Raw genomic sequence first — 72,089 nt, forward strand, 5'->3', positions numbered from 1 at the left:
AATGTGCACTGACCAAAGACATCTGGGCAATGTCTGCAGTGAGATGCCGATTGATAGCTTGAGGGACTGAGAACACATAAGCCACAATCCTGGCAGCCTGGATAGAGAGAGGGTTATTTCTCCCCTAAAAAAAAAATGAACATTTGACTTGTCAAAAATGTTTTCTCATTGATCCACCGATATAGAATCTGCAGGTTAGAGAGGCGAGTTTACCGAAAAGCTCCTTCATTCTGGGAAGAGAAGTTAACGGAAAAGCAGAGACTAATTTCTTCCATTTAAATATTTTTGAGTGAGTTTAAGAATAAAATCTTGGTGGGACAGAAATTCATTTCTTTGTTGCCCTGACTCTTCCCATTTCATAGCTTTCCAAGTTACCTGGGTAATAGGGATGATAGATCATTAAAAAAAAAAAAGGCCTAATGAGAGAATCAACAGCAGAATTTATATGAAAACATAGCACAATATGTTCACCAACATCTCAATTTATTCTTAATATTAGTCCTTTTCTTCATAGTGCCATGCAACAAAAATGGGCTGAAATTTCCCAGTTATGCTGCACTTTTTGGTACCTTATTGTTGATCTTTTTCCATGTTGACTGTTGATCATGTGCAGCATGTGAGATTAGATAAAAAGAAAAACCAAAAGCAAAAAGTCCCCACACACTAAAACTTAATTTGATGTTGCGTTGCAATTACTTTGAAATCTCCAGATGTCATAGGTTCCCAGTTGATTCACCAAACTGATTTCTTGGATCTACACTAGGAGAACAGGTGCCTTGTGTGTGTCTTTCACTCTTGTCTGCCTGGCTCCTGGCATCGTGTATGGCACGTGTCTGGGCTCTCAAGCTACTTGCTCCATGGACGTGAAGGTCTGGCTATGGGCCCAGTATGGAGGGAACATGTTAATTTCTATATTTTGTAGATGTCACACTCTGAAATCTGCCTTCTTCAGACTGACCCCTTCAGAGGCAGAGACTTACCTAGAGGTCTTGCAAGCTTACCGTTGGGAAAAGTAGGGTCAAAATCACTGCACCCCCCCCCCCCCAGTATAAAAATGAGGACCAATCCTGCTGCCTTTCAGAGAAATCAAACCAAGATTCTCTAAGTTGAATGTGGCACAGTTATTAATTTTTTTGAACAGACTTGTTTGTTTTTATTATTATGTATTGTAAGAGGCATTTACTCCATCAATATTTTTCTTTTCCAGAGTTTGATGGCGTTTTCCTGGTTTCCATAATGCTATATAGTCGTCTCATATTTTGTGCAGACACCTGGGGCCATTTGTAAAAGGAATGTCTGCGTATAATAAAGCATGTGCTCACTTAGACCCTGAGATAAACAAAGCAGGAGCTCTTAATGAGGTGAGAGAAGTGTTTCTTCTCCCATAGACAGACTTCTTTGTCAGACTTCATTGCCAGAAATAGATTAATCCAGGAAGCAGATGGATGTGTTCTAGGCTTTGAGTTTCTCTTCCATCAAAAGACTTCTTAACCTACCTCCCCTTCCCTCACTTTCCCTCCCCTCTTCTCTGTTCTCCTTCCCCCTCCCCTCCCTCCTCCCTTCTCTCCTCTCCTTTCCAGACAAAGAGATAGGTCTCTTTCTTTCCCTTCAAGATGCAGTAAATCATGGTCTCTGATCTTCAAATGGGGAACAGTTCTGTCTCCTTGGGCTGCATTCCTATCCGGTGATGTGGAACCATAGGTCAAACTTGGGGGGCGTACCATCTGCCTCTCAACAGCCGGGCCCCAGAAGCTGGGGTGTGACCACAGCAGGACTGGAAACTGCTACCTCCTCCCCAGCTGCTGAGGCTGCAGTTCCAGCAATGTGGGAACCAGAACTGGCCTCCAGCTCCTTCTGTAGCCACACTCTCTCCCTGTCTGCTTTCTGTTGGCAGTCACACTCAGGAAGCAAAGGGACCGCAGGGCAGGTCACATCGTTGCCACTATTGCTTCTGACAGTTACTTACTCTGGTCAGGATGTAAGGCTATTGCGGTAGGGAGCGCTTTTCAGCCTGGTCCCCTGAGGTCCCCTTCTGCTCTGGGGACCCTCTTCCACAGCGGCCTTGCTGGGGACTCCCAGCACTCACAGCAGCATAGCTCTCTCCGAAAGTACGGCCTTGTAGATATTCTCATCCAAACCCCTCACAAAATCCACTCCTCTCTGCCCCTTGTCTCATCCTTATTGGGATGGGGCTCTGGGATCATCTCTGTAAACCTGCTGGAAGACATCTGTCCCAATCATCTTGATAGTTGAAATGGAGTCAGAAAGAGTCTCCTAATATCCCACTCCTTGAGGACTGAATGAGATCTTGTAAATGGAAACCAAAGGTGAGGAGATCTCTGTCAGCTATAACCTTCTGTGCTGATCACTTATTAGCATCTACATTCTGTGCTAATCTGATAGCAGAGTCTTATTACAACCACTACCAGGAAATAGTATAAAAAAACCCCCTTCCAGTGTGAAAGTGTACTTTCTGGAAACAAGGTTTGGATTCTGGGATTGGTGGTGAGTAATAATCTGTGGTGGGGGAGCAGTTAATTCCCAGTCCTGCGTCAGAGGCAGTGGGTGGTCCCATGCTCTGTGCAGTGAGCACTAGCCTCCCTGCTGGGGAGACGTCCCCAGGTCAGGTTGTGTGTGGGCAAACACACACAAGTGGCACAACAAGTGACTGCAAGACAATGCTGTTGTTTTCAAAAGCCAAAGAGAAGTTCAGTCAGCATTTCGTAACTAAAGGAATGAGGGGGTAGAGGGATAAAGGTATCGCAGCCTGGGCATGCAGATGGAGTGGAGAGTGACTGCACAAGGTGTGTGTGTGGTGTGTGTGATGTGTGTGTCTGTGGTGTGGTGTGTGGTGTATGTGTGTGGCATGTGTATGTGTTGTGTGTATGGTGTGTGTGTATGAGTGTGGTGTTTGTGGTGTGATGTGTGTATGTGGCGTGGTATGTGGTTTGTGTATGTGTGGTATGGGTATGTGTGTGGTGTGTGTACGTGGCATTGTGTGTGTGGTGTGTGTATGCACACCCACACTTGTGTACCTGTAAATGGGCAAGGATGTCTTCAGAGCATCAATTAGATGCTTAACTGGTCTGACAGGAAGTTGACAGAAGGAAGGTCTTAGGAGCCAATACTGAGAAGGTTTGATGAATAGTGAATGTTGAGTCATACTGGTTTCTTTCAAAACCTGTTTCCCATCACAAAAGTAGTGCCTGCTTATATCATAAAATGAAGACACTGTGAAAGGTTCCTAGGATGGGGCGGTGTGTTTCCATTCCTGTCCTGGCTGCGTGAGTTCAAATTTGCTCCGTCTAATTCCACCCTGGCCCAGAGCAGGGCTTCCTTTCACACTGTGTCCAACCTTTCGTGCTCACGTCTGGCCTGATAGGGGGCAAGGTGGTGGCTATCGAATGTCTAGTGTCATTGGACCAGGTCCTGGAAGTTTTCCCCAGAAAGCAGGTGGGGAGGTGGGCGTGGGGCAGCACTGGATAGACTTGGGGGTGTAGGTCAGTGTCACTTCAAGATGGACACCCCTGGGTGACAGACCACACTTGGCCGTGGGTGGAGCTCACTGTGGAGTGAGGAGAAAAGCCCTGTCAGCCTCCTGCCCTCCACAGAGCTTGCCAGATTCCCTCCTGTGGGGTCACAGCCTCTCCTGCCCTCCTCTCCCATCTGCAGCAGTGTCTCTGCATCTTCTCCACCCGTCGGTCCTTTCCTCCCAGTCTTGCTCAGTCTTAAACCTTTGCTCTGTTACCATATGGCAAAATCTTCCCACCCTAAATCAATTACTTGCCACATTTTTCTTGTTCTATTGTGTGTGACTCATGCCTGGGTACCAGTAAAGGGTTTTGGTGCGTCTAGTTAGGAGGAGAAACCTACTGATTAATAATCTGAAATACCCCTCTATGGATAACATAAGAGTGAACGGCCTTCATTACACCATCCCTTAGAGAGAATCCCTGTGTCCATCTGCTATGTATTCTTCCGTATTATTCTAGGCACATACGGGCAAATAAGACATGCAATTATGGCTGTATTGTTTACTGAAACAGGATCTTCCTACACGGACTCTTCTGCATTGTGTGGTTTTCACTTAACACATCTTGGACGTCTTTCCAAATTGTTAGCTGTAGATCAACCTCATAATTCCTGGGGGAGGAGGAGAATGGTACTTTGGGAAAGATGCTCAGGCAATTCTGATAGGGAATCCTCCCCGACTCCCGGGTGTTGTCGGGCGAATCCCTGTGATCAGTACCCTCACTCCTTTGCTAGGTGCCCACGGGGCTGTGCCCAATGCCGTATCAACACCCTCACTGTCGCTTTTTTGGATTTAAAAAGTATCCTCTAATCTCTTTCAAAATCTCTCTCTTTCCCTTTCTTTTCCTCTCTCCTTTCCTTCCCTCCCACTTTTCTTTCTCTCTTTACAATTAAAAAAGCCACTGCGTATCAGGGATCTCCTTAATGGGGAAAAGAACCACAGAAACGCTGTTCTCTACTTTTCCTTTCCTGTAGATAGGACCCTCACTGAACTCTGATCTCCCTGAGGAGGGAGGGGACACATTAAAAATGCCCCCTGCATCTCTGAATGTGATGGTGCTGCGGGGCTGAGGAGAAGCCGGGGAGGAGCTTGCTTGGCAGGGACCCTCGGGACTGAGCTGAGGCTCCTCTGAATCCTTGGAAAACAGCATTTCTCTTCTGTCACTGCTATCAGGTTTCTCACAAGATGCATCTGTGCTTCTAAGAGCATAGCAGGAGAGCATGCACATGGCACTGGAGCAGTGATGGGACGCCTGTGATTCCATCACATCACTAATGCAGTGCATGGGACAGGAGCCAAGCTAGCACCTGGCTTCCCTGTCCTCCCCCAAGCCCCGTTGCTTGATCTTTCATATTCTTGCCTCTAATAATCCGAGGGTAGTGCCTTTAACTCAGTGCAGCCTCCATCCTCATGTAACCTCTTTCATAATCTTCATAGTCGGGGGCACCATTGGAATTCCAGCTTTTCCCTGAAACAAGGGACATAGTTCAGCACATATCTCTCTATCTTCAATATTCTGTCTCTGTCTGATCAATAAGGAAACATTTTTGACAAGCCTGATATTCAGTTTTGAGTAGGAAAACGACCTTCTTGAGCTTGGAGAGCAAAGATTTCTGTGCCACGGCGAGAAGACACTGGCTTTCACCCTGAACTTGTGGAAGGAGATTTTTAGGGTAGTGGACACTTGGCCTCTGTGACAGCTTCTTTCTACAAGGGCTTTCTTCTTAGGCTCAAATATCCAAGCTAGTAGCAAACATTACAACCCATGACACCAGCAATCACAGAGAAGAAAAAAGAAGAGCAAACGATGTCCTTTGATTTTCTTAGGAATAAGGGACATGGTTATATTATGAGGTTTCAGAAGGAGTTATTTGGACCCTTGAACAGGATTTCCATTTGGGAGAAGGTGAATTCCCTGGTGAATCTCAAGGAGCAGTTGGAATTTGAAAACTTTGTTCAACTGCTTATTAAGATAGAGTCTCTGTTCACCTCAATTTTCCTATTCCTCCTGGTTTGAGATCAGAAGATATTGTAGACACCCAGGAGCCAGATGCCAGTTCCCAGTACAAAGAAGGTAGATTTGAAACCCTCTGTGGACCATCCCACTTCCTGTTCTCAAGATGCTTGGGATGCAGTATAAGAAACCATAGTCAGACAGAATCTTCATTATGGGCTTCCAGTTAAATGGGAAGTGCACACACAGCATTTTTTTCACTCCCAGGAGGCACAGAAGGGAGTTTGGGAGGAATCCATGAACCGCTCAGAAGTTTATATGTCCAAGACATTTGGAGGAAGAGCCTTCTCTCTGGGGGCAGACTAATTCCAACCTCTGGGCAGATATACTGAAATGATTGACTGGGAGTGTGAATAACTATTCAGGGTCTGAAAAAAAGAAAGCCAGGGCTTACCAACTAAGAAATGAACTGGTCCTTGTTAGAAATCAATACACTGAATGGAACTGAGCTGGTAGATGAAGCCCCAGCCAATCGGGGCCTGGGGTTTGGGCACCTGCGTTTATCAGCTCTGAGTCTAGTTTTGTTCAGTGATAATCTGAGAGCAGTTCTGCATGCTGATTGGCTGGGGAGGTTCTCTTCTGCAATGAGAAGATAATCAATCATGTTACTGGCTTTTGTCTTGGCAAAGGTATTTAGATTTCAGCCAGCTGGTGAGCTGCCTCAAGGCCACCTGCTTGACTGAAAAATAAAACATCGGTCTCTTTCCCTTTGCAAGGAGAAGGGAGGAAGTATTGACTTGTGTGATAATTTTAGGTGGATGATTACATTTGGCCTCTTAGGCTCCAGCTGAAAATTCAATTCAGATGACTGCTTTTTCTTTTCATACACCGTTGAGCAATCCTGTGTACTGCCATGGCTAATGTTCTTGATACTGACTGTCCCTTCACTTTAACAAAGCACAGAATCCCTGGCCCACTCTCTATTTCATGTGCCTCCCGGCTACTGGAACATAATGAGGAAATGCACTCTTTCTGTGTAAGTTAAGAATAAGAACCTTACACAGGCATGTGCAGAGAGGCTCTCCAGGAAACAAAATTGCTCTGTAGGAGAGAGTCAGAACAGTGAAGATGTCTCTGATGATAGTTTATAAAATCTACTAGTTTCCTCTGGTGCATTTCACATTTACAGGGCAATTGGTCATGCTTCTGGTGCCATTTGGCTGAAACATCACAATCTCAGATGCCAAAGTAGCAAGCAGCTTCCCTGTGTATGAGCTAGCCCCAAATTGGAGAGGCGTTCTTGACTCCCTCATTACCCATATCAAATACATCAGCAAACCCTGCCGTTCTATCTGAATAACACATCTCCAAACTTCCCGCTTCTCTCCATCGTCACTAATTACCACCCAGTAAAAGCCTCCCTCGTCTCTCACCTGGATCATGGCAGTTGCCTCCTAAGTGACCTCCCTGGTTCCATTTTTGCCTTCCAAAAATCCACTCCCTTCACAGCAGCCAGGGTACTCTTTCTTCTTTTTGATTTGGAAATTAGTTTATTTTTAATTGTTTTAAAATTGAAGTATAGTTGATTTACCATGTTGTGTTAATTTCTGACATACAGCAAAGTGATTCAGTTATACATATATATATGTTCTTTTCCATTATAGTCTAATACAATACACTGAATACAGTTCCCTGTGCTCTACAGCAGGACCTTGTTGTATATCTGTTTTGTATACAGTAGTGTGTATCTGCTAATCCCAAACTCCTAATTTATCCCTCCTAGCCCCCTTTCCCCTTTGGTAACTATAAGTTTGTTTTCTATGTCTGTGAGTCTGTTTCTGTTTTGTAAATGAGTTCATTTGAGTCATTTTTTTAGATTCCACATATAAGTGATATCGTATTTGTCTTTCTCTGTCTGACTTACTTCACTTAGTATGATCATCTCTAGGTCGATACTAGATGGTTCCTGCAAATGGCATTATTTCACTCTTTTTTATGGCTGAGTAGCCATAGTACTCTTCTTAAAAAACAATTAGGTCACAAATTCCCCACTATTAAGAACTAATAGCTTCCCATTGCAGGCCAAAATGACGCTCTCCAATGGGGTCTTCAGGACCTCATGAGATCTGGCCTCTGCCCACCTGTCTGACCTCATCTCCAGCCTCTCTTCTCTCCCTTGCCCTGCTTTTGCTGGGTCTTGAAAACATCAAGTTCCCTTCTACCTTAGGACCTTTGCACTAAGTGTTTCCTGTGTCCAGAATGTTCTTCCCTTAGTCAAGACCTCACAGGGTCATCTTTTTTTTTTTTCTGGTTTCAACTTAAAAGTCAACTCCTCAGAGAATCTTTCTTGATCAATGTAAACTAAAGTAGTCCAGTCTTTCTGTATTATATCACCCTGTTTCATCTTCAAAATAGCACTAAACACTACCATACATTTTTTTCTTGTGTATTTGTTTATTGCTTGTCTGTTGTATTCAGAGTATACCCAGTGCTTAGAATAGTGCTTTGTAAATGGTTACCTAGTAAATAATGGAGCCAAGCCTGGAGGAGAAGAGACTTTTCTAAGTGACACAGGACTAGGCTGCTTTAGGTGTGGCCCTATCAGAAACTAGGGAATGGGGCTGAATGACTTTTTGCAGGTTTATTTTTGATCCATATTCTGAACTTCTAAGTTATCAGATACTTTCTGAGGCCCAATGTCTGCAGTGCTGTTAAGTGTATTCAAACAATGACAACCTCTCATCTTCAGGAGGTAAGAGATTGACCTCATTCTCAGCTGATCTGATAACTGAAAAGCAAAATGTGCCATTAATTTTAGGATCCATTATATGTGACATTTTTGTCTTGCAAAAGGTTAGGGGCCAATAGGAGAACTGGAGATGCTTGCTAACCCATGTATCTTTTTTCATGTTTGGAAATTAGTTGGCACTGGGGACAGTCTGTGTCTCACCCTGATTTGAGGTCTGGGTCTTACTTTTCCAGGAAGAGCTGGTATCTATGCTGTGTCCTCAAGTGTCTAAAATATCTTATTCATGCATAAACAAAGGGCAGGCATGATTCAGACAGGATGAATCCCTGAACCTCACAGACAGGAGAAAAATGTAGAGTCGTGATACTTAAAACATTTCTCAGCCTCTGTTGTCAGGGCTGGTTCCCACTTCAGCACATTTCTGAAATGAACTCTGCTAAGGCTGGGTCAGTGACACCATAAAAAAGAATTCTGCAATTAAAAAGGCTTAGAGGGATCACTGGAAAGATGGCCTTTTTTTTTTTTTCCACCCCAAACCAAGTCACTTAAAGAAGTAAACTCAGTAGAAGTACTTCCTTACATCAGTTTTACCGTCAGTCAAAATGAAGGCATCCAGGCTGGGAAGAACCGCCATTTGAGGAACTCTGAAGGGCAGTTTTTAGAACTTGGCCTTTGCTTGGGAAAACATTTTAACGTGATGAAGGCATTCATGCAGTGACTGCAGTGGTCCTTAAAGTTTGATAGTTTACAGAGAAAGATAATGGGATTAGGAAGTAAGATACAGATGAAACAGCTCATTGGAAAAGTCCTACCTTTCATGAACATCTAGAAGCCTTACTATTTCAATTTACCAGCTGGTTGGTACTGATTTAACACATTATCATAAAAGAAAACAATCACCTCCACCAATTCACATAATATTCAATGTACATTTCTACCTTTGACGCAGCCGGGTCTCGGGACTTAGATTTTGCTGGCTGTTTAATAAATCTACCAAAATACCCCAAATCAGACACAACAAAATGAATGAAAAAGGAGCAAGAGTCACTAGTGTCTGGAGCCCTCTTAGTGTTCCAAGGAAGCAGCTATTTTCATGAGCCATCCTGTAATGATAAGTGACTTCAGGAGTTGACAGAAGTCCAGCCTCTCACTTGAATGGAAAGCCATTAAGATCCATAATGAGAGAGTATCCCATGGGAGGAATTTTAAGTCAGAAAGTTGACTGGTTCTTTCTGATGGTTTGCGATTACTGAATAACATGCATACACACAGAGCAAAAATGGCCACAGAACTCTGTGAGGGGACAGAATAGAAAGTTTAGAGAGTATTTGAGCTGGAAGAGCTCAGAGAGCATCCAACCTCAACTCCCTCCTTTTGCCAAGGAGGAAACTGAGACCTGAAAAGTTTAAATGATGTGCCAAGCACCATGCAGATCATTAACAATTAAGTGAGTGCTAGTACCTGAGTGTGGTGAAACAGTCTTTCTAGACAGAATGGAAAAGTAGAAAAAAGCCCCATTATTTCTAATGCTGATGATATTGTCTCTTAAATGTCTTTCTGCTACGAGATGGCATGTGTATGAAGGGCTGTGACGTCTGAGGTTGAACACAGGATCTTCTACTCTTAGCTGTCTGACTGTAGGTAAATCATTTAACCAGTCTGGGTTCCTTCTTCCTGATCTTTGGAAAGTACAAACACAGGCAGTGGTGAGCTTTAAAGACAATGTGTGCAAAAGCTAGTGTACACTAGATACTTGGTAAATGGTAGCTGTTCTTATTATATTAGAGGAAATATTGGTTACTAGTGGAGAGAATAGGTGCCGGAGTCAGACTGACAGGTCTTGAATCCTGCCTCCACCACTTCCTAGTCCTGGGACCTCATTAGTTCTGTAAGCCTTGGGTCCTTCACTGTTAAAATAGGGGAAACAAAATACTTACTTCAGAGGGCTGTTGTAGAGAATTAATAATATAATTCATGGAACATGTGTAACAGCATTGCACATTGAAAAGTTTGATAAACACTGGTTATTACAATAATTATTTTATATTTTGCTGTAGAGGATATAGGGCAGGAGTCAGTAGACTTTTCCTGTAAAGGATCAAGTTGTTAATATCTTGGGCTTTGCATGCCATAAGGGCTCTGTCGCAAAAACTTAGCTCTGCTATTATAGCAAGAAAGCAGCCGTAGACAATGTGTAAATGAATATGTATGGCTGTGTTTCAATAAAACTTTATTTACAAAAACAGGCAGTGGGCCGGACTTGGCCTGTGAGCCGTATTTTATCAACTCCTGATAAGGGGCAAGTAAGAACTCCTGCTCTATGGCCTCTGGAAGAAGGCATCTGTTGTTATAGGTAAAAAAGTAGGTGTCTTTTTTCATGGAAGGAACTAAATAAGTCACCTTTAGGCACATGTTTCCTATCTTCAGACCCTGTTCATGCCAGAATTTACTAATAGCAGGGCAACAAAATCTCCTTTTTTGCCCTCTGACTACAGCTTGCTTTCTTCCACCAGATAGGGTCAGTCAGGTCCATAAAGAGACAAAAAAAATCTAAGAATCACCTCACAGTCAGATCCATGATACACTCAGTTCCTAGGCTGTCTTTGAATTTCATTTCGTGATGTTCGTGTATAAGATCATAGATATTACTTGCAAGTGCTGTGTGGTTCTGATATTGGCATGATTTGCACAGTTTCCCTTATTATAAATGCCAGGGGTTTTCAGTTTTTCTCCCCTCTGTAGAAGAGCAGACGGTTATACCTTTGCTTTGAGTCCTAAGATACTTCCCGGGGAGAAGGTCTTCAGAGACAAGGGGTTTTTGGCCTTTGACACGGCCTGGTGATCTTTCTCAGGTTGTTCCTGAACCCAACAAGTGGAAGGTCGGGCACTCCACTTCTGGAAATGATTAAAGGTGGCACTTTGCTCCAGGGTGGAGGTGTAGACTTATTAATCTAGTACCAGAGTACATCTTTCAGGCAGAGGAAAGAGAAATTTAATCTTGGCCCCTTTCACATATACTATCATGACAATTTATTTCCTATCCGCTGACCTAGGTTCTGGGACTGTACAAAAGAAGCATCTTGGGCAGCTGCAAAAATTAAGGAGTGAATGCTGATAAATAAACACTCAGTTGCTTTATAGAAAGCACGGTGATTGCCAACAACAGTCTAAATGGTAGTGAGCTAATCATTAGGGTGAGGCTCCAAGACTTTACCAACAGCAGTGACACAGGGTTAAGTGTTCCCCACAGAGCATGTGTGCAGAGGAAGCTGTTTATGGGAAAAAGGATCAGGTCCTTGTGGTCTCAGCAGAAACCTGTGACCAAGTTTCCCTGGTTAGAGGGCAGGGAGGACAGTTAAAAAGACACCACAACATTTAGTAGAAAAGAAAAGTTCTCTCTCATATTTCTGACAGTAAACCATAAAATTATTTCAGGACCTTCATAGACTGATATTGATAATTAACTTCCCCAGAATCCACCTTACTTTCTTGGTGGGGAGGGCATTAAATTTGTCATTTTCAATCAGCATTCTGGGGAGTCAGAAGGATATTACCTTGCCAGTTGTAAATTATGGAAGATGTTGTATGTTTTAATTACATGAACAGTATTTTTATAGGTATTAAAATATACCTGTTTTCTTGGGCATGACTTTACTTTGGTCTGTCCAGACAGTAGAGTTGTCATTTGCTCAAAATGGACTCATTTTATATTCTATTTCTCCCAATAGAATACTACGTGCTACTTTCTGATTTCTGAGGTAACAGTTAATTGTTTCCTAAATTAATTTCATATTAATAGGTGATGAACTACTGTACAATCTTTTTAAAGGCATTTTCTTTTCAAACAGAAGGTGCTGTGAGATACAAGACTTTAACCTAAAGAGATGACTCTTCAGTCACATATTTTGTGTGGAGGAGATCTCTGTGTAGGGAGGTGGTGGGGGCAGTGGGTTTGGAGAGTGCCATCTCTTCCTCTCGGACTCCCTCGCACGTACAGCTGCTGCCCAGTCATGAATCAAGCCACGTGCCCCCGAGCAGACAGGCAGGACCAGACAGAGCCGAGCCAGAGAGGAACAGACAATGTGGGAGGTCAGCCTTGGGGAGTCAGAGAAATGGGCTTCCTGCCATCATGTCAGGTATTTTTTTGTCCAAAAGTCTAAAGCATTAGGCGTCCATATAGATGATTTGTTTGGGCAATGGTTGGATTTGATGATCCTGAAGAGTCGTTTTAGTGGTGTGGTGGGTGGGTGGGAGAACTATATTTTAGATGTTTAACGAGAGAATGTATGGTGAGGTAATGAAGGTTTGACTAAAGAAAGTATTAAAATAAAGCAATCTTTGCAGGCAGTAGCAAGGCCGAGTCATGAAAATAGCTCGAGGGGACATGATGCTCTTACCAGTCTTGTTGGTGGCACCACAAGTGCGTGGAAGGCCAGGGGCTGGAGCCCATGTCTCTTGGTACCCAGGCTTGGGACGATTTTCCACAGAAGAGGAACATGAGCATATTTGATGACAGAAGGAAAGGACCAGTGGACACTGGGTTGAGGATGCTGGAGAGGCAGTGGTTTTTGAGAAAAGAGACCTTTCTTCTTTGAAGTCTGTGAGGGAAGACCAAAGGGTGGATAAAGGCACAAGGAGGCAGATGGAGGACCACTGTTGGGTTGTCACACTCCTCAGGAGAATCCATATTAATGGTGAATGGAAAATCTCTCTGTCTCCACAGACACACGAGCACACACGAGCACATGTATGGTAACAAATAGTGAACAATGGATAGAAGTTTAATAATTATTGGGCTGATTCTTCTCCTTTTCAAGGAGTAAATCTTCAAATGATTGCTATGACTTGCTAACATGGACTTAGGTAGAGAGAGAAAATTGTTCCCATTTTCCTGTTTAAGTCTCTTTCAAGTTCAAGAGTTTTTAGGATGATTCTGATGCAGTTCTTTGCCCAGACGAGGTAGGTTATGGTGGAGCTGGCTATATTTCACAGAGACAGGAGATCACCATCCTCCCTCCCTTTCTTTCTCTTACAAATTGATTTCTAAGTGTTGAATACACCCCAAGACTAGGATCTATAAAATAGTCTTAACGATTTTACCAGGACTAGTAACCGTGACAAAGTATCTCTTTAAGGCAGGATAACAAAATAATAAAACATCTACCAGCTCTACACCGAAATCATGCTTGGGGGCCCAGTGGAGAGCAGATATACTTTGTATATTTTCTTCCAATGCTATTGTGGTTTAGCCTGTTAGGAAAAGTATAATGGGTGCTTTACCATCACCATAAAAAGACCCAGGTCCCTTTAATTTCACATTTCTTGTGACGACAAGCCTTCGGTCCTGTTCTACCCACTTGTCCCCATGTGCAGCTCAGAACTGAGGACTAAGAGCCAAGAGGGTCCTCCTCCTGTATTTCTGATCTCAGGCTAAACCACAGATGCTAGAAATGAATGAATAAGTTCACGGTCATCCAAAGTTCAGACACCTAGAGAGCTCACATCAGCAGAAAGTATTTCTAAAGGTGCTGGGCAGTGATGAACAGTTTTCATAATTGTCACCCAAGACTTGGAATAATCCCGAGGCACCCTCTAGATTATCGCAGAGAATTCCTTTTTGCTCCGTCTTGATATTTGATTTCTTTCATTTGATTTTCTAATTTGATGAAAATGGACAAAGTGTGGTTTATTAAACCTCAGCCAGATTATTTGATCCACGGGGGCACTGAACGCCGAGTCATTTTGTATGCATGAGGACAGAGGGGCAGCAAATCCTGCGGGATTCTCTTTCCTGAAGAGGCCCCAGGGATGGGGAGAGAGCAAGTCCCTGCTTTAAAGGAATGCTGCTTGTTGCAAACGGAGGAAGGATGGCCCACCTCACTAGCCACTCGAGTTCAATCACAAAAGGAGGCAACACCACAAAAGGGTTAATTCCGACACAAGACTGCTCCTCGTGAGGCTGACAGCGAGTAAAGCCCCTTTCCTTGTCTAATTACCTGCTGAATGCCGGGTGGGAGCTGGCCTGGCAGGAGGCCCTGCCCTACCTGCTGGAAGGGTTAGGCTGGAACACGCCTGTTTTTTAATCCTATCTACACACAGCCCTCTCTTCTGTCAGTTGTTGTGTTTCCTTCCTCACCTCTGGACGCTTGGGCACGTTCACTCGAAACATCATCACAGGAGAACTCGGCTTTGACAGAAACCTCTCTGAAATTATTTTCTTTCCTGTTCTGGCTTGCACTTGAATAATTCCCCATCAACAGCACGTCTGATTGAGTTGGCATCACAAACCCTTTTGTATGCTATTTTTTTCCTTCAAGAAATATTAAAGTCTGAATAAAATTGGAAGAGCTGCCTGGTAATGATCTCATTATATATAAATACAGAAGTGCTCCCAGGGGAGATAATGACTCCAAGACTCAGGTATGCGGCGAATACCTATTATCTTGCGAGGAGTCCGCCCTCCTCCCAGCTCCCCCGCATCCCTTTCAGTTTAAGGTTCAAGTTGCTGAGAACGGATGGCTGATTGAAGCTGGGAATGGTTTTTTTTTTCTTTTCCCCTTCATGACATATGTTAGGAGATGAAAGGAACCTGAGCCGTGTGTTTACTCTTCATTTGGGAGTTTCACATGTTCTGATTGATCAGAAGACAAGAAAGGCAGAAGGAGAGACATTTGGTGCTGGCTGCAAACCATATCCATTCTCAATGTGAAGTTCCCTCGCTGGGTGAGGATCATTGCGATGAGGCAGTTCTGGGTAGAGACGCTACTAAAAGACTTTTTTTTAAAATAACAGTCCGGCCACCCAGTTTGAGTTCTTAGAGAACAAAATGACAGGCAGAGATGGAGGCAGCAGGGGTGGGAGCCGGGGTGGGAAGGGCCCTCCAAATGTGGGATTTTCCTAGTGACTTAGCCCCAGTCATCTTTCTGGCTGCCAAGGCCTGAGCAGATGAATTTAGCATGTCACAGAGGGTCACAGAGAGGGCTTGGTTCCCCACGGGGGCTAAGCCATCCTGGAAAATCTTGACTCCCTGTAATTAGCATTAAAAAAAAAGAAATTGGATAGGGGAGAGGGTGGCCCACATTGCTCTCAGCATGCCTGTTAGGTTCTAAAGGGGCATTTATCTAAAGAGCGATTGACATCTCCCATCTTAGACTTGAAAGGGGGATGGGGTGGAAGAGGAGGACCTGGCTGTTTCCATCGGCATGGGGTTAGAAGGCTTATTTTTTCTTTCTGCTGTCCACATTAGGCACTATCAGAGATACAATATAACATGATAAGCATAAGTTTTTGGCAAAAGGATGGAGTGGATGGTAAAGATATGTTGCCCATAGTTACAAGTCTTTTATGCAATGTACATGGGAGGCAGTTGAACAATGACAATAAATTCCTATTGACTGAGTGAGAGTTACTGCCATCAAACCTAAAGGAAGAGTTACTGCCATCAGAGACAGGGGCCCGTGTGGCCTGAGGGGCGCCCCTGCTATCAGGGAGGACATTCCCATTGTGGGGAGGATCCAGACAAATGTTCTTGACCCCAGTTGGATCCACACTATACACATGCTGTTTGATAAACCTCTAAGTTTTTCCTTAGTTTATTTCTTTAGTTCATTTGTAATGCCTTAGCCTCAGGGGAAGAATCTTCTTTTCTCCTTCCAATGCCACAGATACTGCTGGGATCTGGGAGAATGTTTCCCCCACTTGCACTCTGACTTCTCTGGGTGATGGCAATTGGATGTGAACTCAATTGTTTGCAGAAATCAAGTGTGGGGACCCCACCTTCTTGCATTTTTCCAATTATTTGTGGAAGGATCTAAGAGAAATCTTCAATTCAGTAATTACATCTTCCACCCAGGACCCAGTTCTATCTCAGGGCATCTTCATTTTGATAATGATGACGATGATGGTAAAGAAACTACTGTTCTTTGAGTGTTTAACGTGTGCCAAGCACAGTGCTAAGGGCTTTACATGCTTTATCTCCTTTCTGGGAGGTGGATACTTTTAGGTCATTTTAAAAATGATGTGACAGATAGAAGCTCGATGTCCACTGGGAAAAGGACTTATTTGTGGCTGCAAAAATTTGGAGGCTATGGAGGCACGAGGGGAGATGGTTGACATGGAAGAGAAATCTCTGAAGGCATCCTCTATTTTCTCAATCCCTTTGCATTTATTAACTAGTTTTAATGATGACTTCAGTATCCAGCCTCTGTTGTTTGTGATACCACAGAAATACGAGGCACAATCCCTGCCCACAAGACACCTGTAACCTAGTAGGTGGATGAAAGTAGAACAGAAAAACGCCACCATGTGGGACAAAGCTGGGTTTGGCCTCTCATCTCCTATTAGCTAGACTTTAAGCCCTTAACCCTTTGGGCTAAGAGTCTTTTTAAAAATGAAATGATTGGACGATATAAGAAGTTTGCCAATGTTTTCCATAAGGGGCCAGATTGTAAATATTTTAGTTTTGGGGGCCCTGTAGTCTTTGTCTGACTACTCAAGTCTCCCGTCGTCTCATGAAAGTGGCCATAGACAATATGTAACTAATAGGCATGGCTGAATTCAAATGAAATTTTATTTCCAAAAACACTTGTAAATAAAAATCAGGTGGGCTGATTATAGGTGGGCTGGATTTAGTCCCTGGCCGACTCCTGGACCAGCAGATGGCTCTAAGCCCTTCACGGCTAGAAAATGCTATCGTTCCTTCACCTTCCGCATTGATTTCAGCCTTGGAGTGTAGAGACATTTCTTTGGCTTTTCTCTTTTTGAGGAAGAGTATATAAAAAATGGCAATAGAAGTGGTCCTGGAGAGAAACCAGGAGGGATTCCCAGCAATGTTCTGATTGAAATCGCAATGGGAGGAAGCCATTAAAAAAGGTGGGGAGAAAGGTCCCATTAATCAGAGATGGGGACTGCTGTTTTAGTTGGAGATCTGGCTATTAGCTCAGCAGGGAGACAAGGAAGACAAGATGGTAGAGGCTGGAAACATGGCTTTTCCAGAGGCAGAAGGCTAAAAAATTCTTTTTAGAACACAATTTTTGTGCATTTCCTCATATAAGCCTTGGAATCCAAGGCATAGTCAATAATGACATTTTTGCCTATAATTAGGGAACATAATGTAGCATAGCAGTATAACAATCTGACATAAGAACCTGACAATCTTAACAGTCTAACCCAATCTAAACATAGACTTCATTTTTCTTGAAATTACATAGATATCACCGTTTGAAAACTCTCCCATTTAGTTTTCCCATATATTTGAATAACTGGGGTTTCCAAGGTGCTTAAATGAATGCACAAGCATACGGCTCTTCCTGCTGCAGTGACAGAAACACCTTGTTCAAGTGACTTAAACAAGGGAATAGACTACGTGGGCTTAGAATACAGCACAGTCCAGAGGGGTGCTGGCTTCCTCTGGGGCGAGGGTCTGATCCTGAATATTACACGAGGGCTTTTGTTTCTCTTCTCTTTCATTTCTGCCTTCCTTGTGTGTCAGCCTCATCCTCAGGTGGACTCCTTCCCAGGTAGTAAGATGCTATCCCAAGACCCACCTTCTTGTATGACCAAATGCAGTAAAGGAACAAGAGCATCTTTTTTTCAGAAGCGATAGCACAACCTGCTTGTCTCCTTGGCCTTGAATGGGCTACTTGCCCGTTCCTAAACCAATTCCTGTGGCCGCAGCCAATTAAGGCCTGCTACACAGCTAAGAATAGTAACAGGGAGGTTCCCCAAAGTAGAACGTCTACTGGAAGGAGGTGGGTGGTTTGGGGATAACCAACAACAGATGTCCAGTGCAATGATACTTCAGAATTTTCGGAATGCTTTAATGGAAACTGTCTCATATGATTACAACAATTTTGTGGGACTCTGTTTGCCAGCTCGTATTATTTCCATTTCCATATTCCTAGTGTTCTGGAGAACACTAGGGCTTAAACCGCATGACTTGTTCACATTCACAAAGCTGGTCAAAGTGATGGTTCTAATTTCTTTTTCCTCATGGTGTGATGGTTGACCACCAAACACAGAACTATTAATCTCTTGTTTGGCCTAGATGCCTATTAATCTAAACTAGAATTGGCATTTTTGGGTAGCCAAATCACACTGGCTTATACAGATTTTATCAAAGTAAGAGCCTCGCTGATTTTTCACATGATTGCTGCTACAACATACCTAAAATGGCTTTTTGAACCTAAGTGCAGGGCTACCTTTTTTCCTGTGATATCTCATATTAGATTTCCCCTCTTGCTCCAGCCTGGCTATAATTTTTGAATCATGTGGAATAGGAAGTATTAACTGCTTCTCCCAGTTTTGTGCCACCTTCAAGTTTAACAAATACACACTTTCATTTCATCTTGTCAGTAATTGCTAAAAGGCTGAACAATAAGATATATGTAATGTTGATGAATTACTGATTTAAATCTGGAATAAGATCTCTAGTGATATGTCACAAGACTCTACCTTTGGATTTGTTCAGTATTTTTATAACTGATATGGTTGGAGGCTTAACTGATATGTTAAAAATGTGAATCACCTCACAGATGGAATATGCCCTCTCATTTGACGTCTTGTCCCATATTTCTGACACGAGCACCATTTTGATTGGGACCATCACCTTTTGAAATGGAAAGCCAAATTATCAGCCTGGAGTCAATGGTAACCACGATTTTGTGACACCTCCGCATCATTTATCCTGAATAGTCAGGAAAATTGTGGCCATTCAGTTAATGGCAAATTCCTGCAATGAAAATAAGGTAATCACAATGGTGATCAAGCATCACAATCTGAAAATTTAGGAATAAAGTAGATAGTACATATTCCCCTGGTGACTTAATTCTCTTTTTTCAGATTAGAAAATTAAAATCCTATTACTCAAATGTAAGTGATAAACAAGGATTTGACCAGAAATATTATCAAGGACTAAGCATCTCAAGCAGGAGCGTGGTAGGTGGGTTGTAGAGTCATCTGGTGTTAGGAATAACAAACAGGGGCTTTTACACAACATACTCCTACCATGTAGCTTTTTTTTTTTTTAACATTTTTTATGCATTAAACATTTTTGAAGTATAGTTGATTTACAATGTTTCAGGTGTACAGCAGTGATTCAGTTATAGCTATATCTATTCTTTTTCATATTCTTTTCCATTATAGGTTACTACAATGGAATACATTTCCCTGTGCTATACAGTAGGACCTTGTTGTTTTTCTATATTATATATAGTAATGTGTATCTGTTAATTCCAAATTCCCAATTCCCAATTTATCCCTCCCCCTGCCTTCCCCTTTGGTAACCATAAGTTTGTTTTTGATGTCTGTGAGTCTATTTCTGGTTTGTAAATAAGTTCATTTGTATCACTTTTTAAAGATTCCACATATGAGTGCTATCATATGGTATTTTTCTTTCTCTCTCTGACTTACTTCACTTTGAATGACAATCTCCAGGTCCATCTATATTGCTGCAAATGGCATTCTTTCTTTTTTATGGCTGAGTAGTATTCCATTGTATAAATATATCACAGCTTCTTTATCCAGTCATCTGCGGATGGATATTTAGGTTGTTTCCATGTCTTGGCTATTGTAAATACTGCTGCTATGAACACTGGGGTGCATGTATATTTTTGAAATAGAGTTTCTTCCAGATATATGCCCAGGAATGGATTGCTGGATCATGTAGTAACTCTAGTTTTTTAAGGAACCTCTCTACTGTTCTCCATAGTGGCGGCACCAATTTACATTCCCACCAACAGTGTAAGAGGGTTCCCTTTTCTCCACACTCTCTCAAGCATTTGTTATTTGTAGACTTTTACCCATCACATAGCTTTGATTTGGAGTTCATTCAAAGCACTTTAATGAAGGATGAGAGATTTTTATGAATATTGGAATCAATTATTATTATCACTTAAACAAGATTGAGAAACACTACTGTACAACTTTAATTTCCCTAAAAAGACTCCTTTTAGGATTGGTTTCAGCCATGGAAAGGCATGGCATGATTCTTTAGCCCTCCTTGGGAAGGTGTGGGAGGGGGCGCAGGTCACTCTCTCCTGGAGGACCACTCCCACCAGCAGAAGTCTTTGCAGCCACTCTCTGTCCCAGGTTATGACCATCTTCTCCCTGACAAGGACCCAAACACAGCTAGCTCTTCCTGCTCTGCCTGGCTTCTTCCATCTCTACTCTCTCTCCCACCCTTAGATAGCCCAGAAATGCCACCATCACGTAGGTATTTCATAGAGAAATTTTGCTTCCAAACTAATGACTAGGTTTCACAGAAGAGGAGCGAAAGCAATTGTCTTCTCCTCTTTCCCATTAAGTGATCTGGAAAATAGCACTTCTATTTAAAAGGAGAAATATTTAGAAAGCAAACTTCCTTCCCCTTTTCCCAGCTGCTCTCAGAAAACAAGAAAACAGCAGCTTGTTCTCCTCCTGTTCAGGGTCTGACCCGCCCCTCCTCTCCTGGTGCTCCCCCTAGACCCCACTTCCTTTTGACACCCCTTCCTTGGCTACAAGAACAGGTTATCAAGGTGATAATAAGCGAGAAAATGTTCCAGCCTTGTTTTAAGCCTCTGCCGCATTGCCCTGCTTTAAAGAGGTTAAACGCGTGTGTGAACCCGTGTTTTCCAGCCCCCGGCCAGGCAGCCCTAAGCCAGGCTGATCCGGGCTCGCCTCGCCGCCTCACCATGAGAGACTCGAGAGCCTCGTGCTGCCGGGATGATTGAGGTGGCCTCGGCCTCCCCAGCAGCTGCTGACTTGCGCTTGGAAATTCAATCCTCTCAAGGTAATTCCTTGGCTTATAAAAAAAACTTCCAGCAGTGAATTCTGAGTTTGATGCCTCCCATGCCAAGTGGGGTAATGGCAGGCTCACTGACTTCCACAGACGCAGGGCCTGGGAGGGGCGAGGAACATTGGTTATTCAAGTAGTTTTATTTTTTAATTTTTATTTAAATTTTTAAAAGTTTATTTATATTTTTTGGTGTGGGGAGTAATTAGCTTTAGTCATTTATTTATTTATTCTTAGTGGAGGTAGTGGGGATTGAACCCGGGACCTTGTACATGCTAAGCATGTGCTCTACCACTGAGCTACACCCTCTCACAAAGTAGTTTTACAAGTAGGACTTTTAATGTGGTCTCATTAGGAGATTCTAGCTATTTCTAAAACACCATTCTTGATCTTCGTTCTCTTCTGAGGTCTTTTAGATCCCAAATGACTTAGGGATGGTCTGGGCCACCCATAGGCTACAAGTTGGGCTGGCTTCTTTTTTTTTTTTTTTTTTTTTTTGGGCTGGCTTCTTACATCAGAGAGAATAAAACTGTGTTTCTGCCTCCTCTGGGCTGGAGCTTCTTTCATTGACTCAAGCCGCGCTTTGGTACTGAGGTTGGAGGCCAAACTAATTGTAAAAGGAGATGTGGAGCTGTCGTTTGATATGGTAACTGGGTCACCTCCTGCAAGCTGGTGGAAATGGACATCCTCAGCACAAGCAGATGTGGTACCAGCTTTGGAGCAGTTCCTCCCAATGCAGAGAAGTTGCCCAGAGATTCTGAAACAATTCTGAAAATTTTAAGATTTTCTGAATCATTATTCTCAGGCAGGATCAATTTTCCCTTCTTTTCCTTCCTTACCCCCAAAGCTGCTCCTGTCCCCAATGGCAGGAAGTCCCTGGTGGAGGACACAGCTGCTGCCGTGACAGTCCTCTGTCTCCTCACAGGGACAGCTTTGTTGTGGGAGGATTCAAACGTCCTGTTGTCTCCTAAAGCTTCAGCTCTGAGTTTCAGGATGTGTTTTGGCAAGTGCAAATTCCAATAGTCATTGAACTCTTGATAATCTTTTATGCCCTGTAGAAGTATGTTTTTATTCATCCGTTTCTTCAGGAGGTAAGAAGTAAAGCTGTTCCACTCTAGGCATAAATTAACATTTATAACAATGCGGTGCAAAAAATGTAATTTAAATAGAACTGATTAGAATTTTGATAGGGCACCTAGGAACCTCTAAACAAATGCTGATCAGGTAATGAGTGGAACAAGTCATTTATTTTAGTGGTTCAGCTATCTGTTCAATGATTGGGTCACAGTTTCCCAAACATATACAGTGACTGTTCATTAATTATTCACCTCTCGCCCAGTAATTGTCCAATTTAACTACAAACTGTGAGCGTACAGTCAAAGCCACAGAAGACAGCAGAGGGAAAAAGTAGCAATCTAGATAAAAGTATATTTTCTTTTTGTAATAACATTCACTAATTCAAGGACTCAGGGAGAGGGGAGCTATTGTTAGACTTTGGCCTTGGTCTTGTCTGCATGCAGTGGATTAAATTGCTCACCATTTGTTAAGCAGGGACATTTACGCTTCAGAGTGCCGAGCTTTACAAAATGAGGCAGTACAAGTTGGCATTCAGCCTGTCTTTGTAGGTAGAGCCTCACCTTCGGGTCAGCGAGCAACGAGCTGTAAGTGGGACGGAAACTTCTGGATGCTATCAACCGAGTCACATGTTTCTCTTCAGGTGTCTCAACTTCGCAAATGTTCTGAATCAGCCTGAAAAGTTCATTGGCAGGGTTTTTCTCTTTCGATATTTTAGAGGCTCTTCTTTTGTTAAGAAGATGGAAATGTTTCCCTCTTATTTCATGAGGAGTTCAACTCTCATCCAGGACATTCTTGGTGCAGCGGCTTCCCCAGTATGTCATCAAAGTCAATGTCCTGTTTTACTTATTGATTATCTTCGTTGGTAGTTAAAATTAGTTTAGCAGCCCTGTTATGTTGATGTAATTTTGATATTAGTAGGATGTCACTTTCTAGAATGCAGATTAGAAATTAAATCCCAAGAAAGATGGTAAGTTAAATAATTTTCTCCCAAGTCAGAATGAAGCAGTGTTTTATTTTTAATTTTTTTTAATTCTGATTTTTTACTGACGTGTAGTCGATTTACAATGTTAGTTTCAGGTGTACAGCAAAGTGATTCAGATAAACATATACATACATATACATATATGTATTATTTTTCCATTACAGCTCAGTATAAAAAATTGAGTAGGTCCTTGTTGTTTGTCTGTTTTATATATAGTAATATGTATCTGTTAATCCCAAACTCCTAATTTATTCTCTCCAGGTAACCACAGTTTGTTTTTCTATGTCTGTAAGTCTATTTCTGGTTTGTAGGTAAAAGTTACAAAAACAATGAAGCATTGTTTTAAAGGAAGAATCATCAGTTTATTATAGTTTTAATGTCGCCCTCCTTGCCCTGGGTGTTTTGTGGGTGAAGAACTTCCAGGGATGGGGCTCTACAAAGTGGAGCCTGCGTTGAATGAGCACCTGATATCTGGGGCAGGTGTGAGGACCGGGTTCACATTGTCCTGTGGTCTGGCGGGTAATGGTTGGTGTAGATTTGTGTGAGTGGCATTAGTCTTTATTCATGCTACTGCCTGAAAAGAGAACATCTTTGTTCCTTTGGGTACCGGCTGGGTACAAAACAAGCATCTAAAGTGATACCCAGTGGAGGCATCTACATCACTCATCATCACTGAATTAACAAAGCTGGGGACGAGGTGGCCCACATGCTGGCAGTGGAGTGACTAGCATGTGTAGAGAATTTCCGTTGTGTATGAAAACAACAGCACGTATCTCTGGGAGAGTCTTTGTTTCCCAAATTTACCATACCCATGGGAATAAAAAGTAAAAGTTTGTCATTGATGGAAGAATTTAGGGAGATCTGGCTCTGTGTTTGCAAAATTTGGCCATCATTTAAATACCTACTTCTTTGAATAAGCCATTTTCTTTGTCAGGCCATTTTACAGCTGAGAGAGGTGAAGAGATTTGCCATCCCCACAAAATAATACTGAAGCCCAGGAGAAATGAGAACCCATGGTCCACCTCTAAGCAGTTTTAAATCTCCTAGATCCGTGTGTATTCCTGTGTTTAAAAAATTATTTATTTATTTTTAATTTTGGTGGGGAGGGGATTAGGTATGTATGTATGTATGTATTTATTGACAGAGGTACTGGGGATTTAACCCAGGAAATCAAGCATGCTAAGCACACACTCTACCACTGAGCTATACCCTCCCACTCACCATGCTTTTCTTTTAAAATAAAGTAAAAAAGAATTAGCTGTCCTACTAGAGATACTGGCTGATTCTGTTTTCTACAGTGATGCTTTTGGTTCTAATGAACTCTGCTATTTAGAAATATGCTGAGAGAATTGACTACCTGTGTTGGGGGTAATTTATTTTCTCTGGCTATGTTAACTCTTGAGCAATTAACTGGATTATTTCCCTAATGTGAACAGTGACTCTCTTCATACTAAAACAATTAATTGGACACTTGTTCTAGGGTGAATATTTACTCTCTTATTTTTTTCCTCTCCTCATGCCACCTCTCTTTCCTCACATGTCTGGCTCCCTCTCTGAGAGCAGCTTCGACCACTTAATGTTTATGCGAAGATTGTAAGCTCTCAGAAATCATAGCGAGGAAACTAGAGCTGCACATTTGTTCTCAGCAGATCTCCACATCTCTTTGGATTTTCATGTTGCGCTTGCTTTACAATCACTGAATTCCACGTGATAGCATCTCCATTATTTTGGTGGGCATATTAGAGCTGATTGTTGCTTGCAGCAGCCTTCGGCCGCCCCCGGTGAGACCTCCACAGCTTACCTTATCATAATATTGGAAAGCAATTTCTCTTGACTGCTGTGCGCCGATGCCAGAAATCCAAAATGCTGCCACAGTCATTAAGTGATTTCCAATTAGTTAATTGGTTTCACAGGCTGCTTCTTTCGAAACTGCACCTTAAATGAAAAGCAGAACCATCCATTTTTGAAAGAGGAAGAATCCCGGGGCCTTTGGGTTTTAAGATCTTAAAACAAAGCAGACTGTGGAAGAAACGTCTCTGAAAACACCAGTCCTGCAGAACAGAAAATGTTATTATTATGGTTACAGAAAAGAATAGAATCTCTCTCCTGGCTTTCCCAAATGGTCTAGCGTTTATTTTGCCCACTTTAACTTTGAATCGGAGGAAATGAGGTAGATTATCACAGAGCAGCACGGAACATGGAGAATTTCTAGATCAACACGGCTTCTTCTCTAGGGAAGCTTCCGGGGCCTCTGTGTTGGGTCCCCCAGGGCCATATCGTCTTGGCCGCTCTGGGATGCTATGTAACCCTCATTGAGCAGTAGGGCCAAGTCGTTGAGAATGGTTCTTTAAGAAGCTGCTCCTTGGAAAGGGAAGTGTATACGGTTAGGGATACGGACTGATGAGAAGAGTGGTGTGTAAAAAGGTAAGAGATTGATCTCGAACATCTCAGGTCAACACATGTGTTGTTACTGTTGGAGGGCCAGAAATAGGATTTTTGAGCAATAACTGACTTGTACAGTAGTATAAATATTTATCCAACAGGGTAAGTAGGGTAAAAATTACCCAGCAGGGTAAATCGGTCATGTATTTTCTCTGATACAGAAAACTTAGCTTTAATAGTAGATAGAATGCATAAAAAAATGAATGCAACATTTCTTCTTTGTGAATCAGACAAAAATGCAGTCAGTCAAGTAAGCAGCAGCAGAGTGTAGTGGTTAAAAACATGGACTCTAGAGACAAACTATCTGGGTGGAAATCCTGTTAGCTACTTTCCAGTTGTGTGACTTGGGGCAGGTTGCTTGATGTCTCTGGGCTTCAGTCTCCTGGGAAATGGAGGAGAGGAGAAATACCATCCTCTAAGGGTTGTTACGAAGAGTGAACAAGTGGTTAAAATCCCAAAGTCCCTTAGAACTGGATTTGATACATAGTTTATTAAAGAAACCAAATTTTATCAGATGCTATGTTTTGAAAGATCCACCTTTTGATCTCTCCCTTGAAAAAATCCTCTCCTTTTATGGGTAATTACCCACAAGAACCAATATTCAAAGGAAGGCAGTAACTGAGATGCTGGCGGCCCATCCTGTTGGTCAGTCCGTCTGTCAGTCAGCTATGTTCCCTGCCATCAGCTCTTTAAGACAGTTTCTTTTCCCCAAACTCAGCCTGATCTTCTTGTTAAAGAACAATGTTTATGTGAGAGAAGTAGATTAAATAGGGAGAGTAGAGGAGGCAGTGATTGGAATACTGGGTTAGAAAGAGCAAAGAACTTCAGTGTGTACAAGTGTACGTGTGCGTGCATGTGGGGTGTGTGTGTCTGTGAAAGACAGAGAGAGACAGACACAGTGTCAGAGATAGACAGGGAGAGACAGAGAGAAATACACAAACATGCACACAGACAGAGAGAGACACAGAGAAAGAGACAGAGAGAGGAGAGAGAGACAGAGAGAGAGAACAGTTGGGTAGCAACGGAAAAACTTGGGTAAGTGGGAGACCATGCACGGGAAAGACAGCACACTGCTGAGAAGGAAATGCGAGGAGAGGGGAATACGGGAGGCAAAGCGGACAGCTGAGGACAGAAAGCCTTGACTGGCGCTGGTGGCTTCCCGTCTGCTGGAGAAGCAGTTGGTTGATCATTTCAGCAGCCTGAAGTCCTTTAGTAATGACTTTATGGATTAAAATTTAAAACCAAATTAGATATGTTTACAAAACAGCACCTACACTGAATTGATAACAAGCTGCCAAATTTGGGCTCACAATGATCCCGGAGCCCTGGGATGTGCTGTTCGGGTAGATTGTCCTGGTGATTGTTCATGTGGGTAGAACTGTGGCCACGTGTCATGTCCCCCTGCCCCCGCTAAAGATAGCACTTTTAGGTGATACGCTGGTGGGCACAAGTAAAGCATTTATGAGCACATAGTTTCTGGTCTTGAAAGTAACTGTGGTAGAAATTTGTCTGCTCTTTGGGAGTGCTTTTTTTTAAAAATTATTTTTAAGTTTCCTCGTGCCACCCATCCATTCCAGTTGAAACCGTGGATCAAGAAACACCAAGTCTGAAATCTCATAATTATACAGGCGTTTTGAGATTATGTGCTTTGAAAGTGAAATGTTTTCAGGAACGATGAGTTCCTCTGCTTCTCCAGCAGCAAGCCCGTTTCCTATCACATAGTTATTTCAGAGAGGGGCAATCTTTTATTCCAGTTTTATGCAATGGAATGCAGTATTTTCTACTCATATATTTTTTAGAACAGGAGCTGCTCTTTCAAGTTGTTAATCAGTATAAAGGAAGGAAGGCATCAAAGGGAATGCTTCTTGGTTCTGTCTAGAGACAGCGATACTTCTTGTAATGAAGTGCATTGATACATTTATTTCTATGTTCCATGAAGATAGTTATGACTCAATAAATATTAAATCAATCAGCCAAATAACCTCTCCCTGCCCTTGAGGAACTTAGGGTCTGCTGAAACAAGATGAATATCATGGGCCTTTATCTTTTAATGTATTTTTTTACTCTCTTCTGTTGGGAAATAAAATCTCAAGAATTCCCATCCAGGGAGCCTGAAGTGGTTTGAGCTATGATACACTTAAATTCCTTCACAAGCCAATGAGATTTGGTTGGAGTTGTTACCTGAGTCTTAATAATGCTTGTGAAATGGCTCCTTTGTAAAAGAGAGTTAAGTGCTGAAAATAACACAGGGACTGGAGAAAGCAGTGACTGCTGGTGATGGTCCAAAGGGGTGTGTGTTGTGTCTCCGAGGGTAAGGAGAGGGGGTGAGCACACTGGGACAAGACTGTGCCATCTGTTAATCACAGGATTTAAAACCACAATTCAATTACATGGGATTCCATGCGAATATGAGTGGTTTTTCCATTTCAGAAGGCAGCAGGAGCCCGCAGTAGAGTCACTGCGTGTCTGAGAGCCTGATTAAATGTGTTGGGGCGCACATGGAATATTTTAGTTTCTGCATATTATTTGTATTGAGACAGGAGCATCTTGGAGAGCGGAGATGCATTAAACCCGCACACTTAACGGATGATCTTTTATTTCCAGAGAGGCTGCTTGTTGCTATTTGGGCTTCAGTGGCACTGGGTAAGCTCTTGGCTTCTTGCTGACCTGCAGTAAACCTGCTCTCTGGGCTCAAGATGCTGGCTCAAAATGCACTCGTTTGAATCGATGCTGGGCATTAAAGCGGCTCCTGGGCTTTAGGTCAGGGTCTTCGTTAGGGATGGTTATCCTCTGGTTGTGCTGGGGTTTGGGTGACAGGAGATTTAAAACCAAATGGGCTAGAAGTTTAACTCCTAGTTGCACTTGGTCTTGTGACTGTTCCTTGGCTCCTGAGTCCTTAGGAAGCTCCCGATCCAAGAGGAGGGAGGTTGACATCCTCCCTCAACATTTTATCCCTTCTCACTGCTCTGCCTCTTGCCTTGTCTCCTCTACCTGGGATTTCCTTCTTTCTACTTCTAGCTGTCTCAGCTCAACTCATTCTTTAAGAGCCAGCTAAAATGTCACATTGGTCTTCCTTGGTGCCTTCACTAATTCTTACCGCCCCTCCTCCCAATCCCTATAAAGCATCCAAGAAGCATAGGATCATAAAAAAGCATGGATTTTGGACTAGATAGATCTGAGTTTCCATTCCAGGTTGTACAGTTACTAGGTGTGTTTATCTGGTAAGGCTTCACATTCTCGTTCAGCCTTACTTTTCCTTAACTGTAAAATGAGGACATTGCCACTCACCTTAGGGTTTTTAGAAGCATTAAATGATGTCACCAAGTACAGGGCTGGGCAGAGAATAGCCCATAAATCTTTGTTTCTTCATCCTTCATAGTTTATCCAGCTAACTGTAATTCTTAATCTTTTCATCATGGGTCTGTTGGAGAATCTGATGAAAGCAATGGTCTCTATTCCCAGAAAAAATATACATGCGTAATTTTTCATACCATTGTAGGAAATTCAGGGATGCCTAAATTCCAAATAAGAGACTCTTAAGGGTAGCTGGTCCCCAGGGTAAAGCCCTTCCTCCACCAAATAACCACTTTGGTAAGATTTTTACAAAGCACTTATAAAGAGACTTGGTCCTTGGGAGGGGCTGAAGAAATACTGGTTAATCTCCCCTCTTCCTAAATTGCAGTCGGAACCTACACCATACCCGGAGGAAATCTAGCTATGATTTTTCATTGTATGTAGTTTTGAGAAGCTGTCACGGACAAGTGACAGAAACACCTCCGAGCGGAGAGTCTAGTCCTTGACTGACACGTCTTCCAGCTGGCCTGCCATACCTGCTTTGAACAAATTTGGCTTTTTCAAAAATCTTCCCTTTCTTGTCCGACTACCCTGCAGTCCTGTGTGTGCCACTCCCCAGCCTGGCGATGCGTTTTGCTGACATCTCTGTCTTCACTCTCTGTATGGAATTTATAGCAATTATCCTTTGGTTGGTCCCCGTGTCTGTATGTTGGCAAGCTGCCCTGCCTTCCATGTGATAAGTACTCTGCAGACCATGCGGCCGGAGCTCTGCCAAGTCTAATGTCACCCTCATCAGATGCCGCCTGGGCCCAGGGGTTACCTCCACCTGCCCCGTCCCTTCTAAGCCTGCTGGTGCAGGTTCCCCTGGCACTGTGTTTAAAAGCACAAGTCTGGCTGTGATCCAGTTCATTTGAACCAACGTTAGCAGTGACCCTGGATAATTCCGGCACCTCCGAACATTTTTTACAGCCTGCGCTACCTGGATTGGTTTGTCTGGCTGTGTACAGCAAGTAAATGAACTGGATAATCGCCATATTTCTCTTCTACTCCGTGCTGGGTAGCCTGCGCCTCTGGAAACAAAAGTTTTCTCTACAACAAAGTCACTCCTCAAGAACAATTATGCCCCCCGGGGGTGAAGACCTTCGTCGATATGTGCCAAAGGATGACTAATCAGATTGGCTCAAAAAGCACCTTTTCCCCATTTGACTTTCACTTGATATTTTCACTGAAGAGCAACGAGGACAACAACAAAAACCAACCTACATCACCAACCCCCTCCAAACCGCAAATGACAATCTCTCATTGATGTGTCGCTATTTCAGCTGTACAAGTCAGGCTTTATTTCTTCTTTTTTTATTTTTTATTGAAGTCTAGTTGATTTACAATGTTATGTTAGTTTCTGGTGTACAGCATAGTGATTCAGTTATACATATATATACTTTTTCATATTCTTTTTTATTACAGCTTATTACAAGAAATTGAGTATAGTTCCCTGTGCTGTACAGTACGACCTTCTTGTTTTTCTATTTTATATAATAGTAGTTTGTATCTGCTAATCCCAAACTCCTAATTTATCCCTCCTACCCCTTTCCCTTTTGGTAAGCATAAGTTTGTTTTCTGTATCTGTGCTTTTGTACATACATTCATTTGTATCATTGTTTTAGATTCCACATATAAGTGATATCATATGACATTTGTTTTTCTCTGTCTGATTACTTCACTTAGTATGATAATCTCCAGGTCATCTATGTTGCTGCCAATGGCATTATGTCATTCTTTTTACGGCTGAACAGATACATACACCACAACTTCTTTATCATTTGCCTATGGACATTTAGGCTGTTTCCATGACTTGGCTACTGTAAACAGTGCTGCTATGAACATTGGGGTGCATGTATCTTTTCTAATTAGAGTTTTCTCTGAATATATGCCCAGGAGTGGGATTGCTGGATGATAGGGTAGCTCTACTTTTAGTTTTTAAAAGAACTTCCAGATTGTTCTCCATAGTGGCTACACCAATTATATTTCCACTGACCATGTAGGAGGGTTCCCTTTTCTCCACAGCCTCTCCAGCATTTATTGTCTGTGGACTTTTTAATGATGGCCATTCTGACTGGTGTGAGGTGGTACCTCGTTGTAGTTTTGATCTGCATTTCTCTGACAATTAGTGATATTGAGCATATTTTCGTGTGCCTATTGGCCATTTGTATGTCTTCACTGGAGAAATGTCTTTGGGGTCTTCTGCCCATTTTTGGATTTAGTTGTTTGTTCAGGCTTTATTTATCCCACGGCTGCTTGTGAACATCTGCATCTGAGAGCTTGAGGATGCTGTGGATCACTATTTCTCAGACTTTATGTACATTCAGATCATCTGGAGACCTTCTTAAAATGCAGATTCCAATTCAGTGGATCTGGGGAGGGGTCAAGAGATTCTTCATGTCTAATGAGCTCCCGGGTGGGCTGCTACTGCTGGGCCACAGGCACACCTTGGAGAATCGAGACTGTAGCCTCGTCTGTAAGGCATCTGCTCGCAGAGGTCAAACCAATTCCAATACGTGGCAACCAGTGTGGCCCATTAGGCCCTCGGCTTGGCCTGCCCTTCATCACAACCTGGTTCTATTTCTCACAGCAAATGCAAGCAGAAAGACTCTGGTCTTGAGAGAAGAGCAAACACATTTTCATGAAATCAAGGCAGAATCTATCTAAATATAACATATTGCTCGCAAAGACACCTCCTTGCCTGCAAGTCCTTATTGGCTTCTCACTAGTTATTTAAAGTTTCTAAGTAGGAAATTTTTCGTCACTCAAAATTTAGGACAGCCTAGAAAAGTGCAATGGATGTAAAATTTCAGATCTGGAGTATTTGTCACAGCAAAGAGCAAAGTTTTGGAGCTTGAGTTTAAGACTAGGAAAACTAATCATATCCACACATTCTTTTTTCACTCCTATTAAATACCATTCTTTTTTGGTTTTCTTTCTCTTAGAAGACTGCCTGAATTCTTTTCTGGAAGGAATCACGTCTGCATTAACGCATTAATTATGTAAACGTTTATTCTTTCAAACCAGAGTATATACTATGTGTGAAAAAATTGTGGTGGTGACTTTGCTTCTGAGTTAATAAAGCAAGCCATTAACCTCTGTGAGTGAGTTTCCATTTTCACATCTGAATAATGAGGGGCTGGACCGGATGACCCCGCCTTGTCTGGTATTATGCATTCTAAGCACCGGAGACACTGAAGTAGCAAACGTTGTCTGTTTGTGGCTTTTTAGTGACCAATATGAAGGCTTTTTTTAGGTCTTTCTCTTTCACGGCAGGGTGGGGAAGGCACACGTCTTTCTGTGTGTGTTCCATGGTTTATAGGGTGATAAGTAAGGAGAGGAATACGGTTCCCTGTAGTCATATTGCTTTTTTCCCCTTTCCAGTGGAAATATATTCCCATCAAAGAAAAATCCCACGTAGAATTCCTCTGTCTAAAAGTGAGAAAGGTGAAGAGGTCTGAAGCCCATCTGGGGGCTGTCCCTTTGCCAAGGAGGAGTTGCAGAGATACCCTAGGTCTCTGCGGGAGCCAGGTGGAAAAATCATTGCTCTAAACTGAGTCTGCTAAGGTCCAAACTCCAAACCACTCTATCCTGTTTCTATGTAAATAAAGCCGGGTGTGGGAAATCTAATTCAGGGAACAAGCGTACAAGGAAGGGTGTGGAAATCTGAGTAGGGTTGGTTACATAGAAATAAGGAGGGTAGAGTGGCTATGTCTTTCTGAGGATGGTGAGGGAAAGATGTGGGGCCTGGCAACCATATGTAAAGCTGACCAGGCTAGGTTTTGATATCGCAGGAATGAGAGACAGGCAGAGAGAGAGAGAGAGAGAGAGAGAGAGAGAGAGAGAATGAGGAGGGAGGGGAGGAGAGAGAGAGAGAGAAAGAGGAAAAGTGAGAGAGAGGGAGACAAGGTAGCCTTTGCTCTGGGTCTGGTGGGCAGGAAATAAAGCAGAGCCGCTGGGAGCCTTTGATGGATGGCGCGGAGAGGACTTTCCTGTCCTTGCAGTGTGTCCATTTTCATTGAGTTACTTTGGAAGTCCCAGTCTGCAAACCACAGGGGCTGGGTTGAGACTCTAAATCAAGTACTTCTGACTTCATTGCCTTTAGTGTCTGAAATGCTGAAGCACCGGGTGAGAAGAGGGATCCTAGGTGTCACGCAGGCCAGTAGAAACATGAGTCCTGCTGTGGCCTTTGGGCAAGTGACTTTTTACTTCATCTATGTATGAGGTAAACCCCCCCCATATATGTGTTTTTTCCCCCCTTTTCTTGCAGGATGACTAAAGCGACGTGTTCCTTTCCTGTTGTTGTGAAGGCTGCTGTCTAGTTGAGTTGCTTCTCTAGTGAGAGCAGTCAGTGTCATTAATTTTTCCTCTGTACCGTGTGGGCTGTGGAACATGAAGCTGACTTGATTGATCACTTTGCCACTTGAAAACGGGAGCCTCCGGAGGCAGGTGGGTGAGTGGGTTGGTGAAACACTTGGGAGAGTTAATGCGTTTGTGGAGTTAGCAGTGTCGCCCCTCGGTAGATGGATGACGTTTTGGATCAGCTTGTGTGGAGGGGCTGGGTAAGATCAGGGTGGAAAGAGAGAGATAGGGCGAAACTAAAGGGGGAAATGCCTCTGCCTCAGTCACACTGCAGCTGTCTTGTGAGATGGGCTATGTAGGGGCTCTCTCCTGACTTTCACGGTGCATGATGTGTGCTTGGGGGAGGAAGCAGGATGGAAAAGGGATTAAAAACTATGTCTTAGAAGAAAGAGATCAAAGACCAAGTGTAGGGGGGAGGGTATAGCTCAGTGGTAGAGTGCATGCTTAGCATGCACGAGGTCCTGGGTTCAGTCCCCAGTACCTCCATTAAAATAACAAACAAACAAATCTAATTACTTCCCACCAACACACAAAAAAAGACCAAGTGTATTTCATGGCAAAGGAGAAATTCTAAAACTTTTGTGTGTGTCCTGTTTATTGTCTTCAATTCTAAAAGGCTGTGGAGGGACAGGTGTGGGGTATCCAGTATAGCTTCCAAGGGAAAATTGGAGGCCTTTTGGCTTCGTTTGAGGGTGAAATGTGTGGATGGAATAGTTAGCTTCTTGTGGAAGTGAATTTCTCCTCATGTCCCCATTCAAGTCAATGCTCTAAAGGAAATGCATGGTCTGGGACATATTTGGCCTGGATGACCTCCAGAGGTGCTTAGAAGGCTGTCAGACAGAGATTCCACCACATTTCCTAAATTTCCTTCCCATATCCAGTAACAACTCATGAACAGTTTTTGGCCTTGCTGAAACTAGATACCCTGCCGTGGACAGAATCTAGTTTGCTGTAGAGGAAGAATCATAGAGAATTGGCCTTTTTTGTTCCTTCAAGAGATGAGAAGATGAAAAGTCTCAGTTTCTGTGTTGTTGTAGCATGGGAGAAAGAACAGAGCTCGGAATCGAGGGTAGGATCCTAGCTCAAACATTTTCTTGCTGTGTGATCTTGGTCAAAGCTTCAGGTTTTTGTTTGTTTGTTTTTGTTTTTAATTAGTAAATTGGAGCTCCTGCTGTTACCTTTGCATGGTTGTTAGAAGCATTAAATGAGGTGATACAGGTACAGTGCCTGAGACCAGGCCTGCTGCATAGTAGTCACTCTATAAATGGATTTATTTCCTTTAGTCTCTCAGACAACTATAATAGAACAGTTGGACTATAAGAAACCTAAACTATAGGCCAATATCCCTGATGAATATAGATGCAAAAGTTCTCAATGGCACAATTCAACAGTACATTAAAAGGATTGTACACCACGATCTAGCCTTGAATGCAAAGATGGTTCAACCCATGCAAATCAGTACATGTGATTCATGACATTAATAGAATGAAAGATAAAAATCATATGGTAATCTTTCCGAGATGGCAGGCCAGGAGGCTGCTTAGCGTCTGCCCTCACTTAGGGTGAATGAATGTAGGTCATGGACCCCAGACCCATGGGAGGGATGGATGAGTGGTGGGGCAGAGGAACTGGATGGCGGAGTGTGGATGCTGGTGTGTGGGTAGTTCAGACTAGGACAGGGGGCCCATTTGCATCAGAACAGCATGTTTGTGTGTGTCTGTGCACATGTGTGCGTATATTTTCCTTCTGCTTCTCCTGGGCTCAAGCTCTCTGTTGCATAATTTCCTCTTGGTCAGTGTTTTCAAACTCCAGTGTGCATACAGCTCTCCTGGGGATCTTGTGAAAATGCAGATTCTGAGTCCACGTATCTGTGAAGGGGCCTGAGATTCCACATTTCTAACAAGCTTCCAGAGCGTTTCTAAGAAGCTGAAGCTGTTGCCGTGTGGATTACATTTTGGGTGGAAATGACAAGGCTGCCTGCAGAAAACCTCAGAGGCCATTTCTGGTTTGGTGATGACTGTGGAGTTCTGCCTGCCTTCCGATTCCACCAGGATTCATGGAGGATGTTTCCTTATTTGTTTATTTATTTTTTTGCTAAGACCCATTATTTATGAATGCTATGCATCTCTTTTTCTCCAAAGATGAGGTCTATAAAGCCCATATTTGGGCTTCTGATAGTAAGACATCTTTTTCTCAGAGTGGTGCTAACATTGCTGGTGGTGAAGCCCTGAGTACAAACCTGTTTTAGGAAAGAAATTCATCTTGTTAGAGGGAGCTGAGTACTTACAAGGCAGATAACGTTCTGCAGCGGGCTGAATTGATGAAGAGAGGCACCAGAATTCAGACTAAGCTATTTTTCATTCTTTGAATGAAGTCTATCTTCTGAATTACATGAGCCATGTGAAGCAGGGAAAGACAGCAATGGTTCTGGAAACAAAAACAGAGTTCTTATCTTTTAATACAGGAGAGAATGCCTTGGGATATTATTATTTGTGATTTATGGGGTGCATAGCAATATGACCAGTGTCTCGCCACAGCAGACAGAGGACTGTGACCCTCTGCCTTTGATGAACTCTTGTAGCTTCCCAGGGGCAATTTTCCACTGCAGAATGGCTGCTGCATTTCAAAATTTTGACTTAAAAATCATGCAGAATGAGCTGTTAGGAAACTTCAGTCCTGCTATTGATTTATTCTGACTTTGTCCAAATTCCTTAAATCTTCTGACCTGTTAGGAAGATCAGTCACACTTGTTATCAATATTTGCTTTTCAAATACCTTGAGATGTGCATTAGCTAAATTAGTTTCAACTATTTATGAAAACTCACTTTTCCTCCTGAAGATATATCAGATTTCACTGAGAAGACCTAAAATGAATAAAACCACGTATACAAACTAAATGGAGGTGACTACCGGACCATCCTTTGTAAGGAAGGAGTAGAAGGGAAGGCGGTTTCCTCCCTCCCTCTCTTTCTCTCTCCCTGTCTTCCTTCCTTCTGTCTTTTTTAAAACTTTATTTCAAAATAATACCAGATTTATAGAAAAGTTGCAAAAATAGTATAAATATTTCCCAAATGTTAACATTTTACCACATTTGCCCCCTCTCTCTATTTATGTATCTCTATCTATGATTTTTTCTGACCCACTTGAGAGTAAGTAGAAGACAAAATAGATGCCCCTTTATGCTTAAATACTTCAGTGAGTATTCTAAGGATGTTTTCTTATATAACCATAGTACAGTGATCAAAATCAAGCCATTAAATTGACAACACTATTAAATCTATGGACTTTATTCAAGTTTTGTCAATTATCTTTATATGTCCTTTACAGTAAGACAAAAAATAATTTTTTTTCGGTTCAGATCCAGACCAGGCTCATGTGTTATACATAGTTGTCCTGTTTCTTGTCTCATTAACCTAGAGCATCATCTCAGTATTTCCATCTTTAATAGTGAAGGTAAATTTTTAAAAATTGATGTATAGTTGAAATACAACATTGTGTTAGTTTCAGGTGTACTACATAATGATTTGACTTTTGCATACATTTTGAAATGATCACAACGACAAGTCTAGTCCATCCTCATACAAAGTTATTGTGATATTATTGACCGTGTTTCTTATGCTGTAGATTAGACTCCTATGACCTGTTTATTGTAACACTGGAGGCTTGTACTTCTTAATCCCCTTCACCTATTTCACCCACCTCAAGACCCCTTTTCTCTTCTGGTGACTGTTTGTTCTCTGTATCTGTAAGTCTGTTTCATTTTGTTTTGTTTGTTTTGCTTTTTAGATTCCACACATAAGTGAGATCATGTGATATTTGTGTTTCTCTGACTTATTTCACTTAGCCTAATACTCTCTAGATCCATGCATACTGTTGCAAATGGCAATATTTCTTTTTTATGGCTGAGTAATATTCCATTATATGTGTGCACATATATATATAGTATAAATACACACATATACATGCATACCACATCTTCTTCATCTATTCATCTACTGGTGGACACTTAAGTTTCTTCCATATCTTGGACATTATAAATAATGCTGTAATGAATATTGGAGTGCACATACCTTTTTGAATTAGAGTTTTTGTTTTCTTTGAGTAGATATCTGGAAGTGAAATTGCTGGATCATATGGCAGTTCTATTTTTAATTTTGGGGGAACCTCCATACTGTTTTCTATAGTGGCTGCACCAATGTACATTCCTGCCAACAGTGCCTAAGGGTCTTCCTTTCTCCAGATCCTTGCCAACATTTGTTATTTGTTGTCTTTTTGATGATAGCCATTCTGACAGGTCTGAGGTGGTGTCTTGTGGTTTTGATTTGCATTTTCCTGATGATTAGTGATGTTGAGCATCTTTTTATGTGCCTGTTGGCTATCTGTATGTCTTCTTTGGAAAAATGTCTATTTTGTCTGATATAAGTATTGCTATTCCAGCTTTCTTTTTGTTTCAGTTTGCATGGGATACCTTTTTCCATCCCTTCACTTTTAGTCTGTGTCTTTAGATCTGAAGTGAGTCTCTTGTAGGCAGCATATATATACATCTTGTTTTTAAAATCCATTAAAAGCCACTCTATGGTGTTTTATTGGAGTATTTTGTTCATTTACATTTAAAGTAATTATTGACAGGTATGTTCTCATTGCCATTTTGTTAATTATTTTCTGATTGTTTTTGTAGTTCTCTTTTCTTCCTTTCTTCTTTCTTTCCTTCTGATACGTTGACTGTTTCTAGTATTATGTTTGGATTCCTTTCTCTTTGTGTGTGTGTATCTATTATATGTTTCTGGTTTGTTGTCACCATGAGGTTCATATAAAACAACATGTATCTATATCTGTATCTGTATATAATTATTTTAAGTTGATGCTATCTTAAATGCAAACACATTCTAACTACCCTACATTTTTACTTTCCCACGCCCAAGTTTGCTGTTTCTGACATTATGGTTTATATCTTTTTGTGTATTCCTCAACTACTTACTGTGGATATAGATGATTTTACTACCTTTGTATTTTAAGAGAAGGTAAATTCTTGATCTTATGAGATGTCATAGAATTTGGATGGACAAATACTATTTTATTTTAACAAGCACCCATAGAAGGCAGCTAGGACGTCTCAAGGTTGATTTCTAAGAATATTAAAGTTGGTTTTCAAGGTTATAAAAAAAGACACAATTATTATAAAAATTAAAATAATTCAAAAATGAATTGTCAAAATAAGAGTCATCATTTCAACCTTACTTTCACTCAAGAGTAAATACCATTAGAGATTTTTGTACATTTTTCAGATCTTTTACTATGCTCATAAAATATGTACATTTATAACTTGTGTTTGTGTTTTAATAAAAATGAGATTATACCATATATATTGTCCTATAACTTTCTTTTAGAAAAATTAGTAAGTCATTGGCACCTTTCCCTGTCAGGCTATGCAAGTCTTGAGGATACACTTTTAGCATCTCTGCTGGGAAAGCGTGAACCTCAGAGTTTTTTGTCTTGCTTAAAGTCTTCCATCTTGCTTTTGGTGGTAACTTTGTTTTACCGATAAGCTTGAAAGTGGGCTTGTGCACTGGGAGAGATCATTCCGTGTTCAAGCACACAAGTAGAGTTTGGGGAACAAACTCTTTTTTGGATTCTTGACCCTTTCTCCACTTCTCTTTCATGATACCCTCAGATACTTCCCTTAATTTATTGGCTTCTCATGGAGGAGGTCATTACGGTGGCTGCCACCTAGGAAGGCTTGATCACAACTTGGGTAATACAGCTTTATATTATATATGCATAATGTTGACCCATTTCAAAGGTCAAAATGAAATATGAAACAAGGTTTAATGTGTCACTTTCAGTTCATTAAAATCTGTCTCTTTGGCGCTGAAACTAGAGTTCATGATTACACGACATTATATACCCACACATATATATCTCAATACTCATGCATGCACGCACACATTTTGTACAAGTTTTTGTGATCACGTATCTGGGCATCATCCCCATGGGTGTTAATTTCTAACTGTTTAGATACTCTTTTTTATCTGTATCCCAGATTAGAAGTGCAGCTGTTCTCCAGTCTTAGACATACTTGCTTGATCTTGGAATGACATTAGGGGGTTTCTTGCAACTGTTTTGCTGAGATCGTTAAGAAAATCAGTCTTAATGATTAGTTTAGGCTAGTTTTCCTTTGGTTCTTGAGTGGACTTTCTCTGGACCTTTCTGACCTTTAACTCTATTCATTCTTTGCTTATCCTGACCTTACAGTGCCTTTAAATCCCAGAGGGCAACTAGACAGTGATGATCCAAAGTTATTTATGAGCTTGATGGCTGTATTAGAGGTTTTCCCATTTTGCCTCTCTCCCTGCAGCCTTTAACCTGAAAGCACTTTGGAACAGGGTCTGTTTTCCTATAACTGCCTTCTTGCACTTGTTGGGCAAAATCAGAGCAGTGATTGAGTCTTCAGCACCCTTATGGCACTGCGGAGTAATAACATTTATCACACTTCTTGTTTAAGCCCTTTAGAGAATGACATTTCACAGTGTAATTTTGCTTCACAGATTTTTCCCTTGTGAGTTTTAACTTTCAGGGTAGAATTCTCTCTTATGGCTTCACCTTTTTCCTATTTTGTGTATCTGTGAGAAGTTGCACAAATCAGCCTCCTCTCAGCATAGCAAATGGAATCAGGTCACGCTCCCAAGTGCCCTTCACCTCGAGATTCCTGATGGTTTCTTCCTTATTTGTCGTGAGCAGGCCCAAATTGCCTCACCTCTAGCTGCCCTTTCCACTTTATGAAACAAGCAACTAATAGCAACACAGCTCTAAAAATTCCCAGATGACCTGCATTTTGCTCTTTTTATTATCCCTTAAGAAATGTCTCTGTAATTGAAATCTAGAGCAGCAGGGTTTTGTGATCTTGTCATTTAGCATTTCACTTATGTTTGGTTTATTCATACTGTGCCTTTAAACCCCAAGTGGTCAAAGTCTGCCTAAGGGATCTAAAGAAATGAAACCAAAAATGTCGTCGTTAATTCAGAGGCAAGAAGCTAAGCAGAGGTCTTGGTGTCCACAATTGTTTGGGAGTCAGAAGGAGGAAAAGGAGGAGAAAAATGGTGAGACATTTCAGCAGGTAGCAGCACAAAAAGGCAAGACATCTATGCCAAGATTTATACTGCATGCTACATTTTATTTATTTGTGGGGACATGGGTATCTGTTTTTGTCCCTCTCCAGTAATTTATCAGTGAATTCATCTTGATTTAGTAGTGCACAGAGGACCCCCACTGCTAATTCCCCTTTATTTCCTATATTTCTTGTGCCTTAACTCATAAAGCTTCAGTGTCTCGACTTCCTTTATCATCCATCTGTATTTCATTGTAAGTCCGACTTGTTTTGATCTATAGCACGAGCCCTCTTTCCCCACCTCTTTGTCCTCTCTTCACAGATTGCATTCCTCAGTATTGACATTTCAGTCATTTGATTTATCCCAGCAGGTTCCCTGATACCAACCAGATCATAATTCCCTACCATCACTTCAGGATCTTCCTAGTTATTTCCCTGGGCTCCTAGTATTTGTGGATCGGCACCTAAGAGATTTGCTGATGATTTATCTCCTCTTTGAGGTTTTTGTTTGCTTAGATCCAAACCACAGGTGGTAACTTAGAATGCCTGAGGATATCTGGAATTATATGAAATGGGAGCTTTGTTCTGCTTGGTAGGGAGTGCTGGAATGTTCTATCACAAGCATCGTCACAGAAGGGCCCTTTCTGGAATTGCTTTAAACGGAGGAGGTCTACAGCTTTTGTAAATCAAATACCATCCACCCAATCTCCATGAGAGCTTCTAGATGGAGAGAGTTGGATCATCAGTTTTCAAAGCAGATGTTCTTTTAAAAAGAGGAGCACACCTATGAGAAACTCATTATGAATTTTAGTTGGAAGGGAGTAGAATACTTTTTCCATTGTGTCCTTCCTTTTTCATTGGTACTATATTTTTGGGATCAGAGCCACCCACACGAACACAGCCAGACACACGTTTAACAAAGAGAGAGACGTAAGAGAGAGAAAGAGAAAAATTTCCCTTTTGTGAATTTTCATGATATTGGCATTAAAATATTGAATGCTGCATTACCACGAGACCTTCAACTGTCCTGATTTACCTTAGTGACATCTATTTCTCATGTCAGACAAGAGAAAGCTGTGCAGAATTATTATTATTTGGTCGTTTTAACTTTCTGTAAATAGTTCCTATGATTCCACACGGAGAGAGGTTTTGTGGCTTGTGTATAATATATTAGAAATTGAGAATCTTGGGAAAAGTAGTCTTGTCCTTAAATTGACTATAATCTAGGATTTGCACCATTATTTAAAATTATAATGCTGTGAAGGGCACTCACAATTCTCTATTGCTTTACTCTGTGAAGCATGTGGGGCTGGAGTCTTTCAGGGCTGTGCTACTTGGGGTCTGTGAAGGTGATCCCAGGTCATATCATGGTGGTGGATAGAGGACTTTCTGCCTATGAGTAGGGATGCCCATCAACACCTCTGCTGCGACCACCGTCTCCATCCCCTGCCATTCGCCACACATTGACCATGAGACACTGTAGGGCCTGCTTTTCCATTGTTCTCTCATCTGTAAAATAAAGGAGCTTGAGGAGTCTCCCAGTCCTAAAATCAAATTAAAAATGGGCTTCTATTGCAGTTGGAGGGGTTTGGGCAGCTATGAGGAAGAATTTCCTGATGCTGATGATGTCAGATTGCTTGAATGGTTGTATAATGACATTCTCAACAGACCTTAAAAAATATTTTAATCTCTGTCAGATACCTGAAGGCAGAGGAAAGAACCCTTTGACATCAGGTCCATAACTCAGTTTCTGTAGTAGGGGGAACCATAACAGGTAATACCAGTTTGTAATTTCTGATAATGGTACATGGATCTCTGCCCGACATTAATGTTGTATTGATTAAAAAATGTTCCTGGAACCCTATGAAATGGATCGAAGCTGATAGAATGACTAGGTAAATAACAGCAAAGCAGTGACCAAAAATGTCAAGAGAAAAAAGCATGAAGAGGTGGAAATCCTAATGAACAATATATGTTTAACATCTGAGGTAAATAATAAAAAGTCAAATTAATTTACTTACAAAGTTCATTGTTGAAAAGGAACAATAATTATTTTAAAAAAGGAAAAAAGTAGCATTAAAAGCTCATCTTTGAACAAGAGACAACATGGAATAAGATCTGAGATGACAAAGGGAAAAATAGTATTAATATTATTTTTTTTCCAGACATCCGGAAGTAAAGTCATAGGGAAATGTGACCTGTATATCTGAAAGGTCTACATTTCTTACCTGGCACCAGGGTTAAAAATAATACATACATGCCTATAAGAATCACCAAGTAGAGTGCAGTAGAAGAAACAACATTTGTCCCTAATCTCCAACATTTAGAATCATTTCTATATATCCCACTAATTCTTACCAATTGGATTCATGGGGTATTATGAAGAATTTAATTTTCCTATTATAATAGCGTATAGACCCTGAAATTAGGAATATGCTGCAGGCGTTGACTGAAAATGCATAAACTGATGGCGTTTAATAAGAATGGAAGACAAGATTTAAAAACAAAACAGACTCCTAAGTGTTGAGCTATGACTTCTCCTCAAAACAGTTTCTCGCAAGGAGAAGTGGGTAGCTCAGTGGTAGAGCATGTGCTTAGCAAGCATGAGGTCTGAGTTCAATCCCCAGTACTGCCATTAAAGATAAGTAAATAAACCTAATTACCTTCCCCCACTAAAAAAAAAAACAACAAAGTGACAAAAAACAAAACAAAAAAAAAAACAAAAAAAACCACCTTCTCACAGATTTTCTTTTTAAGGGCTGAGAGAGAAGTACTGATTCACCATTTATCAGGGGCATAATTTATCTGCACTGATTAAAATGATCAAGAATGCAATGACAGCTCTTTATATCCCAGATAAATGCTTCCTTTGTGCTTTTCAGACAAGAATTTCTGACATGCCGTGGGAAATGCTGAAGAAGTCAGTCTTTAGGGTGTGTTTTTATCCAGGAGATGGCTTGAGATGGATTAATGGCAAATCACAATAAATTATTTATCAGATAATAGGTGTGATAATTGTTCTTATTTATCATCAGTATAACTTGCCTTGTTCTCCTGTCATGCTTTCAATCAAGCCCTCCCCAAAGATTTGCTGGTTAAAATATACAGCCAAGAGGTCATTCCAACAATTTTTACTCATAATGGCACCCTGATTATCTCCTAATTGAAAAATGTAAACTAGGGGCTCTGTAAGTAATGTGAGTGACCCTTGCCTTTCTAACACAATGAGGAGAGTCATTCCGTACCTCATTCATCCTACTGTGGGGAACAGCACAATTTTCAGTAATTTTGATGGTCTCCTGAATTAATTGGAAATAACTCTTTTGTTTTCTATGGAGAAGGAAAAAAAGCCCCACGTACCCAAGTTTGCTGAAAAAGTACAGATGTAAAATACCACTCACTATCTACCGTCCTGCTGGCAGCTAATCCATTGAAGCTTAATTGTAATTATCCAGCAGGTCTGGGGCCAGGGAGGAATACTGATTACCGCTACGTGCGTTTCTGTGGGCAAGACTGTGTATTGAGCCTGTTGCAAAGTTTCAAGGAAATTTATTTCTACCGGCAGCTGTAATGGATCATTGGTCATGGACTATTTCTGGACTTGGTGCAATGGGAGAAAATAATTCCAACTTATTCATGCAGAATTTCTCAAATGGTTGCCCTTGTTATGAAAGGTGTCAGACACACACTCAGGCATCCCACACTCTTGCATCAGAGATTGTCCAGATGGTCCTGAGTTATTTTACTATGGTTTACCTGTTCTCCCAGAAATCCATCCTCAGCTAAGCAGCCCAATCAGGGTTTCCTAAACTTCCTTAATGGGAACAGTGGCTACATTGAGCAGCTAAATCTACAAACTTCTCTGTGTCTGTTCCCTCCCTCTCTCACTTTTCCTCCGCTGTCCTCCTTTCTTCGCCCCTCACTTGTTCTGGGTAGGACCCCAAGGTCATAGCTCAGATAGGACCTTCTTCTAATGTACCACTGCCCTCTGAGGTGCATCCTGTCACACAGCTCACAGCCTCTTTAGGGCATGCTGCTCTGACGTGACTCTCTGAACCTTGCCCAATTCACGTGTCTGTTTCTTTCAAGTCAGTCTACTTCTCCTGTACCATCTGGAGATTTTCACACATTTGGTTGGCTCACCATCTTTCTGAAGTTGCTCAGCATCCTTCAAGGCTCCCATCTCCAGGGCTCCTACTGATGCCCGAGGCCATGCCTTCTACATCCACTTCCTCTGATCGTGTTATCTTGGGTCCAGCCCTCCTTGCTTCTGATCATGTTTCACATCTCTGCACAGCTCTCTTCAGATCCTTTGCCTTGTTTCTCTTATTCTCAATCTTGTCCTCATCCTTGGAAACCATTCAATTCCTCTTTCCTAATATTCCACGTGGACGAGCTGGATTTATGTCTACTTGCTTAGCTAAGTTAGTATAAAAGCCTTGATCCTCTGCTTTACCCCATAGTGGGGTTTAGACAATATCAGTGTCAACTCCCATAGCAGAGGCCACTTTCTGACTCTCAGTAATATGGTCCTGTTTTCCAAAAGGATCTTGATAGTTATCTCTTTGATTTTATCAGTTCATCGAGAATTTGCCTTGCCCCACCTAGGAAACAGAAGTTTTTCGTGAACTGGGTAGTGATAGCATATTCTTAGAGTGCCATACAGAGCTCTTTTGGTCCTAGTACTGATTGCGATTCAGTGACTCCAACCCTGTGTATAAGGCAGGCAGCTCTTTTGGTGATCAAATATTTTGAACCCCTAAGTTAGGACACATGGATGAAGAACAGGTCAGAATATTTGAAATCTTGAAAAATCTAGGATGCTGTATTAATTATCTATTGCTGTGTAATAAACTACCCCCAAACTTAGTGGCTTAAAACAATATACATTTATTACCTCACATAGTTTTTGTGGGTCAAGAATTTGGGTGCAGTTTAGCTGAGTGGTATTGGCTCAGGGTCTTTCATGGGGGTGCAGTTAAGATATTAGCTGAGGTTAGTTATCTGAAGGGCTAACTTGGTGCTTCTAAGAAGACCCTTGACATGGCTGTAGGACTCTTCTTTACCACATGGGTCTCTCCGTAGGGCTGCTTGAGTGTTCTCACAAGATGGCAGCTGGCTTCCCCCAGAGCAAGGGATGCAAAACAGCAAGTTAGAAGGTGTAATGTCTTATATGACCTAGCCTTGGAGGTTGCACCCCATTATTTCCACAGTATCCTATTAGTTACATAAGTCAGCCCTATTTATTGTGGGAGGGGACCATCCAAGGGCAGGATATTAGGGAGCAGGGATTATTGGGGACCATCTTGGAGGCTGGCTACCAAAAATGTGTAGACTCTTTTATTGTGCCTTATTCTGCCCTTGTTATCCTTCCAACTGTGTTTGGAAGGTGATGAAGTGTGTTGTACCTTGCCCAGCTCAACTGGAAGAGACACTGGGGTATATTAATTCTTTGAGCACTTGAGTCAGAAAACAAAGGCACCATCACGGTTAAAGTCATGTTTTGATTCATTTTCTCTTTTGTTCTCTCTCCACCAAACTTGGTGTTTCCCAATGTGTATTACCGAGAGTACTAGTCCTGTGAAGTGCTCTACCAAAAATTATTTTGCAGTCAAGCTCAGAGATTCACAATTTTCATGATGACTCTGAGAATTCTTGTGATGGAGATACTTGTTTCACTTTGTTTAACCCAACATTTCTCAAGTTTATTTGTCCACAGATTCAAAAATTTTGTCATAGCTAAAATCATCCTCCAAACATAGTGTTTTTTAAAATATACATTTTGAAACCCAGGTCTAGAGAGTTAGATGTCCATAACCAATATTATTCCTGAACAGATTAAAGATGGTTGCAATATAAGAGCAGTATGTTGAACCTAACTGGAGTCGTATAGCTGAGGATGCTCCTTAGACTGAAGCCCTTGAACGGCAATCTTGTATCCACATTACCTAACTCAGTACCTAAATCTGTTTGTTTGCTGGGGAACCCTCAATCAGCTGTCCCCTTTACTATGCTCTAAGAGCATGTACGTTGATGTTTCTTTACTCCTGTATGAAATCTTTATTGAAAACTGACCCTCAAAGTCTTTCAAAGAGTCTTAACCCCCTTTCCCCTAGAGGAGAAAATTTTCCCCATATAAACTCCAAGAAGCATTGCACTGCTGAGATTAAGCATCTCTTAGCTGGTGTATTTTATGGCTGAATTGTTTGTCTTGGTATGTAAGCCTCTGGGGCATAACCATTTCTTCTTATGAGTCTGGTAGAGCACTCAGCACACTGTCAGCACTCAACTCAAAATAAATCATCATAATAATAGTCATAAACATAAATCAAGGGAGCACAATTCAGCTTATTTATAGCCTTACAGGAGAAGCACAATGGAGAAAGTGCAGTTATTTTCCATCATATTATCCTATATCATTTCCAAGCAAAATGTCATATTGTCCACTGGTGTGTAACCAGGTAATGAAGGATTCTGGCGTAACCTGCAAATTCTGTGAGGCCAGAGTTAAATGATGTGAGGCTAGAAGCTCACGTTTCCTAAGTTTCTGTAATTAAAATCTGAATTTCTAGGGCTTATTAAGGTAATATTTAACATATAATTATCTTGACATTTTAAAAGGGAAAAGTGTTTAAGACAAATTATGTAGTAATATTTAATCACAAATATCTACTGGTTCCGCTCATTTTTTCAAAGGTCTGTTCTCTGATTTCTAAGGTGAAAGCTTAACACTTAGTAAAGATTTTAATCTAATGTTTAATCTAATGGATAATAGTGGATTAGTTAGTGGGTTATCCCTCCCATATAATATACAAGGTGCTTTTATCACGTTGAAATCTGGGTCAGTCTTACAATTGGGTTTGCCATTCTATCTGACTGAATATCAAACTCTAGTAACCACTTTTTCTACTTTTTTTTTTTTTTGAACTTCAGAGATTTAGAAAACACACCTACACAGGCACACACACACATACCCATATCATCCTCCCCACTCACATATAAGTGAAAATAATCCCAGATATATCCACCATCAAGCAAGGCACTTGAACATTTTGATAGATTTCTTTTCAGGCTTTTTCCTGAGCATCAACTTAAAAAAAATACCCAAGTAACACATGACTGTACTTTCCTTTTTTGTCTTTTATGGAAACATTTCAGATAAAACTGAATTCCTTTTCAGTAACCATCTAAGTCCCCCCCTCCCTTTTTGGTAGGATTCATAATCATGAGTTTGGTTTACTATTCTTCCAGGTGATTGTCTTTTGCACTAACATAAATACATGGGTATTTCTATGCAATGTATAGGATTGTTGTATAACATGAAAGGCATTATGTTTACATTATATTTTATGCTTTTTATGCAAATTACTTTAAAACAAAACTATCTATGGTGATGTGCACACACATCCAAGCACACTTTAGTTTATTCATTTTATCTATTATATAATATTCCACCTCTTAAATATACAACGTTTTACTTAACAATTTCATGATTTTATGTTGCAATGAACATCTTTGCACACACTAGAGTGTTTTTTATTTATTTTTTAACTTTTTTTATTGATTTATAATCATTTTACAATGTTGTGTCAAATTCCAGTGTTCAGCACAATTTTTCAGTTGTACATGGACATATACACACTCATTGTCACATTTTTTTCTCTGTGAGCTACCATAACATTTTGTGTATATTTCCCTGTGCTATACAGTGTAATCTTGTTTATCTATTCTACAATTTTGAAGTCCCAGTCTATCCCTTCCCACCCTCTGCCCCACTAAAGTGTTTTTTAAAAAATGAGTAAATATCTAGAAATTTAAAATCTGGATCACAGCTATGAATACTTTTTATTTTAACAGGAGGCGCAAAGTGAATGTTCTAACTGATAGAGTCACCACTGGTAAGTTGATCCTCTCTCTGTAAAATCTTGCCAATGCACTGTATTCTCAAACCACATTAACATTTCTTCTTATCTGATTGGTATAAAATATGACTAGTGATTTAATTTGCATTTCCGTGGTTATTAGTGAGGGCAGACTTATTGTTATATGTTTTTGGGCCATTTGTATTTCCTCTTCAATAAATTGCCTCTTCTTTGTTATATTATGGTATGTTCCCTCTAAACCAACTTTGATGAGAGGTTTTTTTTTTTTTTTATCATGAATGGATGTTTAATTTTGTCATCTATTGAGATGCTTTTTCTGCATCTATTGAGATGATAGTGATTTTTATGCTTTGTTTTGTTACTGTGGTGTATCATGATGATTGGTTTGTGGATATTGACCCACACTTGCATCCTTGGAATAAATCCTACTGGATCATGGTGTATGATCCTTTTTTTATATTGTTGAATTCAGTTTGCTAATATTTTGCTGAGTATTTTTGCATCAGTATTCAACTGAGATACTAATTTGTAATTTCCTTTTTTTGTATTGTGCTTGTCTTGTTTTGGTATCAGGTAATTGTGGCTTCATAGAATGAATTTGGGTATTCCCTCCTCTTCAGTTTTTTGGAATAGTTTGAGAAGGATGGGTATTATCTCTTCTTTATATGTTTGGCAGAATTCCTCTGTGAAGCTGTCAGGTCATGGACTTTTGTTTGCTGAGAGTTTTTAAATTACAAATTCAATTTCGCTACTAGTGATCTGTCTGTTCAGATTGTCTGTTTCTTCCTGATCCGGTCTTGGAAATTTGTATGGTTCTAGAAGTTTATCTATGTCTTCTAGTTTGTCCATTTTTTTCTTACAAAACTGTTCATAGTATTCTCTTATGATTTTTTGTATCTCTGTGTTATCAGTTGTTATTTCTCCTCTTTCACTTATTATTTTGTTTATTGATATACCACATTTTATCCATTCATCAGTTGATAAAATTTGGGGTTTTCCCCACTCTGGTAGATATTGTTACCCTTATTTGATAAATGAGGAAACAGTCTCAAAATACTCAAGTGATTTATTCATGGTCATATAACCAATCAGTGCCAGAACTTTAAATTAAATTTATAATTTCATAATTTAAGAATACATTTTTTCATATTTTCACTTTCTCCTTGTCTTTTCTTAAAATTAAGGACACCTCAGTATTTATGTTTACAAGTATTGCTATTAGCTTGATTCCTTTGATGCTAAGTCATTTTCTTCAATCTGCCTGGGTGAGGACTGAGTTCTTGGGCACAATGAATGTGGTGAGATTTATAGACATCTAAAGCCTCAACACAGACATACCCCAAGAAGTTATACTTTGGAATCCCACTCATTGTCATTGTGCTAACCTGTTAAATTTTGATAGTTTGGTAGTTGATGACAGTTAAAAAATTCCTGGCTGACATGTTAGTTATGATTTGAAAGGCTGGAGGAGTAAAATGTCTTGAAATTTTTCCTAGTTCTAAATTTAACAGATTGAGAGAGCTCTCCTTCCATCTTCAGTATGTTAAATGTGGAAGAATGTCTCAAATGTAAAAACAAACTTGATGCTAATGGTGAACAATAAAGTTTGTAATTTCGTACTTATTTTAAGATGACTTCGTAACTGGTATTGAGCATAGTTATAATGGATTTATTGAAATTGAATCTGAACAATGCAATAAAAAAATCTCTCATATATGGAAGAAAACATCAATTAATTTAAACGACTCTCCTTGGGACAATGGATCATCTTGCTGTGCCAAATACATTATTAATGTTCAGATGAATTGGCCAAAATACTGGATATTCAGCAATATTACTTGAAACCAATGATTTCTGATAGCTGGTTATATGGCAAGTGGGAGAAGCTGGATATATATGCTTAAATTTTGTAGGGACTTTACATATCAGCTAATTTTTAAGCTTTTCTTTTTATAGTTGGAAAAATGAAGTTCTAGAAATTAAGTTCTTATTCACAGTCACAAAGTGAAGGTCAGTCTTCTTATGTTCTGCCTTACTAAGAACTATCCTTAAAACTCAGCAGATTGTAAAACAGAAAGAGATTCCTGAAAAAATTAAAAATAGAACTGCCACGTGATCCAGCAATTTAACTTCTAGGTATTTACGTAAAGAAAACAAAAATACTAATTCAACAAGCTATATATACCTCAATGCTCATTGCAGCATTATTTATGATAACCAAGATATGGAATCAACCTAAGTGTCCATTAGATGAATGGATAAAGAAGATGTGGTTTACACAGAAAAAGGAATGTTACTCAGCCAAATAAGAATGACACCCTGCCATTTGCAACAATATGAATGGATCCAGCGGGTATTATGCTAAGTGAAATAAGTCAGACAGAGAAAGACAAATACAGTATGGTTTCACTTATATGTGGAATCTAAAGAACAAAACAAAGCAAAACAAAAGCATACTCATCAATCCAGAGAACAAGTGGGAGGTAGCATAGTCAATAATATTGTAATAACTGTATATGGAGACAGTCACTGGACTTATTATGGTGATCATTTCATAAGGTATGCAAATGTCAAATCACTATGTAATATACCTAAAACTGACATAATGCTGTATGTCAACTGTATTTCAGTTAAAAAAAGACTCAGCAGATGCCTCAAGCAGGACACATTCCTGACATCCTTCCTCAACGCTCCTTTGATTTTCTAAAATTTCCAAGCATATCATAACCATCTGTATATAAACTTGGTTAAATGTGAGCTTCGCAATGTTCTGCTTATCTATGTATTCCCAATGTCCAGAACATACCTGAAAATACAATGGATGCTCTATAAATATCACATTTCCACGACACTCTTCCAGTGTTCTTTTCTGTTTTTCGGTCTCATGGTCCAGGCCAGAGTTTTTCTGTTTATAGCAATGGGACAGTTTCCTCCCCAGTAGCATCTTACAGAAAACCACAGTGCATAAGACAGATAATAGAAGAGCTGGCTTGATGAAACAGGAGCCAGGAAGCCAGATGCCAGGCTTTTTGGCCTTCCCTCTCATGGCTCTGCAGCAGGGGTTTAGGGGAAGAAGATACATCTCAGAGGGGTGCCAAGGCTCAGGGAATCACAGCTGAAAACCTGTCATTCCAGACTCTTAAAGAGAACTAGAATTAAGATCCTAACTAGGAATAGCTAGTGCATATTCATTAGTCTATGTCTGTTTGAGAAAGTTAATCATCTGTTAGCTTATACAAAGTCATGCAGGAAGCTATATGTTCTTTCAGTTCTCTTACCAATTATGTAATGAGCACCTATTCTATTTTAATAACTATGGATACAAAACAGTGAGCAAATCGGCCAACATATTTTCTTTCTTGGAGTTTTCATTCTGATAGGGGAAGACAGACACTAAAAAAATAGTTGATTACATAGTATGTTGGATGGTGATGGTGATGTCTATATGGAAACAGTGTGAAAGGGGTACCGTGTGTGTGTGTATGTGTGTGTGTGTGTGTGTGTGTTGGGGTGTTGCAGTTAATGGGGTAGTAAAGGAAGGTCTAGGTGACATTTGCATGTAGTCCTGAAGGAGGTGAGGGAATGAGACTCAGACTGTCTGGAGACAGTAAGTGTAAAGCCCTAAGTGAAAGTGTGCCTGGTATGCATAAAGAGGGTTTCTCCTCACTCTCCTTTACATGAGATTCCTTAGATTACAAAGACCCAAAATGTGACAATGAATATATATATGTTCATGTATAACTGAAAAATTGTGCTCTACACTGGAATTTGACACAACATTGCAAAATGATTATAAATCAATAAAAAATGTTAAAAAATAATAAACAGAGACCCATAGAAGAATTTTGATAAAGGAAACAATTTGGTTGGATTTCCTTAGTTCAGATTCTATAAATAGGCAATAGATAGCAAAGTACTTTCATTAAGAATGATCTAAGAATAGCTTACCTGGCCTTATGGAATTCAGTTTTCTTTGGCTAATTATGTTGATTCACATGCATGCTGATTTGGGATGTAAATAAATTCCCTTTCCATTTTTCTCCCTATTCCTGTGCAGAAGGGAAGCATTGGAGGTCTTTAACATAGGCCAGAGTCTCATCTGGGGTAGTTTAGGAGAGGCTTTGCCTGAAGGCAGATCAATCTCTCCAGTCTCATCCCTGCCCAAAGAGTCTTTACAATAGAATGTGCCTCTCCAGGTGATCTCAAATTCTTACTATTAGCCAGGAGAATGTTCTTTGGCACTGTCATCCTTTCAGTTTTCCCTGTATCAGATGCAGAGAAAATACTGGGCGTCATAGACCTTAGCGTGTGTGGGAGAGCTGTTCTCCATCATTTAGACTGGAAGCAGCATCATTAGGGCGATGCTGAAGGAAACGAGTCCTGAGAGGTTGCTATGTGATTCCTGTGACCGCATTTGCTACAGACCCTATTTTCTAAAATGCCTCACTAGTTTCTTTCAAGGGAGGTTGTTATCTGCTTCTCTAAACAACTTGTTTTGTATCCCAGTCACTTGTGGAGAGGACAAGTTATGAGGCTTCTGAAACAGGCTGGTGTTGAGGGTAACAGAATGGCAACCAAGGGCCTTTAAGAGCTGTTCACATGTTAGATTTTGTTTGGAGCCCAATCCTGGCCCCATGGAGTATAATGTTTATGTTTTATTTAATGAGTGCCCAACACTGAAAAATGGATGCTATATAACTTCCTAGTGTGAGGCTGGGGAAGGGGAGTCAAAACAATAGTGCAGAAGGGAGCTTGAAGTGGAGCAGATATACCCTGTCCTGTCATTACCAAGCTCATACTCTTCAGTTGTTTTCACCTGTTTAAATGCCTGTCCTGTGGCTCCCCTGAGGACCTGCCTTCCATAAATGCTTGTCATTATTGGGGGGCTGTTAATAGTGATGTTGGTGGGGGGCAGGGTAAGGAGATCGATGACAGGAGTGGGGAACTTGTGTTGCACCATAAACAATGACCCCAGGCTTACACAACTACACCATACTTCATGCTAGAGATGATTTATTTTTATTTAAGATATTCCACATGAGCTTTTTATTAGAGGAACTCAATGGCAAATTATTTTTAAAATAGAATTTTTTCCCTAATTAGGCTATTTTGTAAAATTGGATTTTCCTTGTACAGATTACATGAAAACAGGAAGCAACTGTAAGATACCTTGTTAGATGTCACGAGCTTGGCTTAGGGGTGCGAGAAGTGCCTAGCTTTTGATACCAGAGAGATCAGGTTGGAATCTTGGATCCACCATTTGCAAGCTCTGGGACTAGATCAGTCACTTTCCTTCTCAGTCTTCAGCTGATTCATGTGCAGAAATGGAGCTAATGATTCTTCTCACACTGGGTTGTGGGGTAAAGGCTCTGATGCTCAATAAAGGCTCAACAGATGTGATTTCCTCTGTTCTCTCCCCATGGGTGGGCATTTGCACACTCATTTAGGCTGAACTACTGCAAGCATCATCTTAGTTTATCAGAGAAGTCAGCCAGTTATGGTAAAGAAACCATGTCCTCCTCAAACCATTCCTTGGTGCTTTCCCTGGACCTTGGTGATTTATCCTCAAGTCTGACATCACCTGTGATCATTTTCTGACCCCAGCCCCTGTGGTGGCCTCAAGGACTTCCTCTACTCGGGTCCTGCTCACTTCTCAGTGCCTTAGAAGTGATGTCACATTGGAGCTCATCACATTTACTGACATGTCAACCTGTTGTACTGGATTCTGGGTTTCTTCCAAGTGCCCCAGTTCAACATTTTTTACTGAGTCAGTTCCTTCATATTTGAGGAAAAGCTTCGGGTATCCAATAGGTTTAATAGAAGCTGGCAAATAGTTAGGAAAAAACCTTTCCCAAAGTTTCTGTGTTTATTACATGTATTTTCCCATAGACCAAATTAGAATACTCTAATTCTATAGCACTGAAGTCCACCATCCCTAAGGAACTCCCACAATGGTGAATACTGCGATAACACAGGAAACTGGCCTGGATATTGTAAAAACAACAAGATATTTGTCAATTTGACCCTCTTGGTGGTTGGGTGGGATGGTGCTTCTCTGTCTCCTCCCATAGAGGGGATATATCCATTTACTGTTATGTCCCTGGATCATTTCCTTCTATAAAGAAAGGATGAATAGTGTGTATAAAGACAGTTATTTATTTAAGATATTAATATTTTTGTGTCTTCTTTTAAAGTATTCTTGCTCTTTTGGGGCAAGCCTAAGGGGAGTAAGTGGGTTTCAGCATTTGCCAAGTAGTGGTGTTATCACCTTGGCCATGAGTGTTGAGTCTTCGGCTCTCCATGGAACATACCTGTATGCTGCACATCTGAGAATGTACCGTGTTTGCATTTCTTTATTAGGGCAAATGGCAGGATAGTGAATTTGTTCTGCTTGGAGCTCCAATGATCTAATAGGTGAGTCTCTGCTGCACTTACTTGTATACTTTCCACTGTGCATTGGCCAGTGTCTGCCACACCACTGTATTTCTCAGTTTCTGTGGAAAGGGCTATAGAGGAGGACCAATTCCTCCTGCTCCAATAATCCTGTAACGTCATTCTGTGACCAGTGCCTGATTTCTGGACTGCCATTCTTGAACTTGTATCCCCAAATGAGTATTGTCCTTCCAAAGAGCTACCTGGGAAGGTTAAACACTAACTCCAGTAATACCACGAATGCCGATGTGCAATTGTTTGAACCATTTCTGGGACTTCCCTTTGGAAACTGCTTCAGAGGCAAAATACTAAACACAAAAAAACCAATGTGCTGATATCAGGGGCTTTAAAATCTAAGAACAGAGTATTGATCTCTTTGAAAATCAGCACTGTATGAATGTATAAACTGTAGTTTGTTAAAAAAAAATCAGCCTCACTACTTTATGGTCACAACTGACAAGGATAGAAAAGAATATTTATGATAACATCTTAGCCCAGCTATAGCTGACAGCCTGGGACAGAAAGGACAATCCAGAGTTTCAGCTTTTCCTTGACCACCAGCAATGTGCCCTTTTCTAGTCATTATGTCATGCATTGGTACTTGTTCCCCTTCCTCCTTGATTAAAAAAAATTATTTTTCGTTTTCTGTTAAGTCATTCTCCCGCGATCCCTGAGCTGGCAGTCTCTCTTGTTTGCGGGAAGCTTTTACATTCCCAGTTCCAGGCAAATTCTTTGATGGTTCAAAACCCTCTGTTTGTTATTCTCTCCTTTCTAGCCAAGACCATCTTTACTTCTTGTTCCTGAAGCCAATATGCCCAGCCACTGTTCTTCTTTCAGAAGAAACTGCTAACCACTTTTGCCTCCCTGTGATACTCACTGAGTGGTCCCCACTCCCTTGCAGCGTTGTATTTGAAATCTGAACTCATAGAAAGCAAGGATGTGGGTAACAGGGTTAAGATTTCTGAGTAGCCTTTCATATATTATATTGAGGTGTGTGTGTGTGTGTATTCTCTTTTCTGAGTTCTAATCTTTTTACATATGTCCCACTGGGCAAGTTTCTACTAATTACTAAGGCTAAGTAAAAGCCTCCTCTTCAGAGGGAGGTTATTTTGGTTGAGCAGCATTTAGGAGTTTGGTAGCATGCAGCATCTGCGAGAAAAAGGAAACTCAAAGTCCAGAAGGCGGATCAGTGACCCAGTCAACCCGAGTCCCTGGGCACCACACTTACTTTTTGCTTCAATAAAGTCTGCTTCAAAGCAATCTCAATCCTTCATCAAAGAGATTTCCAGAGCACTCCCCATGGGTTAACATAAATCTTACTGTTCTTGCTCTTTTTTTTTTCCCTTCCAAGTTGCCTTTCAGAAAAAAAAAAAAATCGGTCCTGTGTCTCCATTTCTTCAAATCTTTTATCCTTGGGCTGCTACCACTGGCTGTATAGATTACATATTAGCAGTTAAGAATATTCCACAAAGTCCTGGCTTGTTCTCACCCTGCAGTGCTTACAGTCACCGATTGTGATGAAAGGAATTTGAAAGGCACAGCCGGGCAGTCCTGAACCGGCTCAGCACACACCCTCTCTGCGGCTTATCGCGCTGTAGATGTTCTTTTGACCAGCCATCAATCGTATTGGAAACTTTCCCGTGATTCCTGAGACATGAACCCCTTTGATAGACGTTAACAACACAGCACATGTGCACGGGCTAAGGAAAATACTTTTGATTTCAAGTTCAAGAAATACTTTGTTCCTGCTCAGAGTTTTACATTTTCTTAGGGTCTCCCTTCTCTTGGGCAGCCTCAGTGGCCCCCTGCTATATAAGTCAAATTCGAGCACCCACGGATGCTTAAGTGGCTACCATAACCAGAGAAGAAAGGCTCCTGGAGGGAGAGGGAGAGGAATAAAGAGAAACAGAGAAAGAGATAGAGCAGAGAGGAGAGGGAGGATGAGAACAGGAGAGAGCTTATCAAATTGAAGGCAGAAGTGATTGGGAAAGAGCCAAGCCCTGAGGGAGCTGGAGGTGCAGACAGAGCTCTCAGTGTCAAGGTCAGGAGCATCTAGAGAGAAGGAGGAAATCCTGTGAGCTGGGACATCTGTGTGCTTGATGATGAACAGATATAAAGGAGCCATCTGGGAAAATGTTCTGGGGAGCTGGAGGTTCACTTGTTACTCAGGCCCTCCCATGTGTGATTCCTTTGTTGTTTTTAAAACGTGGGCTTTGCTTTAAAAAAATATGAATTTTTATGGCTGGTTCAGGGTACCAGGGCTGATAGGGATTGAGCTTTGAGTTCTGGGGCTAATATTTAAACATCAAAGAAGCCAGAGGAGCCCTCAGAGCAATCAGGCAGACTTCATTTTCAGTTACTTCTAGCTGAAAGAGAAGAGGGGAGTCGTCTGTAAAATTATGGGGCCTGGGACCCCCATATCATCATGTGTTATTTTGAGTGGACAGGGCACTGATTGCTCAGTGCTATGGGAAAGCTGTTCATCAACTGAACAATGGAAAAAGCAAGTGCCACCTGATCCCTGCGGTGAGGGTTGAAGACGGGAATTAAAATGTCACCCTTTCTTTTATCTTCAGCTGCAGTTTGGAGGTACTTCTCTGGAGGGTTGACTTGCTCCTTCTTTCACTGGGTTGGAATAATTCCATTAAAAGTCTTTTGCTCACTCAAGTAAAACACCCTACCAAGTGAGTGGCATTTGGCAAATTCGTTTCCCTTTTCTTGATTATTCTGGTCTATTGATCTGTGTCTCTGGAGAAATTCTGGAAACTTCCAAGAAGTCTTTCGGAGTTTAAAATATTATCTCCCTGGTGATTAACTTGAATCAGAGGCTAATAAGATGAATTCCTCCCTTGCATTGGTGATCCCAGATCTTCCTTCGCACTCATCAGTCCTCCAGCTCTCAGAGAACTTAGAAACAGAAGAGTATATTTGTCACCAGTGGGTAGCAAGGCAACAGAACTCTTCAGATTGGTCAGACAGAAATAAATGCCTTTGCAGGAAAAGTAAAAGGCACACAATTGGTTGTAGGAAATTGGAAAGACAGAATTCTACATGAAATAGTGGAAGGAAAACTCCCATTCTGTAAAAACCACAGAATTACTGTTATCCTGTTTTTGGTAAATTCCACGAGGTCTGGATCCAAATAATCTGCCACTGAGAACAAGGGTGAAAAATGGAAGTGTTTTTCTTTGTACTTTATTTCGAAAACATCCTGATTGGCTTTTGAATTCCTGGAGCACATAAGGAAAAGAATGTAGTAAGCTTTTCCAGAGAGTCCACTTTCTCTTAGAGAGAAGAGAGTAGAAAAATGAATGATGGGTTACTTCTAATTTACAATGATGGGTTCATCTCTCCCAGATATTACTTTGGTTCTTGGATGATCGCTTTTCCCCACTTGAACCCTGATTGCTTTTTAAAGATGAAAACGATCACAGGGGCTGTATAGTCCATTTCTAGTCTTTACAAGTTTGCAACTTACACATTGCTTTTGATCCTAGTTTAAAATTATTTGGATAATGAAAATTCCGGTTTGTTTTAAATGTTTTTGCTCCATGGCTTAATTAACAAATAAACCCTTATAAACAAAACTGATTAGTTCGTATCTCTTTTTAAGCTTTATTTATATTGAAGCCCAGACTTCAGATGTCATTAGCAAAGTTATTTTGAACGTAACTAGTGGCTTATTTTATTAGAAGAAACCAAATAGCCAACATGAGAAATACTGCTAATGTGTACATGTCTACAAGAAACATGGTGCTTAACAAGAAACATGTAAGACGTGATATAGTACTGAAGTGAATTATCCTTCTGTGCTTGTTCTCAGATTTCACACTCTGTTTTTTAACCTATGCTATAGTTTTTAGATATTCTGAAGCTCTGACCACTTCATTCATACTTGTATTAAAAAAAAAAAAAAAAGGAACACCCTCCAAAAGAAATGGTAATGTTTCTGCTACTGTTCTTAGAAAGACAATTTGATCTTTATCGAAGAGCAAGGATAAAACCCACGTATTAATCATTCCCATCGCCTATGTACCAGATTTAAGATTATTGCCTTTCTCTTTGCTTCAGTATCTTCTTTAACCCACACTACTTTCTTTTCGACAGGGAAGGTAAGGGTATAGGGCAGAGCATACAAGGTTAGGGTGTAGGGCTCTAAGATGTATGTGTTCCTTAGGGGGCAGGATCCATGTCATTTCAGCGTTTATTCTACCCTCAGACTATCTCTCTCTGCTGAAAACTTAGAACAGAGCTTGACAATCATTTGATTTTGTTGACTGGATAAGTGAGTAAGAAGATGGAATTTGTGGGCAAGTCTAGACCAAGAGTTCCCAAAGGGTAGTTCTGTATAACATTAGTCTAGATGTATATCCCATGAAAATATTCTAAGAAAAAAAGATTGAGAAATACTACAGATTATATTTGCTTTTGGGGGAGTCAAAATGCACATTAGTATATTAAAGAGTCTGAAAAAGTCCTATAGGAAAGAAATCTGTAGTAAAGCAATAAACCCAGGGTTTTGCAAATCTATTTGACAGTGAAACTTTCTCCTCTCTTTTTAAAAACTTTTTTCTTTTTATTTTTATTGAAGTATAGTTGATTTACAGTACTGTTGTTAGTTTCTGGTGTACAGCATAGTGATTCAGTTATACATACATATATATGTATCTTTTTCATATTTTTTCATTATAGGTTATTGCAAGCTATTGACTATAGTTCCCTGTGCTTTACAGTAGGACTTTGTTGTTTATCTAAAACTTCCTTCTTAATGTCCCATAGAACCAGTGCTCTAATTAACATCCTAGATTAAGATGGATTAAACTCAGATGGAACATTTTGCCTTCTTTGGGCATTACATTTAAGATGTATGTATTGAATATATAACCATGTCTTCAGGTATCACAAGAAGTTCTATTAATAAGAACAAGGAGACAATAAAGTAAAAGCATTTTTCATCAGTTCAGAAAAAAAAAACAGTTGAAACAAACATCTTGATGAAATATTGCTTAGGGAGGAACCAGATACCACTTGAAGATATAAATGTCTATTATGGGAAGCCATGGTTAGGCCTGCCTAAAATATTTGCTATTGCAGAGTCCCAGGCTTAAAATAATCTTACAGAGAGAAAGTGTGTACTCTCCTAGAATGAATAACAATTTAGCCTGGGCAAGTAGTAGAGATGGATGGTTTTATGTGTTTTTGAATTTTTTGTTTTTCTGGCATAAGAGTGGACTGACAAAAAAAATCAGGCTACCTAAATATTTTTTCTTATGTTTGTAAGGCTTGTGAAAAGCTTTACCATGAAGAGGCCAGTGTACAGTTTCCTGGGCAAGTTTCGCCGTGACTTGTTCTGTCCTGAGTATCATTAGAGCCCCTGTTTGAGACAAATGGGCTCCATCATTTCTTCACTCCTCAGACCGGTAGGAGGAAGATGGCACTGACGTGAGTGAAGCTTCCACATGGCAGTCACCTTCCCTTTATTTTCGCTCTCCCTTCTTTTTGGGTAATGAATCGGGGTGTCGTTAGCTGCCTGCCTTGTGTTCATCACTGTCAGGACTGGCAGGGTAACAGATAACAGCAGAGATTCAGGGCCACCCAGGGAATGCAGCCTGACAGGACCTCATCTATCACTCCCCTTTTAGGGGGTCTCTGTGGTAGAGCTAGCATCAAAGCTGTAATCGAAGCGCACCGGGTCGCGCAGGGGCCAGGCAGGGCTGCTCTGCCAAGAAGCAACTTGAGCTGTCAAATCTGCTTTGTAAATGAAGTGCTTTTCTAGACACAGTATGTTTATAATTGTCATATTGTATGTAGTCCCTCAACATCCAAGAGCTTCTCTCCATGAGCTCCCTCTCGTTATTTTCAGACAAATGAAACTTACACCATGTAGAGAAAAGGTGTGCCAGAAAATGGATTTCTTTGACCTTGGGCTTACCTAAGCATACTCTCCTTCTGAGGTCTATCTTTTTGCCCTAAAGGACTTGAGTGTCTTCTCCTTGAACAGCTCAATTATTAAGGCAAGATAAGAATGGCTTGACCAGAGGACCACCTCTTCTTTTGTCCTTTTTCCTGGGTGAGTCTACTTTCATGGCTACTTCCATCAGCCTCCATCCATGTCAGTGACTTTCAGGTTTACATTAATGGCCAGCTTAGTTCTCCAATCTCCATGTGTCCAAATCTCTACTTGCATGTTCCACAGGCACCTTAAATTCATCATGTCCAAATAGGATATCTCATCTTTGCTCCAAACCTGCTTTCTTCTGCATTCTTAGTCTCAAGAAATACATCACCTTCCAGCAAGAAAAGGAGGAGAAGCAACCCAGACCTGTTGCTTATCTTTACCCTCCTCCAAAATCCAATTAAAATTAATTCTGTTGGGACCAACTCCTAAATATCTTCAAGAGTCATCTCATCTTCTTTATCACCTTCTTTCACCTGGATTTTTCAATAGCCTTCTTAATGCTCATCCTGCCCCTCTCTGTCCACACCATGGAGAGGCTTCCAACATAGAGAGCCAAATCATGTCACTTTCCTACTCAACAGTGACTCCTCATTGCCTGTGGGATGGGCTGTGCCCCTTCCTGTGACATTCCAGGCTCTTTATAATTTGGCTTCTGCCTCTCTGACCACTTTCATCTCCTGGACTCTCTGCCTTGAGCTCATGATCTAGCAATACTGAATTACCTGCAAGTCTTAGAAGATGCCAGTCCTTTTGACGTCTCTGTACCTTTTCACATGCCATTTCCTCTTTCAGGAATGTCCTCTCAGGACATGCCCACTCAGTAACTACTATTCATTTTTTGGAGGTGAGGGTTATAATTATTTTTGTTTATCTAATTTACCCCTGGTGTGCTTTTTGAATTTAAGAATTTTTTCTTTCTTTCTTTTTAAAATACTGTTCATTTTTAAGTCTCAGTCCGGGGACTTTGTCATCTGTGAGAACTTCTCTAACTCACTTCCCCTCACTGTTATAAGATGATTTTTCATCCCTGCCTTTCCACTATGAAACAAATACCATTTATTGAGTGACTCCAATAGTCAGGCACTATGTTAGTTTCTTTACGTATTTGTATTTGATTCTTCAAATCTGCCCACTAGGCAGATACTATTTGACCAGTTATATAGATGATGAAACTGAAGCTCAGACTGATTAGTTTCCCTAAATTTATAACCTAATAAGTGGTGAATATGGTTTCAACTTCAAGTATATGTGACTTTACAATGCTGCTCTTTCCTTTGTTTTAAACTCTGTATCTGTTCATGTCTTGAGAATAAACACTCTTTTTATTTTTCTAATGCTGAGCACAGTGTTTGCTACAGAGTAGACATTCAACAGACAGTCACTGAATGAGTAAAACTCATAAAGGATTCCATATACTTGTACCCATATGGCATATTATACACATTATCTCTATTTTTCAGAACAACCCTGTTGGAGATAATGATATTCCCATTTTTACAGTTGTGGAAACTAAAATTTGAGTAGTTAAGTGACTTTGCTAAGGTCACATGGGAGGCAGAAGCAGTTTTCTCATTCTATAGCCTATGTTCTTTTGAACACGTCATGCTGGCTGCCAGTGAATGAATTCTCTGATGACAATGAAAGCATCGACATCAGGGAAGGGATACAGAGAGACTAAGGGCGTATGGCTCAAGTCCACATTCATCACTGTGCCCTTTAAGGCATTCTGTGGTTTCATTATAACCTTCCCATCTAGCTTTCTCTCACATAACTCTCCGACCTCCATCCCCTTCTCTCCAGTCAGCCTGGCCTCTTCTCTTTCCCTCTTACTTATCCTGCCTACTGTTCGTGTTCTCTGATTTTACTCACACTCTCTCCACTGCCTGAAGTGCCCTTCTCTGCTGTGGTGCCCAGCCGAATCATACATCCCCCAAGGACAAGCTCAAGTTCCCTCTCTTCTACCAACAATTCCCCGTAGCTCCATCCTGCCTGCTCTGACCAAACATAATGTTGTCTGTACCTTATATTTTGGTCTTGGTTACATAACCTTATTTCATTGCTCTATCCTAGCTTGCATCCTGTAATTGCTACAGCATCCATGTTTTATTCCCAGGAATATTGCAAACTCCTTGACAGGAGGGACTGTACTATATATTTCTTTTATAGTCCACACAGTGCGGAGCACAATGCTAGGCAGGCCCTCAATAAATATGTATTGAATTAAATTGGATATGGCACAGACTACATTTAAACCTTCACAGAATTCTTTTCATGAATTAGAGGGGACTAGACAGGAGGATTATCAAGTAGATTCAGTCTCAGCAAGTACACATGAGGATGCAGGACTCCATTGCAGCTTCTTGGAAAGACAAATAGGTAAACTGGGATCTGGAGCCAAGGGTGGGAAGAGGAAGACTCTGCCAAAGCAGAGAGAGAGCTCAAAACAAGCCCCGTGCCCCCTTAGCAAAGGAGCTGCCAAGAACTTCTGTTTTCAGAAGTTATTAACAAGTTAAGTAATTTGGCAATGTGCTCTTATGTAGTCAAGAGATTTGCTAACCAAATATCTTGCTGGGTCAGCAAAAGAACATAGCTCTCAATAATTTCTGCACAGGTGGAGTGAAGTGTTTGCAGAGTTTTATTCATTAAAAACATTTCTATTTCTTTTTACTGCTCTCTGCTCTCAACTCTCTCTCTCTCTCTCTCTCTCTCTCTCTCTCTCTCTCTCACACACACACACACTGATATGCACACACATAAACATTCTCTCTTTCAATTGGATAGTTATCACTGAATATTTGGGATGATAATATTCTCTCTTAAGTGACTAGATTCTTGAAAGATTCCATGATTGTTTTTTCTTTACTTCCACCTTGGATTTACATGTTTGGGGCTATGGAGGAAGCCCATGTGTGGAATTCGACTTATTACAGGTAATATTGACCCTAAAATTCTTGTTCAAACACAAAATGACTTATATCAAACCATTCACAACATTGATATATCCCTGGGAATATGTCAGTGTCATTTTTTAAGTATCTGGCTTTTTTCCCTCTTGGCCTTATTTCTGTACTTGGAGTTTGTGGGTTATTGTCAGGAACAATTTCCCAAGCAGTTCCGAAAAGATAGAAACCTAATATTCCATAAGCACAGATTGGGATTAAACTCAGGGGACTATTTTGTCAATTTCCTTGCTTTCTGGTAGGAGAGAAATTATAAAACATTTCCATTCACTTGACTGCAATTGAAAATCCTTAAATATCTCCAGGGAAAAACATGCCACCAGCTCACTAGGAAACAGTCTCTGATGTCCCATAAATGCTATCAAATATCACGCAGTTGTTCTCTAGAAGGAAATATTTTTCCATCTCCTCTTTTTCCTCTCCCTCCTTTGCCTCATTCTTGGTGTGTGATTTTGAAGCAATGACTTGTTTCCATTTGAAAGCTTTCCATTTCCGCTAAGGAAATTGTTTCATGGGATGTCACAGATATTGTTGCCTGGCTAGCCCATCTCAGAGCCTCATAACTTTACTTCCCAGCCGAGTGTGACCACATGACAAGGTTCTGGCTAAACAGAGGATGCTGTTGACAGACTTCCACAACTATAAGGTGATAGATTTGTGTTATTCAAGTGACTAAGTTTGTGATAATTTGTTACAGTAGTGAAGCCACTGTGGAAAACAGGACAAAAGTTTCCCAAAATATTAAAAATATGACCGAGCAATGCCACTCCTGAATATGTATCTGAAAAAAATCAAATCACTAGTTTGAAAAGATACACTCCAATGACCATAGCAGCACTATTTACAATTGCCAAAGTATGGAAGCATCCTAAATGTCCATCAGCAGATGAACAAATAAAGAAGATGTGGTTCATATATACCCTAGAATATTACCCAGCCATAATAAAGAGTGAAATTTTGCCATTTGCAGCAACATGGATGGACTTGAAGGACATTATGCTAAGTGAAATAAGTCAGGGAAAGACAAATACTGTATGCTATTATTTATATGTGGACTCTAAAAGATATAACAAACTAAGTGAATATAATAAAAAAGAAGCAGACTCACAGATATAGAGAACAAACCAGTGGTTACCAGTGGGGTGCAGAGGGGCAATACAGGGGTGAGGGGCTGAGAGGTTCAAACTACTGGGTGTAAAATAGGCTCGAGGATGTATTGTACATGGGGAACAGAGCCAATATTTTGTAATAACTGTAAATGGACTGTAACTCTTAAAAATTGTGTTAAAACTATATATGAAGGAAAAACAAATAAAAGATTTTAAAATGCAAAAAAAAAAGGTTACAGCAATAATAGGAAACAAATATACTAGGTTTGCTTGTTTTCTGACTCAAATTCCTTATTCTGAATAACTCCCCACAATCTCCCTATTGTCCCCACTCTACTTTGTGTTATAAGCCCTATTAGTCTTGTTAGTCCATTGGCATTTCAGACAATAAAATAAAAACAGGCACTTAAATTCTTGTTCCTTTATGTAACTCCTTTCAGGTGCCTAGTAAATACAGCCATTACATGAAGATGGCGCTACTGAGCCACTTGGTCACATCCGTCCTCACTTTCAACTTGTATTACTATAGCAACATTTTCTGTGTTCTCCATACTATATTTTATCCCTGTAACTCCGAGTAAAACTGATCTTTCGAATATTCCACTTTTATCATGATAAAAATATGCAATTTTTATCACTTGATCATGGCAGTCCCTGATCAAGGATCTACATTTGTTCTCTGTTTCCTAATAAATTGAGACAATTAAGACAGTCTTCTTCTTAGCCATCATCATCTGATCCTACTCTGAATTTCCAACCTGAGTTTTCTGTTTGACAGAGTTACTCTCTTCCTATCTAACCATATTCCAAGCCATAATAAATCCTTGTCTTTTTTCCTTTTTTCTTTTCTTTTAAAAACTTCCTTCCTTCTTTTCTTCCTTCCTTCCTTCTTTTCTTTTCTTTTTCTTTCTTTCTTTCTTTCTTTCTTTCTTTCTTTCTTTCTTTCTTTCTTTCTTTCTTTCTTTCTTTCTTTCTTTCTTTCTTTCTTTCTTTCTTTCTTTCTTTCTTTCTTCTTTCTTTCTTTCTTCCTCTCTCTCTCTCTCTTTCTTTCTTTCTTTCTTTCATTTTCTACTGACATTCTTTAAAGGTTCATTTACGTTATCAAACATCTCTGACTCTTCTAACTTCTGGTGACTTTCCCTTACCTGATTGCTGAACTATACTTGGTACCGCCTATGTGGTTTTATATGTGAATTAAAGGTTATATTCCTGTGATTCAAGGCATAGCACGTGGTAATAACACAAATGGATTCATACTTAGTTGACCCCATTCTCTCTCGACTTCCACACTCCTCCCTCATTACTGTGTAACCAATGCCAAAGATTCTCCATAGAGCTAATCATAGATAGGGAGAGTGGGTTCAGAAGCTGTTAATGGACCAGATCTGAAACTGGATGCAATCAGGATTGTGTTCATTCCACCTGAGCAAACTGTTTCTGAAAGTGCTTGGCAAATACTGGAATTTTATCTGTTTACTTGATTGACTGAACAGTATTTTTAGAACACTCTCATGTCTTTTTCATCACAGCCACCTTTAAGTGTGTAAGCACCACCACCACCACCACCATCATCATCATTTAAAGCTTCCAGTATTTTCCTGAAAACGTAATCCAGATATCAGGTCTGAAACTCCTGCCTTACTGGGGGTCATCTGTCTTGGATATTTAAATAAAATTTGGTTTATGTCTCCATTCCAATGGGAAACTCAGTGTTTCTTCCATTATCTTTAGGATTCCAGGGAAGTGACATTTTCCATCTTCCCTTCTGGCTGTGAGTTCCTACTTTGGTTCCAGATTTTATTTCTGGTTTGCATTGTGCCCTCTTGGATGTTGTTTCTTTTCTTGCCTGATATTATCCTGATACATACTGCCCTTATCCAATGTCTTTTCTCTCCAAAGTCCCACCAACTTTAGCTGCTGTGTATTGCAGACTTTATGAAGATTAAGCAGTTGATAGTGGTTGACCTGGAGGGTTAGAGTGTCTGTGTTTATTGCTTCTATTAAAAGCATATTAGACATTCATATTCTAACCTTTAGATAGACCTGCCTTAAAAAGCACTGGTCATTTCTTCTACAATGCCAGCGGCACCTCTCTCTTCTTTAATTTCTCCTCTTTCCTCCTAGGTTATGATTCCTGTCCATTTCTAGGGGAAAACTATTTAGATATTCATATTTTTAAATTGTGCTCTAAGATTTTTAATAACAATTGCTCACATGTAAGTAGCCATGAAAGGCTACACTGTTTATTGACCTGTAAATTATTTTTACCTATACTTCAGAATAGCTGTTTTTTTATATCCACCAGGTTAAATTGCTAGTCTTATTGTTGCATAAAGTATAACTAAAGTAATTCAAATAAATTTGTCAACTGTTCTCTTAATTTTGGTTTGTTGTCTGGGCTTTCAAGTGTTGTTACACAAGTTAAGCCCCTCCTTTGCTTTTAAGGAATTCTAAAGAATTTAAGGAAATATTTATAAACTTACCTACAGTAGTGATGTTATTTATGTCAGAATAAAATATGATGTCACCTCAATATTTTCTAGTTTTTCTGAAATATTTATGACAGTTACTTCCAGGACCATTGAGACTTATGCATCTACACAAAGCCAAGCTGCTAGAAAGGGAAATTTTCTTTTCTTTCTTTTTTAACATTTTTTATTGATTTATAATCATTTTACAATGTTGTGTCAAATTCCAATGTTCAGCACAATTTTTCAGTCATTCATGGACATATACACACTCATTGGCACATTTTTTTCTCTGTGAGTTATCATAACATTTTGTGTATATTTCCCTGTGCTATACAGTGTAATCTTGTTTATCTATTCTATAATTTTGAAATCCCAGTCTATCCCTTCCCATCCTCCACCCCCCTGGTAACCACAAGTCTGTATTCTCTGTCTATGAGTCTATTTCTGTCCTGTATTTACGCCTTGTTTTTGTTTGTTTGTTTGTTTTTGTTTTTGTTTTTTAGATTCCACATATGAGCGATCTCATATGGTATTTTTCTTTCTCTTTCTGGCTTACTTCACTTAGAATGACATTCTCCAGGAGCATCCATGTTGCTGCAAATGGCATTATGTTGTCGGTTCTTTTCTTTCTTTTTTTTAATTGAAGTATAGTAGATTTACAATGTTGTGATAATTTCTGGTGTAGAGCACAGTGATTCCTTTATATATGTGTGTGTATATTTATATGTGTGTGCATATATATATATATATAATATATTCCTTTTCATATTCTTTTTCATTACAAGGTATTGAATATAGTTCCCTGTGCTATACAGTAGGGCTTTGTTGTTTATTTTATATATCCCTTCTCACTCTCATACCCCATGGGTAACCATAAGTTTGTTTTCTATGTCAATGAGTCTGTTTCTGTTTTGTAAATAAGTCCATTTGTGCCCCACCCCTTTTTTTAGATTCCACATATAAGTGATATCATGAGGTGTTTTTCTTTCTCTGTCTGACTTACTTCACTTAGTACGATGATCTCCCAGTCCACCTATGTTGCTGAGAATGGCATTATTTTATTCTTTTTATGGCTGAGTAGTATTCCACTGTATAAGTATACCACATTTTCTTTATCCAGTCATCTGTCAGTGGACATTTAGGTTGCTTGCATGTCTTGGCTATTGTAAACAGTGCTGCTCTGAACATTGGGATGCATGTATCTTTTTGAATTAGAGTTTCCTCTGGGTGTATGCCCAGGAGTGAGATTGCTGGATCATATGTAAGTCTATTTTCAGTTTTTTAAGGGCTCTCCATACTGTTTTCCACAGTGGCTGAACCCATTTAGATATTCTTTTGTCCTGTCTTAGAAGATTCAAGCCAAGCCTTGTGGGCTTCAAGTTTATAATCAAACAGGTTTATTCAGAAGTGTTCCTAAACAAAGATGGTTTCTCCTTGAGAAAAATTCCACCAGTAATGCACTTTTTTCTCTTTTACTATGAATGGATACCATACATCGGAATTAATTGTGAAAACTGTAAAATGTTACCACTCCATATCTTTGGGTATTGGGATTACGGGTAATTCTTTCTTTCTTTCTTTCTTTCTTTCTTTCTTAGAACTTTTTATTTTCAAAATTTTCTGTAATAAATATGTATTTCTTTGCAACTAGAAAAATTGAACAAACCACTTTAATCCAAAACAAATATAAATAAAACAAAATTATTAAAGCTGATCAATATGTAAGTACTTATTATTTATATTTTGAAAGATTTATATGTCCTTTCATTTTAGAGTCTAAACTTCTAAAAGAAGATAATTTTTAAGCAAGTTCTTTATAAGGATTTAATGCACTGTGGGTCTCCGATAAATGTGAAAATGATGTCTACTTGATTCTCTCCCTCAGCTGACATACTGGCACTGCTTCAAGACATTAAACGATTTTATGAGGAAACTTCATGGGTACAAGTTATTGCCCCATTATCAGTGTAAGACATGGAATAAAATACCCTTCAGTTGGGCCCATGGGAATTGGACCTGTAAAGCAAGAATAACTTTGAAGAGAAGGAACGAAAGTGATCAAAATGGTCACTAAGTATTGAAGGAACACAAATGTTAGAGAAAGATACAGCAAGACACAGCAGGGTAATGACTGTGGAACATGGGCCTTTTTTGGCCAAAAAAAATTTTTTTCCTGTTTTGTCCTTATTGCTATCACTTTGTAAAATCAACAATTCAGTCTGGGCCAGCTGCTCTAGTGATGAAGCTTTAAATAAGGATATTGAAATAAGCAAGACACATGATGGAGTCATCTTTTACTATAATATATTTTCATAATGCCAAACAGTCCCCCATTTAATCAAGAGATTGGCAGGACAGGGAAGAAGTTGGTAAATTTGCAGTTGGGATGTAATAAAAATGTTATAATTCATGGATGAGACACCCAGACTACATTATGTATTATGAGTTTAACTTGACTTATAACTCTTTCTGGAATTTAAACTGTCATATCCGACCATATGTGTTGACTTTTATAGTGATTTAATGAGTTGTTTGGTGAAAATAAATGTTGACAAAGTTACAAAATTTTTTTTCCTTTTTTTTTTTTCTTTGAGCTGGCTCTTTTGCAATAATCCAAGAGTTTCTCTTTCCCCGTAATCCATGGATAGAATCTTGGCCTTGGCCTTGGCCTTGGATAGGTTTTGCTTATTTGCATGTTTGATCTCGGTGAATGGATCAAGGCAAAAAGAGCCTCACAGAACATAGTGATTAGCCTCTGGTGGTAGCAAGATAATAGTGTAAGTTTGAAAACAGGGGCCCAAAAGCCCTTATATCCAAAGTGTCAGCTGATTCCCCAGGGAAGGGCCTTGTCTTCAGAATGTGGTTTGGCTTCAGCTTAGTTTTGAAAGGGGAGTCCTTTTGCAACAATTCAGACTGATGGTCATGATGCTGGACTTGAAGGGTGAATGATTATCTTGTATGGACAAGCTCAATTTCTATGGAATCTCAAAGGAGGATCTTCTCAAAGGATTAATGCTGTGGATACTGAAAGAAATAAAATAATGCCAAATTGTAGCAGTAACATAGCAAGGAATCTTCTCAAATGAGCTGTAATCTGAGCAGGCACACATTATCCAGTCATTAAGAAAAGTAAGGAACTACTAATTGGCTTATTATGTACACTTTAATTGGTTCAGCTAACTTTTAGTTACGGCATAAGGGAATAAACAGGGAATCCTGTTTGGGGATTTGGCTCGGCCAGAGAGACCTCATGAAATTTCCCTACATGATAAAAATGATTAGATGCACCACCATTTAGTAAACATAATAAAGAAATAACCCATAATCTATTAAGAGCTGCCTAACCGTCCTGACCGTGTGGTCAATAAGCCGGTATGAATGTAAACCTCCCTGGGAATAAAGTGATCTAATGTGTGGGAGGGGCTGACCTCCTTTAGGGCACCCAGTACCCTGAAGAGTGATTTACTCTCTTGTCCCACAGGCCATTTACCTCACAGGGGACATTTTTCTTACCCATGAGTTCCACCCCAGCTTCTGCTGTTATTGGCAGATGTAAAGGGAAGAGGAAATTTGTGGTAACTGCCTACATCCAATGGATGCCCTAAAACGTTTTTCTTCAATTGCCTAGATATTTCAGTCAAATGTTTTTTGGCCTCAGTGCTGAGTGCCTTAATTTTGCATTTCACTTTGGATATGCAGATTAGACGACTTCACAGGAGGGAAAAATAGTAAAGTTGTAGAAGGAAAAAGTTTTCCAAAGCTTTTGCGATAACCCATAATGCTATGTTAAAAGAAAATTTGCTTGTGTTACGCAGCCCAAGGATAATTGATACATTTGGATCTTTCAATGTTGATTAAGCCAAGGTTTTAATATTTAGATCAATACAGATGGCTTATTATCTGAATGCTAAGAAAAATAGAGTTTGGTATTTTTAGCATCAGAACCCGACCACGTCTCACCACCTCCTCTGATAACACCTTATCCGAGGCACCATCATCTCATACCCAGATGATTGTAAGTCTCTCCACTGGTCTCCCACTTTCACTCTAGATCTAGTAGCTGGGCCTCTTTTTGTCACTCAGCAGCCAGACGTTTCCTATATTTTGCCATTCCCCCACTAGAAACTCTCCATGGCTTCTCATTTCACTCATAGCAAAGGCCATGGTTCTCATCGTGGCCAAAGGCCCTGTGAGATCGGTCCCCAGCAACCTCTCTGCCCGCCTCTTGAGTCCTGGCCTCTGTTCCCACCATGCTGGCTTCCAGACATCCCCTGACCACATGAAGCACCGTCTCCCCCTGTGATCTTTGAACTTGCTGTCTCTTCCACCTGGAATGCTCTTGCCCCACTATCTGCAAGGCTCAGTTGCTCATTTGGTCCAGAATCTCTGCTTAAATGGCCCCTTTTCAGAGAAGAGTTTTGTGACTACTCTTCACGAAAATAGATGATGCCCTCAGTACCCTTTTCTTTCCCTTATTCTTCTTCCTAGAATTATCATCACCTGATATTTCCTGTGTTCACCTCTGGATCTGCTTATTGCCAGGCTTCTCCTGCCCCTAAACCTATGAATGAGGGCAGAGACTTTATATATGTTTTTCACTTCTCATGGCAGTTTGAATTTTCTAAGATGGCCACAGCTCTCCTGTCTTCTTAGAAGGTGACATTGTCGTTCCTCCATCAAGAGACGTGGGGAATCTGTGCTTCTTCCCCTTGAATCTTGGCAGGTCTGTGACTATTGGCAGAAATGATGCTCTGTGATTTCCAAGGCTAACTCACAAAAGATGATACAGCTTCCCCTGGTCCTCTTGGGATTTCTTGCAGTCTCGGAACAGCCACCATGCTGTGAGGAAGCCCAGGCTATGTTTAACTGCTGTAGCGAAACCCCCAGGTGAGGTCCAGCATTGACTGCCAGACACGTGACTAAGGAAGCCTTTGTGATGACTCTCGTCACCAGCTGACTGCAACTATATC

The sequence above is a fragment of the Vicugna pacos genome, chromosome 2 (assembly GCF_048564905.1).
Source record: "Vicugna pacos chromosome 2, VicPac4, whole genome shotgun sequence".
NCBI classification, from domain to species: domain Eukaryota; kingdom Metazoa; phylum Chordata; class Mammalia; order Artiodactyla; family Camelidae; genus Vicugna; species Vicugna pacos.